The 66,096-nt window shown below is 38.0% G+C and overlaps 4 protein-coding genes, 1 long non-coding RNA gene and 1 pseudogene across 5 annotated transcripts; 2 read left to right on the top strand and 4 right to left on the bottom strand.

Annotated features, from left to right (window-relative positions):
* Positions 2,596 to 9,961, top strand: LOC109233490. The gene is made up of 2 exons (XR_002069081.1): positions 2,596 to 3,004; positions 9,678 to 9,961. It is a non-coding gene; the product is annotated as an uncharacterized LOC109233490 (long non-coding RNA).
* On the bottom strand, positions 11,180 to 11,804 carry LOC109233788 (transcription initiation factor TFIID subunit 8-like). The gene is made up of 2 exons (XM_019399651.1): positions 11,470 to 11,804; positions 11,180 to 11,381 (listed from the first exon to the last, which is right to left on the bottom strand). Exons 1-2 carry the CDS (start codon positions 11,802 to 11,804, stop codon positions 11,180 to 11,182), a joined length of 537 nt encoding a protein of 178 aa, XP_019255196.1.
* On the top strand, positions 13,383 to 19,965 carry LOC109233491. The gene is made up of 3 exons (XM_019399378.1): positions 13,383 to 13,602; positions 19,475 to 19,553; positions 19,711 to 19,965. The coding sequence occupies exons 1-3, from the start codon at positions 13,451 to 13,453 to the stop codon at positions 19,777 to 19,779; spliced, it is 300 nt and encodes a 99-aa protein (XP_019254923.1). The 5' UTR covers positions 13,383 to 13,450; the 3' UTR covers positions 19,780 to 19,965.
* Positions 33,470 to 33,847, bottom strand: LOC109233789 (auxin-responsive protein SAUR32-like). Its single transcript, XM_019399652.1, has one exon. The coding sequence runs from the start codon at positions 33,845 to 33,847 to the stop codon at positions 33,470 to 33,472; it is 378 nt and encodes a 125-aa protein (XP_019255197.1).
* Positions 41,422 to 43,368, bottom strand: LOC109233492 (annotated as a pseudogene).
* Positions 43,333 to 43,899, bottom strand: LOC109233790 (transcription initiation factor TFIID subunit 8-like). The gene has a single exon (XM_019399653.1). It carries the CDS (start codon positions 43,897 to 43,899, stop codon positions 43,333 to 43,335), a length of 567 nt encoding a protein of 188 aa, XP_019255198.1.

Raw genomic sequence — 66,096 nt, forward strand, 5'->3', positions numbered from 1 at the left:
CGATGGCCCTTCTTCCTCTCCGGTTGGTGGCGAGTCAGTTCGAGGGCGGGCGGCCCCAGACGGCCCCACGTCTTGAGGCACGGACCGTGTCGGAGAGGCAGCCACCGACGATTCAACCGACGCTTCCCTCGACACCGGACGAGGCGCAGGCGTCACAGTAAGTCGAGCAGACGCAGCCGGTCGACGGAAAGCTAACCGAGGAGCTCTGACGCGGCGAGTTTTCCCTAACCACAACAAACAAACGTTCGATGAGTAAGTCAAAATAAGGCAAAACAGAAACGAAGTAGGGCCGCTATTTCACCTGTCAAGGGCCTACGTCCGTGTCTATCCCAAAAAGTCGACCATGTGCGAATCCCCGCAGTATGAGGAAGCACGGCCTCGACCCATTACCGGATCCCCTCCAAAGGAGGCGGCGGCAACTTTTCAGCTGCAAAACATTAAAGTAAATCAATTACTACAAACACAAGGCGTAAAGAAGGTCGAGACAGGGCACTTTTCCAGTCGGGAACGAGGACTTACGTGCAAAGTTCCAAACTTCTGGGAACCCGCTCGGGTCCGCCACAAGGTGCTCAGTCCGAATACAGAAAAAAATTTCAAAGAAGCGACGGTTGGTCCTGTCGTCCATCCCAACCACCAAGCCCCTCGACCCTCGGGGGCGTGCATGGATCATGGTGTCGCGGATCTTTTGAGGAGCAAAGAGACTAAGCACATGTCTCAGAGTGACCTCCCTACCGGCTAGCTCCGCATACTTGATAAACATGAGAAACAGTTTATAGATGTAAGGAGAAAGTTGGGCCGGACATACCTCATAATAACGGCAGAAGTCGACCACCAGCATCGGGAGCGGGAGCGCGTACCCCACTATAAAGGGATAAGCATAGAACGAGCAATACCCTCGACGGTCGATCTGAACCCTATCCTCAGTCTTCGCAAGCGCGATCTCGACGTAGCGCGGAATGCCCCACTGCTCTCGCATCTGTGCTATCCCCACTTCCCCCATTAGAGAAGCAGTGTCCACCTGCTCCACGCCGCCCGGTGCGCCAAAATCCACCACCGAATTTCCCGGACGAGGCAGAACTTCATCGACTGAAGGAACTTCTTCACATTCCGTCAGCTCTAAGCCTTCAGTTGACTGAGCGGAATTTTCAACCACCGGAGAATAAGCCGGAAGATTACCGCGAGAAGAAGTTCCTGCCATAATTGACTCACGAGCGAGAGAAAGACTAGCTTTTTTGGGAGAAACGAGGAGATCAATGATGATAGCGATTAAAAGAGGAGAGAAAAATGCGATTTAGCAAAAGGAAAGTTTTCTCAGAATTTCTCTCGAAAGAACGATGAGCGCGCAAAAGGCAAATGGCAAATCCTCTATTTATAAGCAGCACACTCTGTCTTCACGAAACCCAATAGTCACCATTAATATGTGACCAGGCACTAAATGACTCGGTTTCACGGAAACGTGCGCCATTATGAACGACTGTTTGAAATAGCGCTTCACTTACCAACCGACGTTTCGGTTCCAAAACTGCCATGACGGTACGAAAACACCGAAAAGGCGAGCCCGGCTTCTCCTGATTACGCCACTCTGTCCGTCCGCCGAGGTCGTCACAGGCACGACCTCGACGAACGGAGGGACTAACTGTATTGGTAAAAATTTGACCATACGACAGCCACGGAGCCGGACCGTCCTAACCAACTTATAACGAATGGTCAATGCAACTGACTTAAAACTCATGACAGCTGTTCTTAAGGCGGACAAGGGGGTCACGGCCCTTTCGCGACAGGAGGACGTCTCCTCAACTAAACTACGACGGCTCGTGACCAGTTCACAGAGCTTGAAGTTATAAATACCAAGAAAGAGAACCTTCAAAGGGGGGCTTCTTTTTCGACTGGGTCGAAAACAGAAAATGGTAGTATATGCTCCATGAACGGGGCGATGAACAAGAAAAATGTAAGATCCTGAACCTCTCTAAGGAGAGGCAGGTCAAGCTACTATGATGAATAAAACCCCGTCTATACCATTCTCCAATGGATGATTCATACATCTCAAATTTGTCTTCTGATTCAGTGATTAATTATGATTGGCTATGATTTATCCGTTCATTTCTTTCGATTGATTTGCTTAAAAAGTATCTGATAACTTTTGAGTCAAACAGGGATATCATTTGAACCATATGCTTTTCTCACTCTCATACTTCATGGCATCCTTTACTTTAGGGGAACAATGCTTCAAGTGAGCTAACGTTTTTTTGTCATGGAAGACGTATAAATCTTTAAAGCTATACCTGTGATTTCTGTTGAACAAGTGATCACACTACTATCTCCATCTTTCTTTGATTTCACTACCTCCTATTGTAACTTGTTGAGAATCGTCTTTAATACAACTTTGTCCAAATATTTACCCCTCATCCCTCTCAATCGTGCCAGCTTATACATTTCTTTGTATCTATTTGATGAAGTAATGATTTTTATGGAAAAAGGCATCAAGAAGATGCAAGAAGTACAAGAGGGGGAAAGAGTCAGCTTTGATACAAAAAAGAAAAGAAATACTAGGCTAAAGCAAAAGAGCCGACAAAATTCAAAAAGTTAATATGGCAATCTACAGGGGCTAAATATTGCCAACTAAATAACCAATATACATTTCTTTGTATCTAGCTTTTAGTACAAGTCGTCTAAGGATTTATCATGGGCTTTGTAAGTCGCTTTCTTGTCTTCTCTCTTCACTCTTTTTTTTTTGAAATGGTAAGGTATTATAAATATAAAAAAATCAGCACCAAGAGAGTGTTGTGGTTACATCCCAGAAAACAAAAACAAAAAAAACCCCTCTATGTCTATACAAAAGAGACTATGAATTCTAGTAGGGTTTCACTATCATCTATCCAATCCTGTTTACACCAAAAAGATATCAACAAAATGCAGTCTGATTTGATCTTCAAGAATGAAGTCTCCTGTCCTTTAAAGCATCTCCTATTCCTTTCTTTCCATATGCACCACCAAATAGCTGCTGGTATTGTATTCCAATCCTTCTTCTTTTGCTTTGACATTCCTTTTCTATTCCAGCATGACAGTAACTCAGCAGTAGTACTTGGCATCACCCATTTAATTCCCACAATGTTCAAAAATAGTTGCCATAATTGTGTGGCAGCTCTGTGGTGTAAGAATAGATGGTTGATAGTTTTTGTCTATTCTTTACACATGTAGCACCTATTAACTAATTGGAATCCCCTTCTTTATAAGTTGTCCTGAGTTAAACATGCCTTCTTAGCCACCAACCATTCAAAACAACTAACTTTCATAGGAGCTTTCGACTTCTAGATTTGCTTCCAGGGACCAATAAAAATTGATTTACTTCTTTCATTAAAATGTTGTAACATGTCTTGACAGTATAAACCCCTTTGTCGTGTCCTCTCCGTATCAAACGGTCTTCATTACTGGTTAGGCTTACCGATGTAGGTAGTATACTGAAGAATTCAGCTACCTCATTTAGCTCCCAGTCATTAATGTCTCTTCTGAGTTTTATATTCCAGCTATTATCTTCCCAGCATTGTGCTATAGTGAGTTCTTTGTCGAGCACCAATCTGTATATTACAGGGAAAAGTTCTCTGAGAGGTAGATGACCCAACCATTTATCTTGCCAAAAGAAAATCTTCCTTCCATTACCTATCTTGAAATCAATATGTTGTGAGAAAACTGGCCACAAGGAGTCTATGTTCCTCCAGATACTAATTCCTTGTGAAGAGGGACCTCTGTTGGTGCACCATACATTCAAAAGACCAGATTTCTCTGCTATTACTCTCCTCCACAAAGTATTGGCTTCTGCACTAAATCTCCAAAGCCACTTCATTAAAAGGCTTCTGTTCTGTATCCTTAAGTTCTTAATGCCCAAACCTCCTTGTTCCTTAGTTGCAGTGATAGTGCTCCATTTGACAAGATTAATCCCTTTGTTTTCTTTATTGCCCTGCCATAAAAATTCCATTCTTAGCTTGTCTATTTTCTTCTCCACTTTGGATGGCATGAGAAATAAGGACATAGTATATGTGGGAATTGAATCCAAAACACTGTTAATTAACATTAATCTTCCCCCCAAAGAAAGGTATTGTTTCTTCCAGTTAGTCAATTTTTTTTCACATCTATCCACCACTCCTTGCCAGATAAATTCAGATTTTGCTTTTGCCCCCAGAGGCAATCCTAGGTAACTTGTAGGAAGAAACTCTATTTGGCACCCTAAAACTACAACAACACTATGCAAATCTTGAACTGTGTTCACTGGAATTATTCTGCTCTTGTTCCAATTGACATGAAGTCCTGAAACTCCTTCAAACACACATAGAATCAGTCTCAAATATCTCAATTGATTCACCTCTGGTTCACAAAAAATAAGGGACTCATCAGCATAGAGAAGATGCGAAATAGAGAGGCCCTGATCCTGTCTGCATTTCACTCTGAAACCACTGATCCAGCTTTCAGAAACTGCAAAATTGATCATATTACTAAGTCCTTCCATTACCAACAAGAATAAGAGAGGAGAAATGGTATCTCCTTGTCTAAGGTCTCGTTGGGAAGCGAAGAAACCCTGTGGTGAACCATTTATAAGTACAGAGAACCTTACTGTGCTGATACAATGACAAATCCTATTCAACCACTTCTGGTCAAAGCCTAAATCTTTGAGGACCTTCAGCAAGAAATTCCAGTTCACATGATCGTATGCCTTCTTAATATCAAGTTTGCACATTATACCTGGTATCTTCTCTCTTAGCCTAGTGTCGAGACATTCATTAGCGATTAAAGATGCATCCATGATTTGCTTCCCTTTCAAGAATGCCATTTGATTACTTGACACTAATTTAGGCATCACCTTTTTCAACCTCTCGGTAAGGACTTTAGCCACAATCATGTAGAAACTACCAATTAGACCAATAGGTCTGAAGTCTTTCAATTCTCTGGCCGCCTTCTTTTTAGGGATAAGAGCTATAAAGGTGGCATTAAAGCTCTTCTTAAACATCTCTTCCTGATGAAAATATATAAGGGCCTCCATAATATCGTCTTTCAAGCAATTCCAACATTTCTGAAAGAACCCCATAGTATACCCATCCGGCCCTGGAGCTTTTTCACTAGCGCATTGCTTTATTACTTCCAGAACCTCCTCCTCTTCAAATGATCTTTGTAGCCAAATATTCTCTTCATCTGTGATCCTAGGAGCTCCTCCTAAATTGGTAGGTCGCCAAGTTTCACTCTCTGTATAGAGCTTTTCATAAAAACCCAAAACTTTATTTTTAATTTCCACTGGATCCTCTAATCGCCAAGTTTCACTCTCTGTATAGAGCTTTTCATAAAAACCCAAACCTTCATTTTTAATTTCCACAGGATCCTCTAATGTTGTCCCATCCACTTCTATTGTATCAATATGATTATTCCTTTTACGGGAATGGGCCATTTTCTGAAAAAACTTAGTATTCCTATCACCCTGCTTTAGCCACAAACATCTTGACTTCTGCCTCCAAGATATCTCCTATGATTTTGCTATATCTTCCATCTCCATTTGGATATTGGCCTTCTCCAGTAATTCAGCTTCTGTCAGGTCTCTGTTTTCCATAAACCTGTCCAAATCCAAAACTCTCTGCAGCAGCTCTTTCTTCATCACTACGTAATTACCAGCAGTTTCTTTGCTCCATCCTTTCAATTTTTGTTTGAGCAAGGTCAGTTTTTTGGCAAGTCTGAAATCAGGTCTACCTATCACCACAAAAGAGGACCACCAGTTATGAATCATCTCCCTGAAACCTTCTTTTTCTAACCACCAATTTTCAAATTTGAAGTAGCTATTATTCCTCTCCCAATCTCCACATTGAAGTAGCAATGGTGCGTGGTCTGATATGAGGTTTGGTAGGATAGAGTGTTTTAACGATCTAAACTCCTCGTCCCATTCTAATGAGAACATAACGATCAATTCTTGAAGCTGCTGTATTGTTATCCCCTTGAGTCCAAGTATACTTCCCACCAAATATAGGGGGTTTATTAGCTCCAGTTGTTCAATGCACTCTGAAAATTTCAGCATCTGTCTGGTTCTTCTTCTATTTGATTTCCTCTCCCCCACAAATCTAGTTATGTTGAAGTCTCCACAAATAACCCAGGGTCCAGGAGATAATCCCCTACCCGCTGCAATTTCCATCCATAAATCTTCCCTATATCTGCCTTTATTTGGCCCGTAAATTCCAGTTAAAGACCAATTGAAATTTTCCAGCAGATTCTCACATTATACTGTAATACTGTAATTTCAAGCAGCTACAGAAGCCCCTTTCCATACTCTCTTATCCCATAATACCAAAATTCCTCCTTTGGTTCCATCAGCCTCCAAGAACACATAATCCACCCACCTACCTAGCCAAATGTCGCTAATAATAGACTGAGAGATGGTATTCAATTTGGTTTCCTGGAAATAATAAATATCAGCCCTCCACTCTAACAGCAACAATCTCAGCATTCTTCTTTTGTCCGACCTGTTGAGACCCCTAACATTCCAAGATATAATTTTCAACTTCATGAGTTACCATAAGTGAGCATTCTCCCCCTCAACCTGCCTGAACTCTCTCCAACATTGAGGTCGGATTTCAGATTTTCGAGTTCGTGCTTCCCCACCCTTCTCCCACTACCAGACGGTCTTGCACTATTTTTAGGTGTCGTCTGAAGTCTCTTGTTGTCAATTCTAGTAAAAAGCTGGAGTGCTTCTCCTTCAAAACCCACAAAATCTACCCCCATCAATTTACTCAACTTAAGAAGATTCTTTCGTACCCAAGGTGTAGATTCGACCTCTATTGGCTGAAGTTGAGATTGTGGGTCCCGGCCTTCATGACACCATTCAAGGAGATGAATTTGTTCAGCAGGACTGATAGGGGGAGTTCGCATTGTAGCTGAATTCAGTAGGTTGATTTTCAGCGGCTGCGTACTTTGTATGGTGTTATTTTCCCCTTTTCTATTTTGTAAGTAAGGTTCCAGAGCTAGAGGAGAAAAAGTCGCCTGAGAATGGGACCAGCCTCGAACATATTTACTAGCTTCATCGCGTCGAGATAAAGGCCCAATATCTATGGGCTGAGTCTCAGCAGCAAACTTTGGATTTTGTTTATTGGAAGAAGGCCCAGCTTTTGTGAGTTCAGCCTCATCAGTTCGCCTGGGCTGAACAGGACCTGACCCTTTTTTTTTTTTTTTTTTTATAAAAATTGCCACGCGTCCCTTCACATCTATCCCTATTAAAAGAAGGCTTTGAGTTGTCCACACACCATCCTTCAAAATGTGGAAACTGTGTCTGTAGGTTAGTCCCAATACAATCTGCTTCACTCTCTTATGTTCTTCAAAGGGTTTTCCATCTATACTGCTGTTGATAGCTTCCTATACCACTCCTCCTCAAAAAAACTTCCTATAACGCTCTTTTTTTCTTTTTCTTTATTAGCCTTGCATCTTATCATTCCAGTGTCACAATTACTGTGGTCGAGGTCTTATACTTTTAGATATAGCTATACACTTGCTACATTTAATGCAACTATTCATTTTCTTCCACTGGATAACTGTGTTAGCTTCTAACTCCGATGCTGCCTCCTTCAATAACTTGTCTTTAAATGCAATTTGGTGTGCACCATTTAGTATCCCCCATAGAATCCTTGGTGCTTGCAGCAGTCCTTCTGTTTTTCCCCACACTTTCGCTTCACATCTAGAGCCACCCGTCTATTTTGAGCGTTTAGAGTTACTCCTGGTCCGGACAACTTTTTTGGCAAGGATGAAGTCTAATTGACTGTGATACCTACTTTTAAATGTTATCAAGTGTGATTCCCTCTTTAAAGTAGGTTTTGGTCAATTTTGATACTTGGACACACCTATATTTTTCCGAAATGTAGTATTGGTTTCCTTATAATGCAGTTTGCGGAGTATAGAGTGTAGACAATTTGCTTTCAGTTTTCTCATTTTATCATACTTGATGAATACAGACACTAATGAGGTTGATTGTATTCTTTTGCCGCACTGGTTTTAATAAGACAATATCATTAATTCTCTCTATATCTGTAACTTTTTCTATAAGGTCATAATTTTGTGATGACTCTTTCCTACTTATATGTACCGCAGGATACCTCAAATTATGAGTTGTGTTGTCAATCCCTTGCCCTTTTTTCATATTCATTTAGTCTCTTGTGGATACAGTACAGACATACAATATTAACCTTCCCTCTCTTTAAAGGTATTCACTAGTTCTAGGTCTTTCCGGTGAACAAGTCTTAAGATGTCTCTCTCTTGGTCTAGCTTTTTTATCCTAATTTTCAAAAAATTCCCAGAATGCTACCATGTTGATGTGGTAGGACTAACTTCTTTATCCACACCCATGCATGGCATATAAACCCTTGCTTATACTCCCTAACACCCAAGTACAGATGAGCAGATTGTTGTCTTTGTCTTCTTCTTTTTTTCTTCTTTTTTTAATTATTTATAATTGAGAAATCCCGAGGGTGGCGCAAGATTGAAACCCGATGGGTCCCCTCTACCCTTCTTCACCTAAATAACCAGGCTGAAACCCATGACGTGCATACCTCTACCCTTCTTCACCTAAATAATCAGGCTGAAACCCATGACGTGCATATGATGCACTCTTACCGCTAGACCGAAGTCCTGGGTGGCAGATGGTTGTTTTTCTTAAAGTCAAATCCAATTTGCATAGGTTTATTTTCACTGATTTTGGGTAAGCAATGTAAAGAAAATATGTTGCAGAGAGAGATCATGGGAAGCATATATGATATTTAGAAAATATAGTTGGATATTTTTTTTTTGACAAGAAAATATAGTTGGATATTGACTTGTTAAAAAATTTGGGTACTGGAATTTGTGAGGGCTCTTTTAGACTTACACATACAGCACCCTATTATCTTTCTTCATAGACCCGTCTTCCTCTTTGCGATGCAAAGGCAATGTCAGGGAGGGCGAGAGAAAGGAGAGCACATATGGGTGGTATGGAAGCCATAAGCGGAGGCATGAGTCTTTCTCACGAAGGTCGAAGCTTAGAGATGAGTCTATTCCAAATTGACTGAAAAATCCGGGGTAGGAGGTTTGATGACAAGTGACAAGGTGAAGAAAAGCAAAGTCAAGGCTGATCTAACAAAAGACCGGTTCTCAACTCTCTAGGTGATAGTTACCATTTGTTCCATGCCATTGTGGTTGTAGGGCATCTATAAAATTAATTACTTAAGCGCTGAATAAGAAGTCAGTGAAAAATTTATTTTTCTTTTCCTGGTTTCTCCAGATTTGAATTACATGACCCTCCTTTAAATTCTAGGAAATAGTACGTTTTTGGGGTATCTTTTCATGACATTTAATGAAGTAGAAACGCTAAAGTTAGTTGGTAGGTCCCTGACTAACAAGAACTACTGCTATTTTTTTGGGGGGGTCAACAGTTCATTTATCCATCCACTGATGCTTGCATTAGGGTAGGCTGTCTGCATTACACCCATTGGGTTCGTCCTTCTCCGGACCTTGTGGGAACGCGGGATGCTTTGTGCACCAGCCCCTTTTAACAACATTTATCCTTCTGGTGTGTTAACTTCATGTATAACCAAGTGAGAATTGGTACCAGAAGTCAATTCATTTGCACTTACGGTGTTCGAGATATGTCTATATTATTTGATATCTCATATATCTCTATTTCGCAGGGTGGTCGCTTTGCCTGCCAATCTGGATTTCATGATCTTTAATCACCACGGAAAGATATTTCCTCTGGAAGCTGACTTGAAATTGAAGTGATGGGTTGGATTAATCCGGCAGTCAGGAAGTCAACAAATCATCACCCTCCAAACCAGCCCCATCTTTCGCTATTATTCTTAGAGAGGATTGTATTAGATAGTTTTGATATTGAACTGATTCGATTACTTGAGCAGCAGTAATTGATATTTGGAATGTACTTGTTAGAGAGCAGACAGGAAAAACGTTACACTCAGTTACATATTTCCATTTTTGTTTCCTTAGATTTTATTTGTATGTTACTCAGTTTTCAGAATAGTTCGGCACTGGAACTATATAATTACGCCGTTTTTCATAATTTCAGAGTTATGTTCTTTACTCTTTTAAGGACATTATTTTTGTTGAATGAAGAAAATGATCTATATCTCTATTTTCTGCTTCCTTAGATTTTATTTGTATGTTAGTTTTCAGAATAGTTCAGCACTGGAACTATATAATTACGCCGTTTTTCATAATTTAAGAGTTATGTTCTTTACTCTTTTAAGGACATTATTTTTGTTGAATGAAGAAAATGATCTATATCTCTATTTTCTGCTAGCTCTCATTTTCTAAAACGCCATAGGTCTCCAGATGTCTAGATTCTTGTCAAGCTAATATATGCAATCACGAAACTACGATCAGATGGTGCATATTTTTTTGCAAAATTTCTATGTGATTAAACAAAGATCAATCATACTATTTGCTGTATGAAGCTACCAAGGCTTCCTTGAAGCTAAAAAGAGTTAAGATTGTCGTTTTAATGTATAATATGTTTGAATAAATTGTATTGTTTGGCGTCGTTTTATGATGTCATGCATTAACAATATGAAGAATGGACTTGCAATATTATAAAGAAAAAGTAAAATACGAGGTAGAATTACTATATAAAAAGATAGGTTAAAGGATAAAATATAATTATTTAATAATAAAAAAGTGCAAGATTAAAGAAAAAAAAAAGATAACAACTAACATCGTGACCACACCAAATCAGTCGTTCCATAATGGCATTTTTCGTCGTTACGTAACAATAGACTAAACGAGATGATACAATAAAATTTAAGTAACAATCAAAACAAACATTTTTTTTGAGAAGACAACAATCAAAACAAACATTGTATTTAAAGTAATAATACGATACAATACAATAGGTATACGGAACTAAACTTGGCATCTGGCCACGTAAATGAACTTGACCCCTGTTGAAGACCATATAGCTTTTCAAAAAGACGTTATATTTTCTACTTCCGAACCTTGAAGAAGTGAAAGGGTCAAAGTGCAAAACTTAAAGAAAGGCACTTTTCTGTTTTCAGCACAAACTTTGAGCGAAAATGGGGAGCAAAGAAGGTCTTAGTGGCTTTGGATTATATTTCTTATTATCCGCCTTTCAGTATTGCATAATATGACTCTCTTGTAACGCGAAATAACTCAACTATGCCTATAAATCACAAGTTGCACCTTCCTCCCTCAACCATCCTCCTAGCTGTTGGAATGAAATATCACCCCTTATTTTAGTAACTTGCCAGGTAAAATCACAATAAATTCCAACAAGGGATAGAGGGGCCACCGTTAAAAGAAATCCATCCATTGGCTTTATACCAAATTTGATTTCATTGGTGATAACATTGACCCTTCTTGCTCTTATCATACATACAGCTTAGTTAGGCCAGTCCAACAAACTTGTGCATAAAATAAACGACACTAGTTGCCTTGGGTTTCATATATAACTGGGAACATCTGATGCGCGCAGAAAACCAGTGGAAGGCACACATATCCTCTAATCCTTGAATTACATCAAACACGTTGCATTGTGTTCTCCCAGCTAAATTAGCACCACTACTAGCAGTCTTGCCTAGGTCAATTATATACTTAATTGCAACGTCTGCAAGCGATTCGAGGGCAGATTCATTGAAGCTCTCAAACCCAATGCTTTCACATATTTGAGCCACAGCAATCCTCGATATTGCTCGCCCAAAATCGTCGAAACCAGCTCTTTCTTCCCCGGTATTATCCACATTACTCTCTTTCTCCCTTTTACCCTCCACATTACCTCCATCGGTCATATTCAAATTCTTGAATCATTTAGGGTTTCTTTTACTCTAAAACCTCACCACTCAGCTAAAACTCGTGTATTCAACAGAAAAGGTTCACAACTTGGTGATGTTATAAACAATCCGACAACTCAAAAGTGCACGCTGAACCAAAGAATCTGAATTCTCAAGAAACTCAATATGCAGTTCAAGATCTCTAAACCCTACGTTGCAACATAAAACCTAGGTATTAGGCTGCATAAGGAGTAAAAGAACAACCCCAATTGCCCAATGTACAAGTACACATGAATTATTAAACTACTGGCTTTTCCCAAAAAAATAAAATCACAAATTTGTGATGTTAATGAGAACTCCAGAACAAAGAATCAGTGAATTCTTCTAAAAAGAATATAGAGCTCAACGATTCATGTACCCCACTTGGTAATTAATAAAACCCTAGGTATTATGCAGCATTAAACGAGTAAAAGTACAAGCCCAAATGCCCAATGTACAAGTAGACATGTACAGGTAATGTATGAAAGTGAATACTTACAGCTGATTCAGAGAGTAATTGAACTTGAGAAGGGTTTAATGGAGAAATCTGATAAACCCCAACGGTACACAGAATGAAGTTTTGGATCGAGAAAGTGGAGGGTCGAGTAGAGGAGCGGGACCTTTTTTATAGAAAAAATTACATTTTAATAATAGCATATCAGTCCATGTAGTTTGGGGAAGTCACAATTGAGCCCTGTATGATTGTGAAAAGAAGTCCTCAAAAGTCAAAACCCACAACTAAGGGTTAAACTATAATTTCTTTTTTTAAATAGTTTTATTACACGGAGGGTGGGGAGGGAGAGGAAAAGAAAAAGGAGATGCTATGCTATTGATTGTATTAAATTATGATTAACCTATTAACGTAGTTATTTTTTTTAAAAAAATTGAGAGTTTACCAGAACGATCTTCCACTATTCTATAACTCCATAAGCCATTGAGGTTGTTAATCACACGCTCTGGTCCCATGACCATACCGCATCAGCCATACTTGATTTTATGTTTCCTTATAACTCAAGTATACAATGATACGGTCCTATAAAAATATATTCAAGTAAGATCTTTATTAATATAAGTTAAACTATAATGATTTTACAATTCACATAACTTATATTTTCTTAGAAATATTGTTGAAGGATTTACGTTATAGTCACTATCAATATAATTAAATATATAACAATAAATCAGTTATATTTTTTTAAAATGATTACAAATTAATATTATTATAAATATTTTACTTATGATTAAGGGAGCAAGCATTCCGCGTTTACCCATAGTGCAAGAAAAGGTCGTACCCTAAAAGGGTATGATGTAGGCAACCTATCCCTGATACAAGTATTAACAACTAATTCTATAGCTTAAACCCGTGACCCACATGTCATACGGAAACAAATATTTTACTTATGATTACTTTATGTAAATAATTTATTTGTGTAAATATTTTTTCCACTATGATGTTTTTGTAAAGTCTGAGAAGTTCAATGGGGGAAAGCGTAGAACTCCAAAAGTTATCAATACCACAATTGCAAAAAAACACATATATTTTTGTTCCGTTAGAACACGATAGATATCGAGATAAGCCAAAGAAAACTCTTAACGCTTCATCAGAAGAAGAAGAAGAAGAAGAAATGGAGAAGTACTTTGGGAACGCGTACCGGGGCGACCCTGGAGTGCCACACGCCGACCCGGAACGGTTCGTGAACATATGGATAGGGTCCGCTGCTTTCTCCGCCCTAACTTTTATCAATCCCTACATGTGGACTCTCTCCAATCAATACAAGTACTCACTTTGAATTGCCCCAAATGTCTCTTTTTTTTCATATTTGTTGTTAATTTGAGAACGTTAATGTTTATGCTTCTAATTTCTTGTTCTATATAGTCTGCTTACACGCCGAGGGCCTATCGAATACAGCCTCCCTGGCCTATGGGTAGGGTAAGGTCTGCGTACACACTACCTCCCAGACCCCACTTTGCCGTTGTTGTTGCTGTTGTTGTATATAGTCTGCTTACAATATATTAGGAGTAGCATCAACTTGTGGTTGTAAGAGTGATAAGTGGGAAGTTTAGGGGATTAGCAAAGTCCTATCTAAAAGCATTAGATGACTTGTAGTAAAAGTTAGAAAACAGGAAAGGGTGAAAAGTTAGGGAGACGTGTGAGTTAGCGGGACGGCGAAAAGAGGGTTAAGATTTGAACCAAGTTAAGCGTATTAGGAAATGATTCCCAACAAGTTTTGAGAAGAGATAATACAGTCTAATAGAGATGCAAATGGTATTTGGATCAATTGCTCGATGCAAATAATGAGACTAACGTCACAAAACCTTTGCTTCACTTGTAAAATTAGGTTTGCAGAGATGCAATGAAAAATATGAAGGCTAGACTTATTGTCCAGGACCCCAGGTGATTTTCTATATATATATATATATATATGTATATGTGTGTGTGTGTGTGTGTGTGTGAGAGAGAGAGAGAGAGAACAAAGGAGATACTCAAATTTGTGCTAACTATGATGGTATTAAATTTTATAGGTTATATGATGAGACTTTGGGAAATAGTGATGAAGCGTAGGCATAAGGACATTGTAAGGGTAATTGATAACGAATTTGAATTTATACGTTTAGATATGCAACAGTCACTATTTCGTTAGGAAAGTTGATGAAATTCATAGAAAAAGAAGTATTTGCATAGGCTATTCATTGGCTTATAGAAAACACATGATACAACGCCAATAAAAGTCAATTGATAAGTGGTTGGGAAGAAATATGTTATATAAAATATGTTGATATTATAGAAGTTATGTATGAGAGAGCAGTCACAAGTTTGAGATAGTAAAGGAGAGTAAGAGGAGTTTCCACAACCACGGGTTACCAGGGATTCACATTATCCCATATTCGTGACCTAGTTATTGATGAGCTAACCAATAGTATTCAAGATGAGGTCTCGAAGAGATAGTATTTGCAGATGATGTTGTGGTGATTGCTGAAATAAATAAGAAAATAAAAAAATAATTGAAAATATGGAGAAACTCTCTAGAGAGAAATGATTTAGGATAAGTAGAAGTATGTACCTATAAGAAGAAGGCAGGTTAAGTAAAATTAGATGGGTTATGCTGTCTAAATGCAAATTATTTTTCATGTAGGTAGTCTTTCAAGAGAATGTCTTGATAGATAAAAATATTACTTGCATAAATTAAATTGGGAGGAGTTCTATGTGAGCTTTATGTAACAAAGTGCAAGAAATGTTTCAGATAACGGTTGTAAGGAAAAAAATGTATATAGGAGTGCATGTCGTGCTTCTAAAGTCCAATATATTCAACAACAACTAACAACATATCCAGTGTGATCTCACAAGTAGGGTCTGGGGAAGGTGAGGTGTACCCAAATCTTACCGCTACCTTTATGTGGTAAAGAGGTTGTTTCCGATAGACCCTCGGCTCAAGAAAGGTGTTTCTCAAAACATGTTTGAAAAATGCAAAAGTAAAAAGGCTATGATGAAAATATTGTAAAATAGAAGAGTAATGAGAACAAAAATAGTAAAGCTAACCAAAGTAAAAGAAACATCAGTAGTCATAAAATTGAAGAGTAAGATAAAGATATATAGTAACAATAATATAGGCAAGGAGAAGAGGGAGCAGCTAAGGTGCTCTAAACTAGAACCATGCTACCTACTAACCTTCTACTCTAATTGCTCGACTACCTACTAACCTTCTCCTATAATCCTCAACCTCCATGCTCTCCTATCTAGGGTCATGTTTTTGGTGAGCTGAAGATGTGCTATGTTTTGTTTGATCACTTCTCGCCAATTCTTCCTGGTCTACCTCTACCTCTCTTTGGACCTATCACTGCCAACTTCTCGCACCTCCTCAGTGGGGCATATGTGCTCCTCCTCTTCACATGTCCGAATCATTTCACCGTTGCTTCCCGCATCTTGTCCACCATGGAGGCCATTCCCAAAAGTCCAGCATATCCATAAGCTGAAAATCATATAGATCAAATGGTATGATGGATGTACCTTACGTTATAAAAAAATTATTAAGATGGGTGTGCGGTCACTTAAGATTGGATAAACAAAGAAATGCTTATATCTACCAAAGGGTACAATACTACAAGTATATAGAGGATCTATGAGAGAGGTCGTGTAAGATGCTTCTGTAAGATCGTGCAAAAATCTGCAAATTCGCTGGTCTATAGATAAGCAGTGAAGGGATTAATTGAGACACATATGAAGGGAAGTTATCTGACAAGACTTCCAGTCACTCCAAATCAATGCACATGCAACTAAAAACAGAGTGCGGTAGAAGCAGATGATCTATACTACAATGGACCTAGGATTTTAAGGTTAGAGTGCTTCACTGCTAGATGTATTGGAGAAGATGGGTCGGGTGGGGAAAAAAGTAAAAGGGAAGAGAAAGTAAAACAAAAATGAAAAGAAACTAAAGAAAAAAGAAAGGGCAAAAGAATGTTGTGTTTTAGGGAAGGGGGTTGGGTAAGAAGAGTCTGATAAGAAGTGTCTGTCATCCCAAGTAAAAGGCAACGGGCGCTCGAGCACCCATCGAGCTTTATGTGAATCCACCCCTGAATCTATACAGGTGATGCCAACTAGTTGTGAATTAAGGTTTAGATGTTGTTACACTTACATACATTTCTCGGCCTTTTGAAGTGTTGTTAGACTTACATCGGGTTTGTTTTTGTCCCTAATCTTTATTATTTGGTTAGGAAATTATGTCTGTCTAAGGATAAGGAGTTTATCTAGAGGAGCTCTAGTCTTTAGACTTCTAATTTGCTTTCATATAGTGGAATGCAACTTATTTAGGATCAGGCATGGTTGATGGTTGAGTGATATATCAACTTATGATGTAACAATTGAAGTATAGTGGAGGTCCATTTGGTGTCGTAAAAACTACAAGCGAGGTCTTTTTTCACCTAGTAAGCTCATTATTTTTTTTGGATGGATAGGTTAACCTTCAAAGGTGTTACTGATATCATTATGATAAATAAAGGGGTTGACTTTACCCTACAGGTTTATCTTTGAAGGTTTCAGTAAAAGGTATTGAGTCAGTCTATATAGCAAAATAGATATGAGCAAATCTATTCTTGATCAAGGGGTTTATTAATGGTTGTTTTATATGCTCCATCTGACCCTCGTTCCGTCCATGTTGAGAAGTCCATAACATTGTCTGCGTTCCATCTGTTAATATAGGTTGTTTATTTAGGTTTCTACACCTTTTTAGTGAGTATACTAGGAATTAGTTTAACCTGAGGTAATTGTGGAAACAGTCAAAGGAAGGTGTAATGCACACAGTAATGCCTCCTCCGTCCATGTTGAGAAGTCCATAACATTGTCTGCGTTTCCATTTGAGATATTCCAAAATGGAAATATCTGTTAATATAGGTTGTTTATTTAGGTTTCTACACCTTTTTAGTGGGTATACTAAGAATTAGTTTAACCTGAGGTAATTGTGGAAACAGTCAAAGGAAGGTGTAATGCACACAGTAATGCCTCCTCAAAGAAGTGGAAGTTTGAACTTGGAGAATACTACACTAAAGGGATGGAGGAATAATTTTCCGTCTCTTTTTTCCCCCTTTTGGTTTCACCTTTCTGTTTGTTATCACATGGAGAATATTATCGTAAATCTACTTGGTTTTCCTGCTCTCAACGGATTACAAAAGGCAAAAGAAGCTTGGTAAAGAGGTGGGAGATCACTAATTTGTGAATGAATTGTGAGTTTTCCTGGATGGCATCGCAAATAGTGAAATATTTCTGTTTGTGCCTACAGGGCTTCTATCTTGCGGTAAGAGCGTAGTGTGATGTGTGGTTTCGGCGAACGTCACGGGTTTGAATCCAGCCGCAGACCAAAGCCTGATATTTAAGTGGAAAAGGGTATAGGAGCGGGCCCATTATCCACCGAGTTTCAGACCTTGCGCCACTGGTCCTCACGGGATTTCTCGGTTATAAGAAAAATAGTGAAATCGGCTTATAGAGAATAAGGTAGAGAGAGAAGTAGAAAGTTGAGAATAAACGTGATTGTGGGCCTTTTACTGTGGTTCCTAATTCCATCAATTATCAGACTGTTCCTAGTTCCAGAATTGTGGGATACAAATTCCTAATCCCTATAGCTAGGGGATAGAACCAACTAAGCAGACAACTAATCTACATTACAACAATCACATAATTACAATCAGCTCTATTGTTCCATTCTTCCTATCATATGTGCATGGACTACATCTTTTGTCTTTGCTATCATATGTTTTTGACAAGAAAAACTACAAAGTCATGGTCACATCCTATTAATCAAAATGTGGTATCTTTTGTCCATGGAGTGCGATGGTTAGTGTTTCCTTTGTTTCTTCCTGTAAATTAGTGCAAGATAGTGTTGCTTAACATGTTTTGCTAGTTTGTTGAGGGTTTAAAATTGTCAGTAGGATTATTGGGGGCAGAAGTTATAGGGAGAAGTGGGGCTTGGTTTATTCTAGCAGGTCGTCTTTCTAAATGCTTTCTTATCTTTTTTGTTATCAAATTATGTTAACACACCTCTTTCTTTTGGGTGCCGTCCTCCATAACTTTCCACCTCAGTGGCATTCCTTTGCATTTGAACGACAAGGAGCAGCGGATTAATGCTAAGTTGAAGTCCTAATCCTTCTCTGTGTTTTTTATTTTCTGTTTTTCATTAAGAACAAAGCATAACATTGCTGAGTACAAAAGAAGGATTAGAGCTTCACCTTAGATGAAGCAAAAACTACGAAGAATGCAGGAAATTTGGCAATCACGTCAAACATGGAAAGTGGTCATAGTGTTTTGCACCACTTCTATGATAGGAAAATCACTCTCGTGCAGACTTGGTCTAGTGAGAGGTGTAAGACCTGGAAAATTTCTTGTTAGAGCATATTAAACGGCCATATTAGAGCATGAAATGCATCTCTGTAGAACCCATTTCATATTCACTAGACCAAAACTATACATGAACAGTAGAGTGCTTTTGGTAATCAGCTTGTGGAAGATTAATTGTTTGATCTTTCATGTATTGCTTACTAGGGGGATAGGAGAAATGAAGATGGCAGAGGTCTATATTTTCCGCAAAAAGGCGGTGCAACTGAATGAACCGAAGGGGGTAGAGTAAGGGTAATATGAGGCTCCCTCCTCTTTCCCAAGTATCATTTTTCAAGAAAATTCTTGGGCCATCGTTCGCTTCTCCTTGGCTCATCTGTTATAACTTTATACTAAGGATTGTAAAGTCTTCAACTCTCGAGATCTAATACAAGGTAAGAGTGAATAATTGATTAAGCATAAAGGCTCAAGCATAATTTCTATGTTTTTAACTGCCGCTTGATCATTTCTCTTAAACAACATCGTTTGAAGCTTCCCGCATGGTGCTTGTATAACATTCATAATTTGTGATGGGGGCTCACTTATCCTTTTTGATCTCATTAGAACTATGCTTCTGAGTTGTGGATGCCAGTATAGTTTAGAAACTTTAGTTTGACCTGGGTGCACTCCACTTAAATCTGTGCCCCAGTAGGTCATGACATTTTGCCATGTCGGCCATCAATAGTGTCAAGTGGTGGCTCTACGACACCCATATTACTGCATGACTGAGATTTCTAAAAACTTCCTTTTTGCTGTGTGTCATAGCTGTTGAATATGTTGTTATGTGCAGCTGGCATGACAAAGCCATGCTCTTTGAGCAACATCACTGGAAGAAAGCTCTAAAGAAAAATAAGGATTACGAATTTAAGGTACTCGATGCTTCTTAAGTTTCTTATGTAATTATGTTCTCCCTTATACGCTATAGAATTGTATAAAAAAAAAAGATTTTTGTTTCAATGTTTTTAGTTTATAACTAGGATGGAATTACTCGCCTCTTTCTCTCATTTGAGTTTTCATTAATTGCAGTGGAACCAGTACATGGATAAAGATGCACGAGACTCGTACTACTTCAATTGGCCTGTTTACTTTCCATAGGTTTCTCCAATGTATCAGCATGCTGGTGCTTTTATTTCCGAAATCTCCAGAAAGGAAAACTATTGTAGCTTGAAATTTCTGTCACTTTTTTTTAAATCTGGAAACATTTGGTGATATTGCCATGTGCTGCATGGTTATTTCCCTTAGATTTCTCTAATTAAAGGAAGTGCTGGTCTTCTATTTGAACTTGAGATGACAAAAGCATCATTGATGCTACTATAGCATAGGTGGGATTAGTAACCTGGAAAATAAGTTACTTGCTAACACATGGAGTATTAAAATATCCAAACAGACCCTAAGAATAAAACATAACATTGTTGAGTACAAAAGTAGGATTAGTGCTTCCTGTATTCTTGGACGTAGATGTTCGTTTTTATTTGGAATGAAGATGGATAAACATGCACTTGAACCTGAAGCTGAAGAAATTCTGAAAAACATGGAGTGGCGTAAGTTGGAGATTGTTTTTTTTTTTTTTTTTTTTTTTTTGTAGAATTTCTGGAGTTGATTTATATATAACAGATGGTGAAGGACAAGTAATGGAGGTTAAGTGAAATTTCTAAGATGCTTAGGATTGGGTCCATTGCATGTGCCTCCTACTTTTGACTCATTTATTGCAACATACAGTCGGAGCAACGATAAAGTTGTCTCCGTATGATTTATAGGCTACAGGTACGAGTCGTGAAAGTAATATTAATATTAGTAGGGTTAGGTGACGCGGCCCTTCCTACATGAACGCGTGATATCCTATGCATCCGTCTGCCCTCTTTATATGATCGATCTTTTGTATATTCACTTTTAGCTGATTTTCCCTCTTTTTCATTATTTTATTAAAATTCTCCTTTAGTACGTTTGCATTTTTGTTTTCTAATGAAAATGTGGTATAAGTAGTATGATTGAGGTATCTATGAGTATTTAAGAAAAAAGGACATCGGTAATTGTACCTTATTCCGTAGAATACGGACTAGCGACACGACAAATTAGAGAATACAACAGGTTATAATTGAGAAATTTTATTTTGTGTGTCACATTCCACCTCATTCTTATGTGAGGTCCCATATTACTTGACAAGTGGATTTATGAATTTCATTTGTTTACTTTGAAGATAAAACTAAAAGACAATTTAAAAGTTATTTAATACGCCTAATTAAGGACAAAAATAAGTAATATACATAATAATCAGATTAGTAAGAAAATATATGCATTTAAAAAGTTAACAGTTCTTTTCCTTCCGATCGGCACATGTATTTGTGAAGCTAAAACATATATTAATATTTGAGTTGGAAAACCATGCTAACTTATAAATTCTTTTTTTTTTTTTTGTTAGGTATAAAAACAAAACTTTGTTTAACAATTTTTTTGCAACTTTTTTTAGACCATTTTTCGATTGATTTTTTTTTATACCATTCCTCGATTAGATCATCACCATCATTGCAACTTTTTTTTGGCTCCACAAATGGATTGAAATTATATTATTGGAGAGAGGCTTGAAGAATGCTAGCAAGTAACAATTTGATGAGTTAATAAACATTGAACGTTTTATATTATTCTGCAATTGTCCGTCTCTATTATATTAATGTGAATTACTTTTCTAAATAATCAATAATAATTTTTCCTACTTTTTGATATATTTAATTATTGTTAAGCATAACAAGATGATTATTTTTCAAGCTCTTGTCAACTGAAAAAAGTTAAAAGCGAGAAATGGTCTTAAAAAAGTTTCAATCGAGAAATGGTCTAAAAAAAGTTTCAAACAAAAATTGTTAAACAAAGTTCTTTTTTCATACCCGGAAAAAAAAAAAANTTATAAGTTAGCATATTTTTCCAACTCAAATAGGAGTATATGTTTTAGCTTCTGAAATTCATGTGCCGATCGGAAGGAAAAGAACGTTTAGCTTTTTAAATGCGTATATTTTCTTACCATTTTGATTATTATGTTATTACTTATTTTTGTCCTTAGTTAGACATATTAAATTGACTTTTAAATTGCCTTTTTTAGTTTTATCTTCAAAGTAAACAAATGGGACCCATGAATCTACTTGTCAAGTACTCAAGGGCCTCACATAAGTGTGATGTGGAATGTGAAACACAAAATAAAATTTCTCGGTTATAATTAACTTATAAAACATTATTTGAAGAAAACACAAAGCATGTTTATCCAAGTGCTTAGATAATTTAATGGTGATTTTCCTGCCTTTGTATAAGAAAAAAAAACATAAAATACACATGATATAATTAAGTACTGCGTAAATAAAAATGTACATTTTTTATCAATTTAGAAAAAATACGTAAACTTTTTGTCAGCTGCAAAAGATAACTCCAAAACCAAAACTATGTGATTAAAACCTTATACTAATAATAAAAATTTACATCCCTTCTTCGGGGCCTTTAAAGGGGGATTTAAGATATAAAGATTTTTACACAATTAAACAATTTTAACTCGTGATAATAGGTTAGTTATTTCTTTTATTCGATTGCTAATTACTTTCTCGATTTTAATTTATGCAATGGTTTTTTATTGGATGCAGATTTTAAGAAATAAAGAAAGACTTTAATTTTGAAACCTGAGGTTTAAAATAAGCTATAAATAATAGTGTGACTATAAATAATCTCATTAAGAGTAAAATGAGCATTTTAAAGTTCGTTACTAAATATAAAAATATGTCATCCTTTTTTAGACGGACTAAAATGAAAAAAGAGTTACATAAACTAGGACAACAAAATTAATATGTATTAAGAGATTTACTTGTAATTACTAAGTACGTAACCTAATTATCTTTTACACTCGCATAGAACTTAAACTCTTTAAACAGATAGAGTAATAGTTTTTCATACGTAAAGCTAGGGGTGGCGTACAAGTGGGTCGGGTCGGATATAGGTGAGCCAAAAAATGGATAATTAATGTAAAAACAGATAATTTATCTGGCCCGACCCATATTTAATATTAATAAAAAAAGGGTTAACCGACAGATAATTTGGATATCCATATTATCCATGACTTCTTGAATATGGTTATTTTTGGGAGAATTTTTAGTCTCCCAAACTTGAGGAACCCCCAAATTGAATCTTTGCAAATGTAAACCATTGGTTATTCATTTTTTTTAAGTGGATAATATGAATCTGATCCATATTTGATTTGACCTATTTTTAAAAAGTTCATTATTCAACCAATTTTTTAGTAGATAATATGGGTGAATAACTATTTTTTTAAATCCATTTTGCCACCACTACTTAAAGCAGATAAAACATATTGCAGATCTCATTCTTGCTAATTTGGAAGAACACAGCAATCCAAATTCAGGCCCTCCCACAGGCCACAAAACTGAATAAAAAAAGAAAAAAGAATTAGGACATAGATGAAGAAGACAAATATATCTCTTCTAGCTATTGATGTGCTGTGCTGATATTGATGCTACTTAATTGATGTTTCCCTTTCTTTCACGACCGTTCCTTTGATTGGTGTCCTTTTTGTCTTCCCACTATTTCTCGTATGCAACCAACAACTTGCTTCCATGTAAATATGACGGAATATTGAGAAATTGTTATAAATACAATTTTTATTTATGGTGAATGACTATATTTAGAGAGATTCTAGAGTTTATTATTTGGTGGCTAAGTCACCCTCTCCCTATAAATGGAGGGTTCTATTCCATTGTAAATCATCCCAAAATTCAATAAGAATTTCCCCTCTCTCTTTCTCTGCAATATTGCTCTTGTTCTTTTATTGTTTTATAACACGTTATCTCTACCGTCTCAAGAAGCTTTTGAGAAGATTAAGATCATGGGAAGCAAATATGGATATCTCACAAAGCAAACTTGGATCAAAGTCCAATTATAAAAATATTTGAATAAATGATTCATGTACGACACATACAATATTCAAAGAGAAGAAATATTTCTCTCATTTAAGTATGTGTAAGGCAGATGTTACTACAATTTCTGGTAGTAGTAATTTAATTGAAGGCTCTGGAAGAGCTACTATAACTCTGCCCAAGGGAACAATACTTATTATAGAGAATGCAATGTTCTCCTCCAAGTCCAAGAGGAACTTGTTGAGTTTTAAAGATATCCGTCGAAATGGATATCATATTGAGACAATAGATGAGAATAATCTTGAATATCTCATCATTACCAAGAATGTCTCTGGCCAAAAGAGGGTTATTGAGAAGTTCTCATCTTTATCTTGTGGCCTGTATTGGACAAGAATTAGTGCAATTGAGGCACATTCTACCGTAAACCAAAAGGTTACTGATTCCAATACTTTTGTAATTTAGCATGATCGATTGGGACATCCTGGATCAATTATGATGAGACGGATTATAGAAAACTCAAATGGGCATCCATTAAAGAATTTAAAGATTCTTTCAAATGATGAATTTTCTTGCACTTCTTGTTATCAAGGCAAGTTAATTATTAGACCATCACCAACAAAAATTGGAATTAAGTCCCCTGCGTTTTTGGAACGTATACAAGGGGGCATTTGTGGACCTATTCACCCACCTAGTGGGTCGTTTAGATACTTTATGGTCTTAATAGACGCATCTTCTAGATGGTCCCATGTGTGCCTATTGTCATCTCGCAACCTTGCGTTTGCAAAATTAATGGCACAAATAATCCGATTACGGGAACAATTTCCCGATAATCCAATTAAGTCTATTAGACTTGATAATACTGCTGAGTTTTCATCCCAAGCATTTAATGATTATTGCTTATCAATTGGGATAAAAGTGGAACATCCTGTAGCTCATGTTCACACTCAAAATGGTCTTGCAGAGTCTTTAATTAAACGTCTGCAATTGATAGCAAGACCGTTACTCATGAAAACGAGGCTGCCCACTTCTGTTTGGGGTCATGCCATTTTGCATGCATCAATGCTAGTTCGTCTCAGACCGACAAATTATCATAAATATTCTCCGTTGCAATTAGTTTTGGGTCATGAACCTAATATATCCCATTTAAGAATTTTTGGATGCGCATTATATGTGCCTGTAACACCGCCATATCGCACCAAAATGGGTCCGCAAAGAAGGTTAGGAATATATGTTGGGTTTGAATCGCCCTCCATTATTAGCTACCTCGGAACATTGACGGGGGATTTGTTTACTGCGCGATTTGCAGACTGTCGATTCGATGAGACACTTTTCCCAAAATTAGGGGGAGAAGTTGGTGAAACCAAACGGGAAATTTTGTGAAAAAATCCATCATTATCTCATCTTGATCCACGTACCTCTATTTGTGAAAAAGAGGTGCAAAAGATTATCCATTTGCAGAGAATAGCAAATCAAATGCCAGACGCATTTACGGATTTGAAAAGGATAACAAAATCACATATCCCTGCAGAGAATGTTCCAATCCGTATTGATGTCCCTATTGGACAATCTTCTGGTGTCATAGCTAATGAGTCGAAAGCACGCCTAAAACGTGGCAGACCATTGGGTTCCAAAGATCGAAATCCTAGAAAAAGGAAAACAAATTATCGAAATGACACTACGAAAGAATCTCGTGAAGAAATCCACGATTTAATAAATTCCGAGATTCATGAGGAACCCACTGAGCTCGAGACTCAAGAAAATAAGGAACTATCAATAAATCCAATCGATATTGTGACAGATTTGAATCGATTGGAATTAGTGGTGGATTATGTCTTTGCATATAATGTTGCATCTAGCATTATGCAAGATAATGAGGATCTTTCTGTTGGAGAATGTCGACAAAGACTTGATTGGACAAAATGGCAAGAAGCAATCCAATCAGAGTTGAATTCACTTGCAAAACGTGAAGTTTTTGTGCATGTATCCAAACACCTAATGGTGTTAAGCCTGTTGGCTATAAATGGGTCTTTGTATGCAAGAGAAATGAGAAAAACGAGGTACAAAGATATAAGGCACGCCTTGTTGCACAAGGATTTTCACAAAGGCTTGGTGTCGATTATGAAGAGACATATTCACCCGTTATGGATGCTACAACGTTTCGTTATCTCATTAGTTTTGCTGTCCATGAAAAGCTTGACATGCATTTAATGGATATGGTTACCGCCTACCTTTATGGCTCACTTGATAATGAGATATACATGAAAATTCCCGAGGGATTCAAAATGCCTTACGCAAATAATTCAAAGTCCCGGGAAGTGTTTTCAATCAAATTGCAAAGATCTTTGTACGATCTAAAGCAATCAGGACGAATGTGGTATAATCGTCTTAGTGAGTATTTATTAAAGGAAGGCTATATAAATGATGCCATTGCCCATGTGTTTTTATAAAGAAAACAACATCGAAATTTATTGTACTTGATAAACCTTATTGGAACTCCTATAAAATTCCAAAAGGCAATTAATTATTTAAAGAAGGAATTCGAGATGAAAGATCTCGGAAATACAAAATTATGTCTTGGTTTGCAAACTGAACATTTGGAAAACGGAATTTTTGTTCATCAATCTACCTACATAGAAAGGTACTGAAACGGTTTTACATGGATGGAGCACATCCATTAAGTACTGCGATGGTTGTTCGATCACTTGATGTGAATAAGGATCTATTCTGACCTCAAGAAAAGAATGAAGAGCTACTTGGTCCTGAAGTACCATGTCTTAGTGCAATTGGTGCACTAATGTATCTTGCTAATACAACAAGGCCCGACATAACTTTTTCAGTTAATGTCTTAGCAAGATATAGCTCTGCTCCTACAAGGAGACATTGGAATGGAATCAAACACATATTGCGGTATCTAAAAGGTACTACCGATATGGGCTTATTTTATGAAAATAATTGCAGTCCCGATCTTGTTGGTTATGCTGATGCTGGGTATTTATCTGACCCACACAAGGCTCGGTCTCAAACAGGTTATGTATTTACCTGTGGAGGCACTGCCATATCTTGGCGATCGACTAAGCAATCAATTGTGACTACTTCATCTAATCATGCTGAGATAATTGCTATTCATGAAGCAAGTCGAGAATGTATGTGGCTGAGGTCTATAATACATCTTATTCGAGACAAATGTGGTGTGAAATGTGATAAGTTACCCACAATTTTGTATGAAGATAATGCAGCATGCATAGCTCAATTGAAGGGAGGATTCATAAAAGGAGATAGAACAAAGCACATTTCACCAAAGTTATTTTTCACACATGATCTTCAAAAGAATGGTGATATTAATGTGCAAAAAATTCGTTCAAGTGATAATATGGCTGATTTGTTCACCAAGTCTCTACCGACGTCAACCTTCAAGAAGCTAGTGTACAAGATCGGGATGCGAAGGCTCAAGGATGTGAATTGATGCTCTCATCAGGGGGAGTTAATGCGCGTTGCACTCTTTTTCCCTTACAAGGTTTTGTCCCACTGGGTTTTCTTTGCAAGGTTTTTAACGAGGCAACCAAAAGGCGTATTGTTAGATATGTGTACTCTTTTTCCTTCTCTAGAATTTTTTCCCACTGGGTTTTATTTTAGTTAAGGTTTTAACGAGGCACATTATCTGTTGAATAGACATTCAATGGGGAGTGTTATAAATAGAATTTTATTTATGGTGAATGTCTATATTTAGAGAGATTCTAGGGTTTATTACTTGGTGGCTAAGTCACCCTCTCCCTTTAAATAGAGGGTTCTATTCCATTGTAAATCATCCTATATCAATAAGAATTCTCTTCTCTCTACTTTTCTCTGCAATACTATTCTTCTTCTTTTATTGTTTCATAACAGAAATGAACATCTCTTTGAATTAAGGGTGTCTAACGGGCCGGGTTTAACCGTAACCGGACCGGCCCAGAATGGTTAAAACCGAAACCGGCCCGGCCCGGTACAAGGGGGCCGGGTGGGGCTGGGTTAAAGGGTTAGGGGTTGGTCCGTTCACCTATTTTCAACCGGTTACCCGAACCGGTCAAACCGATCAACAGAAATACTGTAGAACCAGTTAAACCGGCCCGGACCGGTTAACGGCTAATTTCTTCTTCTTCTTTTTAATTGGCTTATTTGGCTACCGTTGGCAACGGTCACCTGCCAAGGAGTCGTTGCCTAACGGCTGATTTGCACAATTAGCCCTTTTTGGGCCTTTTTTTTTTAAATTAACACTTTTTGTGATTACAAATTTAACCCTTTGTAAAACTATAAATACACCTCCCCTCTTCTTCATTTCTTCACTAATCTCTCATTTCTCAATCTCAATTCTCAATTCAAGTTAAACCATTTTCCGTACTTCTAGAGTGCGCTCATATGTTTGGGAACACTTTGAGGTAGTAGAAGAAAATAAAGAAGTTCAGAAAATAAAGCGCAAGAACTGTGGTCGAGTCTTAAATCTTCGTCCAAAGTATGGCACAGGCAATTTAATGAGGCATATGAAGAGTTGTCTTGAGCGTCCTCCAGAAATTCGTATTTAAGTTGATTTGAGACAATTTGTATTATTTTAAAATTATTAGACGTATTTATGCTTAATGTTTTAGTTTGTTAGATTAATTTGAAGTACTATTATGCATGAAAATTTAATTTACTCTTTTTTTGTTAATTTACTTGTTAAATGCAAATTTGTAAGTTTAAATTTTGAAATAAATGTAGCACTTGCAATTTATAGGTGCAATTTTTTTCCATCTTCATTGTATTCTTTATATTTTTACTTTATATTAATATAACTTACAATAGTTATACAAAATACAAAAAAAAAAAAAGAATTACACTAACCCGGCCCGACCCCTTGTACCCGTAACCCGTACAGTTTATTTTTTACCCGGATGAACCCGAACCCGTTAAATCTGGTAAGCCCTAACCCGTAACCGGCCCGGTTCCCAACCCGTCCGGTTCCAAAATTTGCCTACCCAGCCCGACCCACCCGTTAGACACCCTTACTTTGAATTCAGCTTTAACTCTACAAAGTGACGGATTCAGGATTTTAAGATTGTGGATGCTCGATCACTTCTTTAACATAAAGTTGCTGCAAATCACATATATAATATACATATACAACTATTCCAACGCGATAGTATTGAAAAATTAATAAGAACTTCAACTAATATTAACATTACCAAATAAAACTAGTTACAAGTCACATTGAACTACTAATATTGTTATTATTATTCAAAAAATAAAAATAAAACTCCTAGTCACAAGTCACAACTCAGCTAGAAGACATTCGTATATAATAGAGCATCATTATTTATAGTTGTGAATATCTTACGCTCTACATAACAAACTAAACAACCATTTAAAAATTCATCATTGATGCTATCACAAAGTTCATTTTTAAGTAGTTCTTGAATCCTTGGTTGCTCGACAGATGAACGCCACTATTGAAAAACAACAAATGTAATAACTTTTAGTAATCGGTTAAAGTGCACAAACGATATCAGATACTTTTTAATTTGTGCTAGTTGTCGGTATGTATAAGTTAAATTCTATTACTAAAAGAGGGTTACCCCAACTAGAATGCATGCTCATGGCCCTCTTATGAATGACTTGGATTCTCGGAGTTGATTGAGGTGCCTGCTGAGGGCCAAGCTGGTGGAATGGTTGTTCTTTGGGATCATACCAAAGTGAACGTGCATAACTCTGTTCGTGGTAACCATGAAATCCATGCAACAATTGAGGTACAACCCACAAATTTTAGCTGGCTATTTTCATCTATCTACGCTAGTACAAATCCTGTTAATAGAGATAAAATATGGGAAAATATTAAAAATATTGCGATTAATCACAATGGTCCCTGGTTAGTGAGTGATGATTTTAATGATGTCTTTGGTACTAATGAAAAACTAGGGGGAAGATCTGTAAATCGTAGGCATGTCCTTAAGCTTTTACTTAAATTATTGTAATCTTTTAGACCTAGGGTTCAAGGGCAGCAAATATACATGGTCAAATCGTAGATTTAAAATAACAAGCTTATTATGGAACGATACATTCGGATCATAATCCAATACTTATCAACCTTACTCCAAAGCAGTAAGACCCCTATCCTAAGCCTTTTAGACTTGAGCCTTTTTGGTGTAAATATCCCCAATTTCATAGTGTGGTAGAAAATTCTCGGGAAAATAAATCCTTCATAGGGGCCACTGCTACTTTCAAAAATAATGTCACCACTTGAAAAAATAACACTTTTGGTGATATCTTTAAAAACAAAAGAAGAATCCTAGCTAGACTTAATGGTATCCAAAACTCGGTTAACTATTGTACAGTCCTTTCCTTCAAACTCTAGAAAATACTCTAAGATTTGATTATAATAACATCCTAAAATTAGAAGAAGACTACTGGAAGCTTCATTCTAGAATTCTTTGATTAAATGAGGGAGATGCAAATACTAAGTTTTACCATATTATGGCAACCAACAGAAAAAGAAAAAAGAAAATTGCATTCTTCAAAAATGACCAAGATAGGTGAATTAGTGATCCTGAAGAGATCATTGTCCATACTAGGGAATATATCGAAACAGTTTACACTACTTCTCATATTTCTAGTAATTGGGTTAGCATTAGAATGGACCCTCAATCTTTTTCTAGTATAGATTTAACCTCTCTAGACAACCCCATTACAGACTCTGAAATAATGAAAGCTTGCTTTTCTTTTAAACCCTTCAAAGCACCTGGAGAGATGGGCTTCACCCTTTCTTTTTCCAAAAATACTGAAAAATTATAGGCAACTCAGTTACCAGTCTTTGCAAGGAAGCTTTCAATAATGGAACTATTCCTGAAGGAATTAATGATACCTTCCTTTGTCTAATTCCTAAAATTCCTAATGCTAATAATTTAAAAAACTTTAGACCCATTTGCCTCTGTAATACCATATACAAAATTATCACTAAGGTCATTACCAACCGTCTAAAACCTTTCCTAGATAGACTTATTAATCCCTATCAAGCTAGTTTCCTTAAAAATAGGAAAGCTAGTGACAATGCGATTATTATTCAAGAAATGATCCTAAAAATGAACAGGTATTGTGGTAGACATCATAATATAATTTTAAAAATTAATTTAGAAAAAGCTTTTGACCGCCTGGGTGGTGGTAAAGTAACTGGCGCTGAAGCCGATGGCTGACTCCTCTGCTGAGACGAACCCCCAAGACGACGAGGACACTGCCTCCACATATGTCCCAACTCTCCACACTCATAACAGCTCCCTAGTGCTGGAGACGGGGACTGAAGGGAACCCCGAGCACCGGAATGACTAGCAGATGCACCTGGCATAGAAGAGCCCTGAACTGATGGGGCACGGGACGAACTCTGGGCTGGAAGGGCACTAAGTGATGAATGGCCCTGATGAGAACTGTGAGAACCATGACCCGATGACGCCCCACGATAACCTGGGCGAGCTGGCTGAGCATGCCTGAATGGACGGCCTCTGCCGTGCTGAAATGATCAAGCAGACTCCCCCACTTTGCCCAAATTTATAGATCAAAACACATGACAACTCATAATGCCTATACTCTATTACTGTCATAATGCCATCGTGAGATTAAACTCAATCCTTCATAAGCTCGTGCAACACAAACCATCCAATATTTCAATCTATCTGCAATTCTCGCATTCTCTCTTATAACAGTCAAACCCACTCTCATAAGCGATCCAAACTCAAGTTGTAGCACATATATTCCACATATAAAAGAGTACTCCGACTTGAATGTTAAGTAGGGTGCTTCGTCTGTTTTTAATATTCTTAACAAGACAAGTTAGGAGAGTTGCTTGAAAATGTCATCCAGCTAGGGGTGGAGGTCAGTCAGCTAGGGGTCGCCCTAGATAGGGAGGTCGACCAAGTGGTGGTGAGGCCCGTTTCTATGCACTTCCAGCTAGGCCCGATGCTATTGCTTCAGATGTTGTGATTACAGGTATTATTTCAGTCTGCCACAGAGATGCCTCTGTATTATTTGATCCCGGTTACACTTTTTCATATGTGTCATCATATTTTGCTCGTTATTTGGATACGCCCCGTGAGTCTCTTGTTTCATCTATTTGTGTATCTACGCTGGTGGGCGATACTATTATTATGGATCGTGTGTATCGGTCGTGTGTGGTGACTATTGGAGATCTGGAGACCCGTGTGGATCTTTTGTTACTATGTATGGTGGACTTTGATGTGATATTAGGCATGGATTGGCTATCTCCGTGTCGCGCTATTTTGGACTGTCATGCTAAGACAGTGACTTTGGCTATGCCGGGAGTGCCACGGATTGAGTGGCGAGGTTCGACCGATTATGTTCCCAGTAGGGTAATTTCATTCTTGAAGGCCCAGCGTATGGTTGGGAAGGGTTGTCTTTCATACTTAGCATTTGTGAGGGATGTCAGTGCAGAGACTCCCAGTACTGATTTTGTTCCCGTAGTGAGGGATTTTCCCAATGTGTTTCCTACAGACCTGCCGGGCATGCCCCCGGATAGGGATATTGAGTTTGGTATTGATCTGGTTCCGGACACTCAGCCCATTTCTATTCCATCGTATCATATAGAACCAGCGGAGTTGAAGGAGTTAAAGGGGCAGCTTCAGGAACTCCTTGATAAGGGGTTCATTCGGCCTAGTGTGTCGCCTTGGGGTGCGCCTGTTTTATTTGTGAGAAAGAAAAATGGCACGATGAGGATGTGCATTGATTACAGGCAGTTGATCAAAGTAACAATCAAGAACAAGTATCCTTTGCCTCGTATCGATGATTTATTTGACCAGCTTCAAAATAGCGAGACTGTTCTCCAAGATTGATCTCCGTTCAGGTTATCACCAGTTGAAGATCAAGGACCCGGATATTCTTAAGACATCTTTCAGGACCCGATATGGTCACTATGAGTTCTTTGTGATGTCTTTTGGGCTGACCAATGCCCCAGCAGCATTCATGCATTTGATGAACAGCGTGTGTAGTATGTATCTACCTATCATATTTTATATAAATAAAGTGGCATTTTAAAGCTTTTCTTTTTCCTTATCTTCAGAAGGAAAAAATGATAAAGTAAATGAAAAATAAACCGCCTTCCCTTATTATTTGAATAAACAATGAGTTATTTTTATTGTTTTTGGCTGATTGTGTATTACTAGGTTAGATCGGATGTCAATCATGAGGACTGGGGAGGCACCCTTTGTTGTTATTGGACAATTTTTTTTTCTTCCTTTTGGCCCATTCATATATTAACTAGAAACCAAGATCGCTTCATTCTATGCGGTTATTATGGAGAATATGTCGATATCTATAATCTCTACGGTGAAAATTTAGGCGTACTAGCTGCAATGCAAACAATTGAAGCATCTAAAGGAGAATTTGATGTCTTTCTGGTCACTAATGGAAGCAATCGTCCTTGACGAAAGCTCCGGACAGAATTATATGAGGCGGGAGTCTCATGTGCGATTCTTTGAGGGAATGGCTACCTTCACGAGTTCCGACTAAGCGAACCACATGTCCATTCAAAGCAGACAGTTTCATGATCAACATTATATATACTTTAGACGATGTAACATCATCCCTTAAAGTAAGTTTAAGTAAAAGGCATCCGGTGCACTAAGCTTTCGCAATACGCGGAATTCAAGGAAGGACCTGACCACAAGGGTCTATTGTACGCAGTCTTGCCCTGCATTTCTGCAAGAGGCTGTTTCCACGGCTCAAATCCGTGATCTCCTGGTCACATGACAACAACTTTACCAGTTACAAAAATAAATAAGTGGCTTCGCCGGGACTCGAACTAGCTCCTGTTATGCGTAGGGTTCAGGGAAAGGTCGAACAACAAGGGTTTATTGTATGTAGCCTTATAATTAAACTGCAAAATCAGTGGCACTTCTTTTTCCAGTATTGAACTGAAGAACTTTCTTTAATTCCTCAGCAAGACAAGGAACTTCAATAACACCCTTTTGTATAAATCCATATTCATCTTCAGCTTGTTTTAGTAATTTCAAGAATGATGGATTTGTAACCCAATGCAACTCTACTACAAACCTTTGTGGTTCCTCTTTATTATTTACTGAACAAACAACAAACTGTCCTTCTTTAACATCATTTGGCACCACTGCATTTGTAATAGCATTTGGTCTTTTAGAATTGGGAATGATCAGTTGAAGATATTGAGTCTTGAGCTTTTCAATGAAACGCTTGAGGATCACACTGCGCCGTTCGGTTCTTTCTTCTCCTGACATAGACTTTATCAGTGACGAAGTCAGGAATTTCATTAAATGACATATATCTCTAAAACCTATTATTTTACCTATATATGCAGTGTAATTTTTCGGAAAAGAGTGATCGATCAAGTGAACACCCTTACCGGAGTGTAGCTTCACCCTTGGATTTCACTATATTTTGAGCTTAATTGTTGAAGTAGGAAATGTTTTTGGCAATGGTAACACTTGTTGTATTGAGTCTATAGGATTTCGATTTGGTTTTGCTATAGAGTTTGAGAAGAGGATTTTATAGCATATGGTGAAGGAAAATGGAGGTTAGATACTTAGATGAAATTTCTAAGATGGTGAATATTGGGTCCATTTGCATGTGAATGCAACTTTTTGTTAATTAATTGCAACATACGATGTATCTTTTTCTGTCTTTTTTCAAAAAAAAAAAAAAAAAAAAAAAATCTTTTTCTTATTATTTTCTTAAAATTATTAGTGCACCTTATTCCGTACAATAACGGATGAATATCAAAGATTTCTCACTTTGGAATAGCAAAAGTATATACTCCTTCAGTTCGCTTTTAGTTATATTCTAAAAATAAATTTTTATTTTTACTTATTATTAGAAAAATAATTTATTTTTTCTGTTTTGTCCTTAGCATTAATTATTCATTCAAAATCATTTTCCAAATCCATTAAGACTATACATCAATTAATATGAGTATCATGGTAAATTATACACTTTATTTATTGTTTTTTAAAAGATGTGAAAAGTCCAAAGTGGACAACTAAAAATAAACAGACGAAATCGCCTAGTATTTTTCCTTCACTGAGATTTGAACCCGAGACCTCATGATTCTTAACCCGCTTCATTAACCACTAGGTCACACCCTATACCTTTATTGAAAGTCAGTTTCTTTTATGTTACTTCTAAGAATGGTGCATCTCTGTTGGATCAGAGGTAAACCCATGCTACACAAATAACTGAATGTCTTTTTAAGAATCATGGCCTTGAATTTAATTCCAAATTCTTGCGTGTTGTGCATTCTCCAATTTTGAACTCTAACAACTAGTGTCGTTTTGACGTAGCACTGCGCAGGAAACTAAGTAAAAGGACCAGGGTTTAACTGAATCCTTTTTGTTGAAAAATTATAATATGCAAAAAAGATTAGAAAAATTCTTTTAAAAAAAAAATACATGTGTTGAATTCCCTTGACATAAGATAGAATTATAATAAATTGCCTTAGGTCACATGTTCATATTCCTTATGTGACATTTTAATCTTTTTCAAACCTAGCTCCTTGTATAAATTTCTTGCTTTGCCACTAGTCATTACACAAATATAAACAGCGTATGTGTTAGCTTAAGCGTATTTACATTAAATAATGAATAATCCCCAAAATATTCTCTTAAGAAAAAATAAAAAATTTCTGGAAAGGGAGTCGGCAGATTCAAACAATACTCCTATCTCTTATCAAGCCCTCCACAAAGGAATAGAAAAAAACAAACACAACAAATTAAGACAACTAACACCAGGGGCGAATGTAGAATAACATGTTCATTTGATGCATAACTTTTGACGTAGAGCATAAATTTATATATAAAGTTCTATTAAAAATAACAAATAGTAGATATGAACACATAACTTTAAAAATATAATTAATGGGTTCAATATTATGAAATTTAAATGTTGAACCCGTAGAATTTAAATCTTTAATCTGCCTCTAACACACCCGTCAAAAAAGAAAAGAGAAAAAGGAACAACTGATGAACTAATCATCAATTAATTCTAGAAAGATCAATATTTGGTGGTTCACATGAGAGTGTTCATGGGAGGAGGGAACGAGTAGATGGAGAAGACAAAGATATATAAGTAAAGGGGCCTCCTATATATTGCAATTACTTTTTCCTTCTCTTGTGCTATTCTGATACTGATGCTACTTACTTGATGTTTCCCTTTCTTTACACGACCAATCCTGTGAATGATGTACCCTATCGCAAGTTGATGATAAGCTTGTCTCAACCCGAATATGACTGGACAAAAAAGCAGTTCGATGTACGAAGAATCCCGCATTTACGCAGGGTTCAGGGAAAGGCCATCGCTCAAGGGATGTAATGAAGATAGCTTACCCTAACACAAGCATTAGTGGTTGCTTCCACGTCTCGAACACGTAACTTATAGGTTACACGAAGACTATTTTACCGTTGCTCTAAGTCTCCCCTTAGACAAGAGAGGTTGCTCTGATGGTAAGCAACCTCCACGTCCAACCAAGAGGTTGTGAGTTCGAGTCTCCCCAAGAGCAAGGTGGAAAGTTCTTGGAGGGAAGGATGCCGAGGGTCTATTTGGAGACAGCCTCTCTTCCCCAGGGTAGGGGTAAGGTCTGCGTACACACTACCCTCCCCAGACCCCACTAAGTGGGATTATACTAGGTTGTTGTTGTTGTTATTGTTGTTGTTGCTCTAAGTCTCCCCTTCCTGAATATAACACGAACTGGGGGTCTGGGGNNNGGGGGCGCTTTTCCTATCATATTTTTAGTTTCTAGTCAATGCTTAAAGTTGACGTTTGAATTTCATGAGCTCTTCTTGGCTCAAGACTCGTATTGTAAACCCAAGTCAAGAATTCTCATCTCTTTATTTTCTTCCTTTTGCTTGTTGTTGTTAATATATTTTTCGGATACCTAATGCGATATGTTCTAAGAAGAAAGATTGGAATATCAATCTCATCAAAATCTAACTGGTATTTAACTCTTAAATATTTGGAGATACACATACAAGGTTTGCTTGTTACTAATATAGTAGTCTAGCATGTGAAAGATCCATCTACGGTAATAGACAGTAAAAACTCCATAATTTAATATTTTGAATCTCAGTTGGTAGAGTTTCGCTCTTGCAATTGAGAAGTTGTGATTATAGGTTAGATGTCTAATTGTCCATTTGGTTAGGTCTTGCAGTCAAGCTCTCTTCCGCCTTTAGACTCGAGGGTTAATCTCCATCCGGCCCGAGGAAACTTCTACACTTTTTGCTACATAAGTGAGATGTGAACATTGATATGTTGGCTCTGACACAACCATTAATCAACTCCATTAAGGACCAATGAATGTGTGTGTTAGCCGTGTTTACCGATAGCTATTGGTGGCAAACTTAAGGATCAGCCCAAACTACTAAACATTTGGTACAAATCCATATTCAAATCCCAGCATATCATACTTTGCAAGAACGTGCAAAATGTCAAGTCATTGTTTGCCTTTTTCTTTAACGTTTGGATTGTCCTATCATTAGACAATAATTTGTTCGATATCCCTTTTGGTATTGAATGAAAAAGTTCAAACAGTAGCGGATGCTAATTGCTATGTTGTCTGGTGCACTTACTGTTTTTAGATCAAATTATGTACAGTCGAATTTTTTCCCCTATATTTTTTACACATTAAAATTTCCACCTATTATCATAAATAGAGGAAAAGGAAGCCTTGACGTAACTGGTAAAATTGTTGTCATGTGACCAGGAGGTCACGGGTAAGGCTGTATACAATAGACCCTTGCGGTCTTGCTCTTCTCCGGACCTCGCACATAGCGGGAGCTTAGTGCACAAAAACGATGATTAGACTTTTAACGATGATTAGACTTTTAACGCTTTTGTCTGCGACCACGTTAAATTGTGTGAACAAACTACATGTTTGGGGGGAAGAAGACTTGTAGCTATTTATTTAACATTTAGCACGACTTGCACAAACTCTCACATACATAAGTTTCACGGATCAGCTAAAAGTTGTAGAATAACAAAAGAGATGACCATTCCTAATATTCCTTCCCGTTTTCAAGTATTTCTCTTAGGGCCTGTTTGGCAATAAAAAAATTCACTTTTTTCGAAGAATTTTTACTTTTTTTTCAAAATAAGTGTTTGGATATAAAATTTTCAATTTTCATTTGAAGATGAATTTCAGAATTTTTCGAAAATTTAAAAAATTCCAAAAAGTTGTTTTTCAAAATTCACTCCAGATCACTCACAAAAATTCAAAAACAACCCAAAATTGTTTTCATGTCCAAGAACAACTCTTATTTTCAAATACCATTTTCACTTGAAAAAAGATTAACTTTTTTCGAAATTTTACAATTCTTATGTCCAAACTCCCACTAATAGCCTGTTTGGCCGAACTGCAAAAATCAGCTTATTTTGAGAAGTGTTTTTTTTATCAAAAGTGTTTTTTTCAAAAGTACTTTTGGTGAGAAGCGGTTTGTGTTTGACTAATTTATTTGAAAAGCACTTCTGAGCAACAATTAGTATTTGGCCAAGCTTTTAAAAACTGCTTCTAAGTGTATTTTTCTCAAAAATATTTTTAAAAAAAGTGCTTTTGGAGAGAAGCTATTTCTCCAAAACTGCTTCCGCTCTACTCGCAAGTATTTTTTTTCCCTCTAAAAGCTTGGCCAAACACTTCAACTTTGAAAAAAAAGCACTTTTTTGGAAAAGAAAAAGCTTTGGCTTGGAAAAGTTTGACCAAACAGGCTATAAGTCACTGTGCCAGTATGGTACACAAAGAATTCCTTGTTTGGAAACCAAGTTCCCTATTGGTCACCAAGTTCTCATGATCATCACCATTATGCGGGTTCCAAGTTCTCATGATCATCACCATTATGCGGGTTCCTTTCACCTATTCCTCACGGTACTACGTCGCTATTGGTCACGCATGAGGATGTAGCGTTGCAAGGTGGTTTGTGCTAAGCCCGACCAGTAAGTCCGCTAACATAAAGCGAGGAGTTGAATCTAAAATGGCAAACCGAACGCAGACGGACAGAAATGCCTATAAACGAGGCTCCCATTTCCTCTTTCAAGTGGGTTGAACTAGACTAGATTTCGAGAATGAGTAATGGATAAAATGTCATCCCGAGGTATACTCGCAAACTCTTTCACAAGCTGGACTCAAACTAGCATCTCTAGGAGCAATAGATAGGCCCAGAGAACAACCTTTCATTTTGATAGTGACAAAAATCGTATCTTCATCATATGCTTTAGAGTCATTGAATCTCCTACCATCTAGTACCACTCTTCAAATTAACTCAGAAGAGCTAGTACCACTCTGCGGAGTAGATAGGAAATGTAGAAAGCACATTTATACAAAAGTTGAGTGAAGAACACTGGTTTTGGTGGTGAAACGCAATTAACAACAGCAAGCATGAACAAACTCGCATCTAAAAAGGTTACTGGTGTACTTTTAACACTCTTATATCAAGGATATTTTCCATCTTCAGCAGTCTGCATAAAATTTGTTAACAAATACACCCTCCGTCCCAATTTATGCGTCACTCTTTCTTTTTTAGTCCGTCCCAAAAAACAATGTCACATTTTCTTATTCAGAAATAATTTATCTTTAAAATTAAAGTTGGGACGGAGGGAGTACCTGATATGTTGGGATAATAAAAGTTGGGACGGAGGGAGTACCTGATATTTTGGGATAATAACCACTCTGACATCCAAAATTCAATCTGTCTGATCAGTGACTTCTTTTGAAACTCCAAAAACAGGAAATTTTACAAAGTTTTCAGCAAGTCCAGTTCTATTGAAAAGGTAAAGGCATGGATATATCTCATTCTGCCAACTACTGCAACAAAATGTCATGCTACAAAAGCAGTCAAAAATCAAATACTAGGTTACCTAAACAATTAATCATCAGTACTGCGACACCTTCGTACACAAGACATGTAGCAACAACAATCATGGATGTTAGCACCCATCTGAAGCATTTGCATTAGTCAATGCCTCCTCAGAAGTGGCAAAAATCCCTAACAACTTTCTTGATTTTTGCAGCATAGGTATTTTAACCGTGATGGAGTGAAGCAACCGGTCAACTGTCACCTTTGAGAGCACTAGATAAAGAACCTAAGTGATTCAATCAGATTGAGGCTATTTGACAGAAATCTGAAAGTTATAAGATATACATCCAACAACAATGACGACAACAGGAGGCAAGAGCGTTCTTTCCTACTCGATGGTATAATCTATGACACTTCCACATGCACATAGGAAGAACAAACTTCTCACATGTCTAACCATGTTGAACCTGGTAAGTGTTCAATTGATTTGCTCAAACATGCCACATATTAGTCCAACAGTTTCTAACAGACGACATAGTCATGAAGCTGAAAACTTTAATAAGCATTGACTAAAACATCTAGCTAGTTCTCTTCACTTGTTTCACAAAAGATATTTTACCTAAAATATAATTTGGCCAGAGATAATAAGAAACTTGTCTAGGATAGAAGCCTTTTACTCCTCATGCTACTATATAGGATAGAAATAATGTAATGTATTGAAAACCTAAGTAAGCAAATAACAATTTACCCATCAAAAAAAAAATAACTATTTCCTAAGAGTTTTTGGAGCCCTGCTGCTTAATCCAAAGGCGAAGCTTAGCACCGTGAAATGCAGATCCACCGCTAACTGGACTACGCATTTGAGGTTTTGAAAAGCGTGAAATTCCAAAACTACGTCCAGAATGGTCTCAGATTGATGTACTTCAGATCCCAGGCAGATCCTAATAAGAGCCCAATTATTTTTACAAACTTTGAAAAGAAAATCTTAACCAAAGCATCAATTGCTTTGGAGGTAACCAAACAAATTATAATAAGAAGAATGATTTTTTTCCCGAGTTACTTATGATAGCAGCATAGAACTTTATATATAGATAAAAAAGTACTAGTAGCAAAGAAATCATGTAGTCTATAACTTTCAAGCTCAATCTGCCAAGCTACAATAGAGATTAGGCTCTTTTGTCACAAGTTCTATAATTCGAGAGCCAATGTGCCAGAGCAAGGATATGTTTACCCCAAAAACATCAGAAGCAACAAATCCTTGAATTTGATTCTGATCAATTTGAGAAAAAATGTGACTCATATAAACATATAGCTGAAGAGATCCCAAAGAAAGTTAAATAGTGAGTGCATTTGGCTTTAACTCAGAAGGCAAAATCAGTTCCCAACTTACCATATTTGGAGCAAAGCAATAGGATGATCGGATCTCACCCTCTAGTTGTTGCAACTCTGGCTGCAATTAGTTTAAATATTTCATTTGGATGAAGATATTGGGATTTAATAGGTGATAGCAAAATATATGGATCCAAATTTTTAAGATTCTAAATGACATGTTTCAAGTGTCATTACAAGCAAATCCAAATAATCGCAGAAGGAACTGTAATTTGAGTTTATAGTTTAAATTATAATTTTCTTAGGTACGTGATTCATTAAGCTAAAGCTGTTACAACAAGAAAAGGTAGTCCGATGCACAAAGCATCCCGCGTTCATGCAGGTCCCGGGAAGGGCCACATTCCAAAGAGGTGTGATATAGACAACCTACCCTAATGCAAGAATTAATGGTTGATTCCACTGCTCGAACTCGAGACCTATGGGCTAAAGATGCTACAGAATAGTGGCTAGATCACTCTATCCAACTGATCGTGAAAAGATGTATAAACAGTCTTCGCCGCGTGAAATGGCCTTAAGTAAGAGGCTTGAGCACAAGCCAAAGCCACAAACCTCACTCCATCAGTAACTCTAGTTATTGGAGACAGTAAGATATTCTAATATTTAAAAGCAATTAGCATAAGCACAAGTACTGTAGGGAATGAATGCATGAAAGCATAACATCAATAAGAACATTTAACTATAAAATCTTATACATTTCCTGTATGTACAAAAATGGTATGCTTATTACCACTTATTTCAACATGTAGCAAGCAAGTTAGAAAAAGCAAGAATATTATTCAGTTTTGGCTTTACCAACAGGCTAGCCTAGACAATACGATCAACCAGTTTGTCTGCGTTCGAACCCTTTCCCAGGGTCATCATCACACGGGAAGACATCCAGTCCAGTGACAATAGCAGCTGGTGGACCTCTCCGGCACCTTTGCTCCATTTCCTGAACCTTTTCCGGGCTTCCAGAAAACAAAGCCTCCACAGATCCATCTCTCCGATTTCGAACCCAACCCTTCAATCCAACTCCTTAGCATTCTCCACAGTCCAGTCCCTGTAAAACACCCCTTGCACTCTCCCCTTAATCACAGCTCTAACCTGTAGCAACAAACACATAAATAACCAATGTACAGAAAATATCATACACCCATTACTGAAAAAAAGGCTTAAAATTACCATTTTTTTAAAGTACCATCTTTTTTAAATGAAAATAGCAGCTACCCTGCAGCCACAGCACACGAATACCCAAAACCAAATAACCAAACAGCCATAAACAAAAAATAACTAAAAGTTTCATCTTTTTTTCAGATTGTCAGTTGAAAATCCCTTGGTGTATACTATTTGCTAAGGATATTGTGCAAATTAACAAATACAGCGAGGGTATAAACCAAAATCTTGAACAAAGGAGACTCTAGAGAGTAAGGGCAGTAAATGTAAGACTGAATATATGCACTACAAATTTAGTCAACATAGAAGAGCGGAATTCGGGTGAAATCGCTATAATTCAAATGTTTAGGCTCGTTCCAGGAGAATGGAATGATACATGAAGATGTTACACATAGAATTAAAATCGGATGGTTAAAATGGAGTGCTATAGGAGTGTTATGCGATAGAAGGATGCCTACTAAAATAAAATGAAAGGTCGATAGAACAATTATAAGACCAACAATGTTATATAGGAGTGTGAATGTTGTGTTGGGCACATGCCCATGTTGTCTGCCAAAGGCCCAATGGCCTAATCCTATTCTCTTTTGGTTTTCATTCCTATTCGAAATTGGATTCGGTATTTATTCCTATTTTGAGTGGGTTTTGGCTTTAAGAAAAAGCATCACTCATGATCTATAAATAGGACAACCTTGGAGAATTGTTCTACGCTCATTGATAAATTTGTTGTTCCTTGTTATTAACATACAAGCGATTACATGGCCAGCCTTGACCATGGCATGTTGATATGTATCTTAGATTCTATTCAAAAGAAACAACAAAATGCCACCTACCTGTATTGACACAAGAACCAGATCACCAGGGTAACTGGAAACAATGGACCGGAATGTCGATGTGGCATTTGTTGCTATGAAGTATCTAAAAACAAAAGATGAAAGAAGAAAACAAAAAAATCAGAACACATAAAATAGAAGACTATCTGCTGCTAAAATACAAGTGCAATGGTTAGTGCACGTGCTTTTGAGGCAGATACTTTGACATTCTTCAACAGCAATTAGGATTTAAAAGAAATAAGGTATATTGGTTGCTAACTCCGATTTTAAACACAACACTTTATTCGTGTGCATTTCTTATAAAGCAATTACATAGGGAGGAAAATACATACCCATTAGTCATGCCAGATTGAGAAACATGATCAATACAATGGCTCACCAACTGGAAACAGGGCAAAGTCAAATTATTAAGCTTAGACAGAAAGCAGCAGAATATACTTTCTGCAAAAGACAACCTTTTCATTCATCTCCATGCCAAGAAAGTTCCAATCCTTCCTCATCTTTGCCATTCTGAACGGAAATAAGCCGTTGCCTGTAATTTGGTTTCAACTGTGAGAACTAAGAACTAATAACGTCATTTGGTGCTGCACAACATGGGTAATTTTGATATGCAGGCAACCACGGCGGTACGTGCTTAAATGCTGGTGTTTCACCAATTTGTGAAAAACTGGGTATCATCCTCTGATTCTTTACCACCGGAAAATGTGGAAGAGGTTGAGAAAAGGGAACCTCTTCGGCAGATTCCACATACTCAACCATCTCCCTAACAATACCAGAATTTAACCCACAATGGTTCACCTCTGATGCGCGCAGAAAACCAGTGGAGGCACACATATCCTCTAATCCTTGAATTACATCATAACACGTTGCATTGTGTTCTCCAGCTAAATTAGCACCACTACTAGCAGTCTTGCCTAGGTCAATTATATACTTAATTGCAACGTCTGCAAGCGATTCGAGGGCAGATTCATTGAAGCTCTCAAATCCAATGCTTTCACATATTTGAGCCACAGCAATCCTCGATATTGCTCGCCCAAAATCGTCGAAACCAGCTCTTTCTTCCCCGGTATTATCCACATTACTCTCTTTCTCCCTTTTACTCTCCACATTACCTCCATCGGTCATATTCAAATTCTTGAATCATTTAGGGTTTCTTTTACTCTAAAAACTCACCAATCAGCTAAAACTCGTGTATTCAACAGAAAAGGTTCACAACTTGGTGATGTTATAAACAATCCGACAACTCAAAAGTGCACGCTGAACCAAAGAATCTGAATTCTCAAGAAACTCAATATGCAGTTCAAGATCTCTAAACCCTACGTTGCAACATAAAACCTAGGTATTAGGCTGCATAAGGAGTAAAAAAACAACCCCAATTGCCCAAAGTACAAGTACACATGAATTATTAAACTACTGGCTTTTCCCAAAAAAATAAAATCACAAATTTGTGATGTTAATGAGAACTCCAGAACAAAGAATCAGTGAACTCTTCTAAAAGGAATATAGAGCTCAACGATTCATGTACCCCACTTGGTAATTAATAAAACCCTAGGTATTAGGCAGCATTAAACGAGTAAAAGTACAAGCCCAAATGCCCAATGTACAAGTAGACATGTACAGGTAATGTATGAAAGTGAATACTTACAGCTGATTCAGAGAGTAATTGAACTTGAGAAGGGTTTAATGGAGAAATCTGATAAACCCTAACGGTACACAGAATGAAGTTTTGGATCGAGAAAGTGGAGGGTCGAGTCGAGGAGCGGGACCTCTTTTATAGAAGAAATTACATTTTAATAATAGCGTATGAGTCCATCTAGTTTAGGAAAATCACAATTGAGCCCTATACGATTGTGACAAGAAGTCCTCAAAAAGTCAAAGCCCGCAACTAAGGCTTAAAATATGATTTTTTTTTTTACATGGGGGGAGGGGGGGAGGAAAATGGAAAAGAGATATTATGCTACTGATTAACCTATTAATATAAGTATTTTTTAAAAAAATTGAGCGTCTATCAGAATCAAGTACTAAGATCTTTATTACATAAGTTAAACTATAGTGATTTTACAATTCATATCTCTTATATTTTTTCTTAAAAATATTGTTGAAGGATTTACGTTGTAATCACTATCTATAAATTAAATATATAACAATAAATCATTTATATTTTTTTTAACTGATTATTAATTAATACTATTATAAATATTTTACTTATAATTAAAGGGACAGCTAGGTGCACAAAGTATTTCGTATTTACGCAGGGTTCGAGAAGGGTCGCATTCTAAGGGAGTATGATGTAGGCAATCTACCTTGATACAAATATCAGTGGCTGATTTTACGAGTCGAGCTCGTGATCTATAGGTCACACTGAGACAAATATTTTACTCGTGATTACCTTATGTAAATGATTTATTTTTGTAAATATTCCCCCCCCCCCCCCCATGATGTTTCAGAAAAGTCTGAGAAGTTGCTTAAAAAAAAGTATGAGAAGTTCAAGGGGGGAAAGTGTAGAACTCTAAAAGTTATGAATACCACAATTGCAAAAGAGCACATATATAATTTATTCCATTTAACTATTTTGAAAAGGCGAAAAGGGTTAGTTGGCTGGCCTTGTCTTCACGAGAGGCGCCATCACGACCGGATCGGAGTTTGGGTCGTGACAAGTTGGTATCAGAGCCTAGGTTACATAGGTCTCACGAGTCATGAACAGGTTTAGTAGAGTCTCGCGGATCGGTATAGAAACGTCTATATTTATCCTCGAGAGGCTGCAAAACCTTTAGGAAAACTTCACATTCTTGAATTCTTATCGTGCGTCCTTGATTCAGTTTGAAAAGTAACTCTTGAAATTCCTTCAACGCGTTCGCAAGCGTGCATGAGCGCTTAGTATCAGATATGCCTTGATGGCTTGTGATTCCTTGATCGAGGGGCGAGATGTGATCTCTGTGAGTTTGATGTTGGGCCAGTCTGGAGGACTTGAGGTCGGATCCTTGCCTATAGCTTGAGCACCGAGGTGTTGATTGTGTGAGCAAGTGTTTTTGAACTTATATGTTCGGTAGTGTCCCTATTAGTGGGAGTGACGGTTGGATAACTATGTGATGAGTGTGTTAGTACTGCGAGAGGTATCCATATGATTTGGAGGCGACGAGAAGGGGGCTGCTAGAGGATAGAAGAACTATTAGGTGTTTGAATTCCATCTTGATTCGAGGTATAGCCCCGAGTTGCAGGCGTGTGAAGAATCTTTTCATGTTTCCCAGTTGAGAGTGAAGTAAATTTCATGTTGCGGTATGAGTTCAAACTCAGGAAGACTAAGTGCCTGCGTACAGTTTATGACGGTGGAAGGTATACAGGAATGTTAGTTGGAGGCAAAGCAGGTGGGTTATCTCCTGCGGAGTGTTCTGAGGTTGTGTGATCCTTATGTTGTCTATTAGAAGATCTCATTGCAAATGAAGTATATGTGTTGGAATTTAAATTTGGGTTGCTTAAGAGAGTGGTCTTAACTGTTGCGAGAATGAGTGCGAGATTTGCCGAAGATTTAAAGTACTAGATGATCTGTGTTTTCACAAGCTTACAAAGGATTTGAGTTTAATCTCACTATGGTATTGTGGCATCAATAGAGTATAAGTGTTATGAGTTATTTAGTGTATTTTCATCCATGGCTTCGAGCCAAGTGGGGGAGTCTGTTGTGAGTAGTTGATTGCACGGTTAGGTGCTATGTTGGTTCCAGTTTGAGGTGTGCGGGTGAATCAGCTATAGCTTGCAAAAATTGAGACCGAGGATGGCTCGAGTAAGGGAAAAGTTTTGACAAAGGTTATATTATGCTTCATAGGGTAAGAGAATCACAGGATGTCTTAAGTTGTTGTTGGTAAAGAATGTTTGGTGCATGGAGCAGGAAGTTGCTTGGTTGTATTGGGATGAGGATCACATTATGCGGTGTCGGAGTGCCAATGAGGCACGGGTGGTTTTGTTCATTGGGTCAGGTAAATTGCAATTTGAATAAGAGTGAATGACTCTCAAGAATAGTTCTAATGTGTTCAAGAATCTACAGGGAACAATCGGGTATTTTAAAGTTGTATATGCGGTTAGAAACTAAGTTCTCATCGGAAGAGGTCAAGACTTGTGGTATTTCTATGTTAATTATGGGATTCTATGTATCAGTATCAGGAGAGTAAAGGTAACGGATTTAGATTCGCAGGAAGTTCTTCAGAGTAAAGTATTCTGGGATGTGGTGTTTCTGGGAATATTTGAGAGAGTATTCAACGGCTTATGGGTCTTAGACAGTGTGTTTTTATGCTTGGGTCTCGTGTGGTAAGCCGGGGTTGAGGAATTGTGGTGCTACAACGAGAGGGAATATCAAGTTGAAGATGAATCAGAAGGAAATTTAGATAGATGGAGTGGCTTGATAGTAGACCGGATCGGTATGGTAAGGATATGATTAATTCCTTGTGTCTGTTCGAGGTAATGAGTTCCTGCAGGTATTTTGCAGCGATGCTCTTAGGTTTTGATGGCTGCTTGGCTTGGTCGAGTTAGAAGGATTCAGTCCTGGCAGGTCTGATTTGCGCAAAGGGAACTCGGAGAGTTCTTGATGGTTTTACCGCGGTTTGGAGATATATATTTTTTATGGGCATGCGGAGCATGGGATGTATAGTGATTTTTTTTCCTTCTAGATGGGACCAATAGAAAGTTCTTGACTAGTTGAGTACGTAGATGTCTGTGGCTCGAAAAGGAGATGAAGTTCTCATGTTATCCTAAGATGGTATGGTATATGCGGTATGTTGTGGAGGATCGAGACTTGCGTGTGTAAGTTTATAGTTCAGTTCTGAAAGGAAGTTCATAAAAACTCTTAGCTAGGCAGCGGGTAGCCTCAGATAATTAAGGAAATGGTATTGCTAATTGGAAGTGATTTGACGGGAGTATATGTTTCAGAAAAAGGCCAATGTGATTAAGTTGATGGCACTTCGATAGTATTGCGGCACTTACTGGCTAGATCGACTGCTGATATTCGAGTTTGCTTGGTGGCACAGAAGAATTTTTTAGTATCTCTCGTGAAATGATTAGGTATTAGAGGTGTGACATGTATTCGGATGGCAACATTGGGATCGGATATGGTGATCCAGGTGCCGTGTGGATTTAGAGGCGGAAGTTCCTATATTCAGGCTATGTTGTGGTTGTAGATTGTGTGTATCGGCACTGTTTAGTGGCTATCGGGGTTTGGAGACCCGAGCGAATCTTCTGTTGCTTGGTATATTAGATCTTGGATGTGATATTGGGTTCAGACTGGTTGTCTCCGTGTTGTGTTGTTCTAGACTATTGCGCTAAGGCGGCGCTGTTGGCTATGCCGGAAAATGCCACGGGTTGAGTGGCGATGTTCGACGGATTATGTCCTATTGGAGAGATTTCACATTTCGAAGACCCAGCGGACGGCTGGGAAGGATTTGTCTTTCTTATTTAGGATCTTGTGATGAGTGTCAATGCTGAGGTTCCTCATATTGATTCAGTTCCGGTGGTGAGGGACTTTTCGGATGTGTTTCTCGTGGTCGGGCATGTCGCCGGGCAAGGTTGTTGATTTCGGTATTGATTTGGTGCCGAGCACCGTATCGTATGGCATCGGCAGAGTTAAGGAGTTGAGGGAACAACTTCAGGATTTCCATGATAAAGAGTTCGTTGGTAAGCCGATGTGGATGCGTGTTCTATCTTGAGTCGACTTGGTTGGCTCCGAATTGCATTGTTGAGGGATGTGATGATTTGTTAGTTTTGGGCACATATTGGTGCGGTTCTATTGGGGTTCATAGTGGAAGTCGAGCGGGAAGAGTAACTGGGTGTTGCTTGGTGAATGGCGTATCGGTTATGTCCTATCGGGTTTGCGTGGCATATGTTACTTGTTTCACCATAGGTGTAATGATTTGCTTTGGTTCTGGACATCAAATCGTGCGTGATTGTCGATTTCGAGCATAGTGGCTTGAGGTGTTTCATGTGGAGCGGTGTTTGGATAGAGTCGTGCATTGCAACGAAGATTATGTGGAGGTATGATCCTTCAGTTTAGATTCGTGTGTTCTATTTCTATGATGTGAGACGGGTTCTCAGCCTTGTGTTGTGATGGTACTGGTGAGCTTGAGGGACAGCTCTTTCATTTGGGTTATTTTCGTGAATTGAGTATGTCCGGACTGTTGCCTATTGGTGCGTGTATTGTACAAGTTATGGCTTAAGCCTGTATTGATGTGTCATGTCGCCAGAGTGGTGTGTTGGAGTAGAGGAGATCGTTTGGATCATTAATGAATACAAACAGATTTAATCTCAGTGTGTTGGACGGGTAAAATCAAGGTTCGGCTCGGGAAAAAAAATTGCTATGGAATTTGCCAAAGGAGAGGTAGCTTCATGAATGGTTGACCTGAGAAATGGTCGTGGTTATTGAGTATTTCATTTATCGTTGGCTGTATATGAAAGTGTTGGAATGAGACTTTAGTTGATAATAGGTTTTCTACAAGTATTCGGTTGTTGTGGGCAGCCGCTGTGGATAGAAGTAATCGCTTCGAGTGTTTGAGTTATGTGGTATATCATGGGATTGATCCCGAGGTTGCAGGTATGTGTTATTACAGCTGGTTCGGGTCTATTCAGAGTATAGGTGTGAGGCTTTGATCGTATTGATGGTTTTAGAAGTGAAAATGTGGTTCTATGGCTTATGGGCCAGATTGGATTGTCCAATTTCAGTTGCAATGTGTTATCGGACCTATATAAGATGGGGTAACGTGGGATCACCCCCGGGTATATGCATGATAAGGTTATTTAGCGATTGGTTGGCTTTTAGGACAACTCTGAGCACGTTCGAAGACGAACGTATGTTTAAGTGGGGGAGGATGTAACGACCCGACCGGTCGTTTTGAGCTTTTGCACTTTGATCGCGAGTTCTCGGGTATGACTTGCCTCGTGTGATGTATTGTGACTGATGTAAATCGTTGGTTTTGGTTTTCACGGAAATCGGAATGAATTTGAAAGAACAATTCTCAGTTGTAGCTTGAAATTTAAAAGGTTTGACCAAGATTTGACTTATATGTATATTTTTATGATTTGGTTAGCTCCGTTGGGTGATTTGGGACTTAGGAGCGTGATCGGAATGCATTTTGAAAGTCCGTGGAAGGTTTAGGCTTGAATTGGCGAGAGTGAGATTTCGGCGTTTTTCGGTGGATAGGTGAGATTTTGATATAGAGGTCGGAATGGAATTTTGAGAGTTGCGGTAGCTTTGTAATGTCATTTGGGATGTGTGTGCGAAATTTCAGGTCATTCGGATGTGGTTTGGTCGGGTTTTTGATCGAAAGCGTATTTTGGAAGTTTTTGGAAACTTAGGCTTGAATTCGATGAGTTTTGGGTAATTTGATGTTGTTTGAGGTGTTTTGATGATTGGAATAAGCTTGAATAACGTTTTAGGATGTGTTTGAGCCTTTGGTTGAGGTCCGGGGGCCTCGGGTGAGTTTCAGGAGGTTAAACGGATCAATTTCATGTTTTTGGAGTTGCAGAATTTGCAGTCTTCAGTTGCAGGTATGTTGTTCACTGCGATCGCAGAGGTGCTATTGCGATCGCATAGAAGCTTTGGAGGGAGCAGTTCAATTGTTCTTCGCATTCGCATAAGTAGAGATGCGATAGCATAGCTGGGTAAAATTGTTGATCGCGAACGCGTGGGGAAGGTCGCGTTCGCATAGAGTAAAGTGGACCTGAGGTCTTGGTTGGAATTTGTTCATCGCGAACGCGGAGGGTTGTCCGCGATTGCATAGAGTAATACGGTAGTGTATTGCGTTCGCATGGATTCTGTTGCGTTCGCATAGGGTTAAGAGGGCTGAGTTTTTGTGCTTCGCGATCGCGAAGGTTTTCCCCCGATCGCATAGAAGAAAATATGCCTGGGCAGAATGTTTTAAAGCTCGTCTTGTCCGCGATTTTGAGGCTTATTTCCTCCATAGTTGATCATTTTTGGAGCTTTTTGAAGGAGATTGAAGAGGGTTTCAAGGGGAAACGTTTGAAGGTAAGAATTCTGGACTAAAAACTCGATTATTATGTGAATTTCCACATAGAAAATCATGAAAACTAAGCCTAAAATTGGAGAGCTAGGGCTTGAGAAATTGGACTTTTGATTTGGGATTTGAAGGACCATTTGGTGTCGGATTTGAGAACTTTTGATATGTATGAACTCGTGGGGAGATAAGGAATCTAATAATGTAAAAATTTCTGAGTTTCGAGAAGTGGGCCCGGGGCTCAGGTTTTGGTAATTTCGGGATTTGTGCCCGATATTGATTGTTTTCGCTTGGGCTTTGTTCCCTTAGCATAGTGTGATGTATTCGTTCTGATTTTGGATAGATTCGACGCACGTGGAGGTCAATTTGAGGGGCAAAGGCGTTTCGAGCTAGAGATTTAGCCGGTTCGAGGTGAGTAATGATTGTAAATGATGTTCTTAGGGTTTGAAACCCCGGATTACACATCGTAGTGCTATATTGAGGTGAAACACGCGCTTGATGATGAGCGTGGAGTCGTTTACTATTGGGGATTGTGACTTGGTCCGACCCGATTGATGATTTTACCGCGTATTTGACTGAAACTTATTTGTTATCATCATGATTTGGGCTGATTGCCATATTTGGGCTTCGTGCCAACTATTTGAACCCTTCAGGGATTTTTATCACTGTTTCCTCACTGTTTTGACTTATTACTTGAACTCAGTCATGCTGTTTTTCACTGTTTTACAACTCAGCCACTTTTACTCAGTTTTGAGACTTAAAATGATATTTCTAAATGATGTTTCGGGCTGAGAACTACTGTTTTACTAATGCCCGAGGGGCTTGTGATGATTTCTGACTGAGTGCGGCCGAGGGCCAGATGTGAGGATACACTGAGTGATATGAGGCCGAGGGCCTGAGATACATTTATACGTCACGAGGTGGCTTGAGTGATGTGAGGCCGAGAGTTGATGCCACAAGATGGCTTGATATTGCGCTTGGGCCGTAAGGGGCCCCTCCGGAGTCTGCACACCCCCAGTCAGCGCGGGTACCAATTGTGATCTGAGAGTGAGCCCGAGGGCTGATATTGTTCTGAGAGTGAGCCCGAGGGGCTGATATTGTTCTGAGAGTGAGACCGAGGGGCTGGTACTGTTTTGAGATATTTCTCGAGGGGCGAACCTTTATGTGTTCATCTTTCATATTTACTTGTCATTTTACCTGTTATACTGTGGTATTAGTGCCCGAGCGGCGGATTTTTTGTGTTTATCGGCACTAACTGTTTTGCATTCATTTGCGTAACTGTTATAAAAGTCGTTTTCAAAAGAGGTTTAAACTGAGCTAAGATGTTTCTAAAGATTTCACATCTTCGTTGCTTTTTCTCAAAAGGTTTTACACTGCTTCTATACAGCATGTTGATTTGCTTTACGTAATTTCTTACTGCTCAGTTGTTATTTACCTTTATTACCCACTGAGTTGGAGTACTCACTTTATTCCCTGCACCTTGTGTGCAGATGCAGGTATTTATACACCCGGTAGTGGGTTTTGGCTGATCGGAGGCAGAGTTATTGGAGTTTAGCAAGGTGACTGCCAGCGTTCCCAGCACCGCTTTTCTCCCTTTTCGTTCATCAGTGCTGTTTTGTATGTTTCAGATCTTGTAGTTGTATTTATACTCTAATAGATGCTCGTGACTTGTGACACCCCGGTATCGGGCTGTGTTTGGGCTGTATTCCGCACTTTATAAAATATTTTGCTTAGTTTGTGGTTATCTGTTCATACTTAAGCTGTTTATTAATATTTAACTATTCTGAAAAGGCGAAAAGGGTTAGTTGGCTGGCCTTGTCTTCACGCGAGGCGCCATCACGATCGAATCGGGGTTTGGATCGTGACAATTAGGTGTAAACCCGGAAACAATACGGTAAAATAACAGAGACTATGATGGTTTATATATATATATATATATATATATATATATATATATATATATATATATATATATATATATACATATTTGATTTTGAAGTTTGTTTCATTTGCTGCTAGCTCCAAAGCTGAGTTGCCGAGGTCTTCCGTAAATTTTTTCGGTTAAGAGTTTATTCATCTCCAAGTTGGCTGTAGTTTAGCTCAAATTTATCAATAGACAGGTCCATTATTCTTCCTATCTACTGCTTCAAAATTTCTAGCTGGTTACAGTTTATGTCTTGTTTTGATTTCTGAATGCGCTGTGCTTTCAATGTTGTGGTTATATGTATTCGAGTGGTGCATGTTTCAAAGTTTGGTGTATGGTTATATCTTCTGCTCCAATCAAATGGCATGGAAGATATAATTATGCTTAATTACCTCAAAAGAACGTCCTCATGTGTAAAGTTGGCATATATATATCATATGCAATTTTGTCTTGTCCTTGTGGTTTTGAAGAGTATACCTCTAGAAACCTGGACAGAAACAGAGATAAATTATGACATATATCATGCTCAAACCTACAGCTCTAACATACTATAACATATATTTCTTTATCACTCGTTTATAACACAACTGAAAGAAAATAATTTATTCCTAAACGTAGAGAGAAACCATATTTCATCCAGTCAATTCAAATTCTACAAGAAATTAAGAAATGTTGGAGTTCTCGTTTATATAAATCTTAGATATGGAAGCAGAACAATACGTAGAGGAAAAAATTGGCATATTTTTTTATTTTTTCCTATTATAAAATCAAAAGAATTCACTCTGAGCTATGTAGATACATTAATTGGAGAAAAACTCACCCAATTTGTTCAGTTTCAAAATGGATATGAAGCTGCCAAACCAAGCCAAGACAGATAAAGTATTTCCATCTGACATCCATAAGTTTCACACTATGAAAAAACTATAAAAACGATGGAGAAATCATTTATAAAAGGAAGTACCAGTTTCACTACTAAATTCACAACAATATGTATATCAGTTGCTTACCTTGCGTGCGCGAGTTTATGTTGTTCTGCACTCTTCACTCCAATAAAAACCTAATTTTTAGCAAATGTAATATAGGATCAGCTAGCAAAAAAGTAGTACAGTTGTAAAATAAATACTTTTAGAAGCATGAAAATTACACTAAATAAATGAAGCATAACTCGAAAAGGAATAAAAAGAACTTACGACATCTCCCGAAGAAGGATAAATATTATTGTTTTGGTTCCCTTATCCTAAATTATAAGGCTAGCAAACAGAATCACGTGAGAAATTTAATGACAAGGAAATAAGAACTAAACAATATAACATATGGACAGACAAGATACCATATGTACATATAATTGAAACATTGAAAGATATTTTTCAATGGCCTACCAAAAGCAACATGATAAATTAATTGGGTCTTTCACATATTGCTATATAGGCAGCGATGTACCAATAGATTGATGCCTTAAAACAAGCATATTTCATAATACTTTGTAATGGAGTAGGAATCAATTTGTAAGAACATTATACCACAAGTCACAACCATTCTATTGGCTCTGGAGTGTGCAAATATATCTTCCAAGTAAGAAACAAGTACATAGAAAAACTAGAACTTAAAAAAGTTAGACAGAAAAAATACTACATCCCCTTCTTTCTCAAGCGGCCATGAATGCTATAATTGGGCTTATGGGTGAAGTTAGTCCGAAAATTAACTTACCTGATGATTACTATAAGGCTAAGAAGTTAGTTTTCAAGTTAGGACTTTCCTCAACAAAAAATGATTGTTGTGAAAAAGTTTGTATGTTATATTATAAAGATGATGCAGCTCTAGAAGCGTGCAAATTTTGTGGATTGTCTCGTTTTAAGGAAGTCACAAATGCCAAAGCAAAGAAAGTTCCAATTAGAGGATGCATTATTTACCTATTATACCTAGGTTAAAGAGATTGTATGCATCAATGAGTTCCGCTCCTCATATGAGATGGCACCACGAAAATAGATGGGTACCTAGTATTTTGTGTCATCCTTCAGATAGAGAAGTGTGGAAGCATTTTGATAGGATGTATCCTAACCTTGCTAATGAACCAAGAAATGTTAGGTTGAGTTTGTGTGCAGATGGATTCACTCCTTTTTCTGTCTATGCTGTACCATATTCTTGTTGGCCTATTTTTATTACACCGTATAATCTTCCGCCAAAGATGTGTATGACAAGTTCATATTTGTTCCTAACTAGTATTGTTCCGGGTCCAAGTAATCCAAAAAGTTTGATTGATGTATATTTGCAGCCTTTGATTGATGAGCTAAAGTTATTGTGGCAGGAAGGTGTTGAAACATACGACATATCAACTGAACAAAATTTTAAATTGCGTGCTGCTTTGATGTGGACTATTAATGACTTTCCTGCTTATGGAATGTTATCTGGATGGTCAACTGCCGGAAAGTTAGCTTGTCCTTGCTGTATGGAAGACACAAAAGCATTCACTTTGAAACATGGAGGTAAGACCACATAATTTGACTGTCACCGTCGATTTTTGCCAATGGATCATGAGTTCAGGAGAAATACTAGTGCATTTATGAAGAATCGAACTGATTATAATGAGCCACCAGCAACCTTGTCGGGGGAGGAAATTTTGGAGAGGGTTAAGAATTTTTCTAAGGTAACAGAGTCTCCATTGCTTAAATTACCTGGTTATGGTGTTGAGCATAATTGGACTAAACAGAGCATATTTTGGGAGTTACCTTATTGGAAGCATAATCTTCTTCGACATAACTTGGATGTCATGCATATTGAAAAGAACTTTTTTGATAACCTGTTTCATACTTTAATGGATGACAAGAACATGACAAAAGATAATTTGAAGGCCAGGATGGACTTACAGGTATACTGTAGGCGAAGAGAATTAGAACTACGATAAGAAAATAACAGGATGGTGAAGCCTAAGGCCAGTTATTCATTCAAAATGGATGACAAACGAAAGATTTGTGATTGGATTCGAAATTTGAGAATGCCCGGTGGGTATGCTTCAAACTTATCTAATTGTGTTGACATGAAAGAAGGAAAGTTGATGTATATGAAAAGCCATGATTGTCACATCCATTTAATCATAAACAAACTGGCAAAAAAATTTCCATATGGTTTTTTTAATGTAATGGAACATCTCCTAGTTCATCTTGTAAGAGAGGCACGACTTCGTGGGCCTGTTCAATGTAGATGGATGTATCCATTTGAGAGGTAATAATCATTAATTATTTTTTCTTTATGTATTTTGATTATACTTCTTCCCATCTAAAATTATGCTATGTAGGACTACTGGCAAATGTAAACGGATAGTGAAACAAAAATCCAAGATTGAGGGATAAATATGTGAAGCATATCTGGTGAAAGAAACTTCTCATTTCTGTTCATATTATTTTGAGCATCATGTGCCATGTTTGAGAAATAGGCCAAGTCGGCATGACAAAGGTGATAATGATCCTTTGGCACCGCCGATATCCATATTCAATCAACCCGTTAGAAGTTCTAAAAAGTATCAAAAAAGAAATTGGACTGGGATGGAGAAAAAGTCGGCTACAACAGATGTATTGCTCAATTGCCCCGAAGTTCAACAATTTTACAAGTAGGTCTGAAATTATATTATTGAACTACTTGGATGATCTATCCGTATTTTAACTAATATACTTTATAAATATGTCGGACAGTTATTTTGTGAGTGTGTTTGGCCAAGATGCTGCTGTCGACGCCCCCTTTTTCAAAACGGAGTTCGGAATCGGGTATACGACATTCGGGAGGACAACTCTATTCTCTTGCGAGAATTGGGTTTTTTTAGTTTGAAGAGTCGCCACCTAATGATTATAGTGCATTAGGACACTTTAAGGAAGAATTTGAGATGAAGAACCAGAGTTTGTGTAAGGGCTAGAAATTATCTCGAGGGGAAGGTGTTAGGCACCCCTCAAGATCCAATAGTGTGGTTCCCGGTCATGCTACAATTGTGACTTTGAATGCAAACAAACAAGTAAACAAGCAAGGATTGCAAATACGAGAAAACTATTACAAATAAGGAGCACAAAAGGTTAAAAAAAGTGCTGAATTTTAGGGAAGGAGCAGTTTAGTTAAAAGTGCAAGTAGGAAGAAGTCAAGTACTTAGTGCGAACAATCTGAAAATTATGTGAAAAACAGAAGTCGAAAGTGCAACAGCTTTTTAAGATTCAGAAAATTGTTAAACTAATAAAGAGGGAGGGGGGTCCTAGGTCTATATATTACATGGATCATTCGCACAACACTGGTACTCAATTGTACGCATAGTGTTATCGTGTAATCATCATCTCCATGTCTACCCTTTCCCACCCCGTTAAGGTATTGGAGCGCGGAATGGTATCGTTTGCCTATCGCATGCTATTACCCGTCCCAAGCTATCAGTCCCGGGGCATTAGGACTTCTAATCCTAAAAGGGGAAGAAAGGGATAGGGGCCTTTATGGAGTTTAAAGGACAAAAATTCTAATCGACATTCAAAAACAAGTAACAAGTAGGGGGAATGAACAGACAAACAGGTAAGGCTCACATAAACCCCGTAAATCAGATAACATATAGTTTAGCATGCCTTTACACATACTAGTTTAGTCTTTAAGAATTAAAAATTAAGCAGCGAGCGGACTAGTTCGATACATACGTTTAGACAGGTGTCACACCTCCTTTTTTCTTACTACACCCCCGAGAGAGGGTATAATAAAGGGAGTTATTTCCAACTTGAAGTGACAATCGAAACGGGATTCATTTATATTAATAGATTCAGAGTCGCCACTTGGGAGATTTATGGTGTCCCAAGTCACCGGTTCAAAAATCCCGAATCGAGGAAAAGAATGACTCTGTTTAACAGTCCGCGAACCAGAAATCTGAGTAAGGAATTCTGTTAACCCGGGAGAAGGTGTTAGGCATTCCCAGGTTCCGTGGTTCTAGCACGGTCGCTCAACTATTATATTTGGCTTAATTATCTGATTTTAAAACAATTATGAACCTATGTGCGAATTTTAACTTTTAACCGCTTTTATTATTATTTTTAAAGAGAATTACAACGTCGTTAAAATACGTCTCGAACCACGTCACATAAATGCACCCGTGATTTTTGACATGTTTCAACTTCGTTGGGATTTAGGAAGGTAAATTATTAACATAACGCGCCTAAAGCAACTACGCGTTTTTGACTTAATAACAAGGTTTGCGAGGGCCATGGAAAATTCAGCTAATGGCACACCTCGATTTATTCTAACTTCTAGACTTAATTGTGAGGGCCATAGCTATTTGATTCAATTGTGCTAATGGCGCGCCTCAATTTCCGTAAAACAGAGATTCGCATTCAACTATAACAATCAAACACAAACGAATTCCCCAAATATTAATGTGCTATCTCTTTAACAGTAAATCGAATCAAGGAAGTTGGTCAGATTTAATCATGTATCCATTATCAAAGATATATTCAGAAGACTTTCCATGAAGAAACGCTTCCGAACATGATGCTTAGGAAGAAACAACTAAACAACAGAACTAAGAATTTTTAAAGGAAACTACACCCATGCTTCAACTTGATGAATTTTAAAGCATTCTAACATATCAATATTCCAATTTTCATATGATCACCTAATCCATTAAACTTAATTGACAGTAAATGAGTAGATGCTCAACTTCAAGAAAACAAACCAGACTCTTGGAAATGCAAGCAAAGAATCAATCGCTTGAACTTAATTATCAAGCGTGAAATCAACCAAACTCTAATCATTTAACTTAAATCCAAACAGATCCTAGAAGCAATTGTTTATCAAAACATTAAAGACCCAGCAGATTAACCACGACCCTTATCATATTCAACTCAACAATAACATGAGGTAGTAAAAGAGGAAAGGGATGAACCTGAGATGATGCCTTTTTTGTAATGGATTCTGTTAAATGGTGCGGCTACAAGCGAATTCAAGAATGAAATTCGAATCAACAACTGAGCTTCGATTGCGCTTGAATGGTGGTGGCGTTGAACACAAATCTTAGCTAATTCAAAACTGGAACATGACTTTTTGAAATGTGAAAGAAGCAAAACAGAATTGAACTTTCATTAGATGAAATTCCCAGTATTACACGGATAGAAATCAAGCAAATGCTACAAACCCAAATTCGAAACAACTGAAGCTTGTACCAACAGATGCCGGACGGATCTCAAACCGGAAACAAAGAGCTACGATCTTAAATCGAACCTCGACGGAACCTCATCGAATCCCTCACAGGACTGCCTCACCTCTCGGACGACAACTTCTACGATCGAACACCCATTTCAACTCCACTCCGTTTCGAAAAACAAAACTAAAAGAACAGCCCAAATTTCATCATGTATTTTGCGTTTGAAAGCAAAAACGAAGCTAGACTCGATTAAAAATCAGAAAAATGAAAAGTCAGGATCCATTCTCGTGTCTGTCCGTTCCTTGCCTCTATTTTCCGTTGTTGTATATGTGTGTATGGTCGTTTAGAGGTGAGCAGAAGGGTGGTCGTCGATAGTCTAGGCTCCTTCAGCGTCTTTGTTTGCCATTGAAGATGAAGCCATGGCTGATGCTCTGTACCAGCGAAAGAACGATGGGAGGGGGGGGGGTCCTATTTTTGTGAAAAGCTGCGCTACAATATCTCTGTATTTCAGCCTCTTCCTTGTAGGTTTTTTAAGTATTATTTATAGGTAGAGTCTAGGTCTAGGTGTATTTTTGTGTATTTTACCCATTAGTCCCTAGATTTTTTGTGTTAAGTCCTTAGGGTCCTTTTTATTTATTTTTTATCCCAAAGAAGAGTCTAGAAGGGTCCCTAGACTACACAATGACTCTTTTTTTTTTGTATTTTTTAAAAATAAGATAGAAATACTACACAATGCCAAAGCTAGTCCTAATTAATTGAACTAGACATGAAACTATATATATATTTTTTTATTTTCGAAATTATATAAAAATAAGGTACTATTTTTGTGTTTTTTTTAATTTATGAAAAATGCATAAACTAAAATAATTTTTTATAATTTTCATTTTTCTTGTAATACAATAAAGTAAAAAGTCAAAATGAGTTGGAATAGCTATATTAGGCCTACATTGAATATTTACGTGCTAAAATATAAAAAATCTTGGGGAGGGTCAAAAATCATATGTCTACAGCTGCCCCTCTTTGACTGGAAACACGAAGAGTTTTCAGACAAAAAACGACTAGACAGGTTTTTTGACCCGACCCTTATTCGGAGAGACTAAAACTAAGAGAGAATGGGAATGTGACCGAGCCCTGGTATCTGAGCTGCCTACATATCCTTGGGTATAAAGGAATCAGGTCACGTGTAGTTCAGAGCTGAGTAAGATGATGGAGTATGCCGAGGTGAAGAGCCAGTCGAGGTGCCGTTCTGCCGAGGTTCCGGTCCGCGGTCCTGTTATTACCTCAAAAATCAAAACATGAAAAAGACTAGCTAAGCCTGTCAACTACGAGTTACAAGATTCCTATCTATAAGTCTTCTGAAGCTTGATCTTGAGTCTTGAATGGTTCTTCATGCAGACTTTGGATCTGAACCTTGACGCTAGCTAGTTGCAGGTGCTAATTCATTCTTCCTCAGCTTTTCGAACCAAACTCGGACACCACACCATGCTTGTGACTCCAATCACGTCTTAAGCAATTCACATCTTTCTCTACTTTTGCATTTGGATTCACTTTTGCCTTCTTTTTATTTCTCCTCTTCTTTTATTATTTTGGATTGTAACCAACTTTCGCTGGTCGTCTCAGACTGTTGACTCGCATTCTTTCCGCAAGCCTCCTTTGTTGCTGACTTGAATTGTGATCTGATGCCCTTTCTCCGAGTGATGCTTGACTGCTGAACTTGAATGTATTCCTCTGTTCTTCAGGCGGGCTCCTAACTGCTGAAACTTGAAATGTATGCCTCTGTTCTCCAGGCGGGCTCCTGACTTCGACAAAATGGACAAAACAAAGAAACTTTTCTGCCTCAGTTTGGTGGCTGGGCATCACATTACCGGATATTAATAAGGATTTGAAAACTAAAACTTGAATTGTAATACCTCTATTCTCCATGCGGGTTCCTGACTGCTGAAACTTGAAATGTTTGCCTCTGTTCTCCAGGCGGGCTCCTGACTGCTGAAGCTGAAAAGTATTCCCTTGTTCTCCAGGTGGGCTCCCGATTGCTGAACTTGAAAAGCATTCCCTTGTTCTCCAGGTGGGCTCCTGACTGCAACAAAATAGATAATGACAAAGAAAATCTTTTGCCCCAATTTGGTGACTGGGCATCATATTACCAGATATTAATAAGAATTTGAAAACTAAAACTTGAATTGTAATACCTCTGTTCTCCAGGCGGGCTCGACTGCTGAAACTTGAAATGTATGCCTCTGTTCTCCAGGCGAGCTCCTGATTGCTGAAGCTTGAAAAATATTCCCTTGTTCTCCAGGTGGGCTCCTGATTGCTGAACTTGAAATGCATTCCCTTGTTCTCCAGGTGGGCTCCTGACTGCAAAAAAATAAACAAAGAAAATTTTCTGCCCCAGTTTGGTGACTGGGTACAGCATGTTATCAAATATTAAAAGCTAAAATTGNACATTTTAGGCATATAGTTCATACGCCTTGGCTGCTGGAAGGCGATATGGTCATCCCAATCCCTGCGTAAGATCTCTTGTCGGTATCCCCCTTTCTGGAGGTGTTCCGTGAGCCATAGCTGAAGTAACAAGTTGCAACCCTCAAAGTGACTGCCTTGTTGTTGACAGTTGCTCAAGGTGCGGTATATCTCCGTAATGATCATGGTTACTATGCTGAAAGTCTGCCCACCAATCCCTTCCATCAGAGTTTTGGTTACCATGGCTAGTCTGGTGTGAATTCTAGCCTTCTTCACAGGGAACACGATCATCCCCAAAAAGCAGAACATGAAGACAAAGACCCTTCTATGGACATGCCCCAAAGAGGTGATAGCAAATTCATCTGAATGAATGCGATATGACTTGCTATGGCCGTACCTCTCGTATAGATAGTCAAATGGGATACAGGAGTCTTTCAAACATGTTAGGTCTAGATTCTTTTTCAAACCCATCATCTTAAGAAAACTCCTTCCTTTGCGATTCTCGGGCATGAGCAAACCTGGCGTCTCCCAAGGAATCCCGGCTAAACCCCCCCTATCTCTTCAAGTAAAGGAGTCATTTCGAGGTCACCGAAGCGGAACACAGACTTGTCACTATCCCAGAACAATGTTGCAGCTTCTATCATTCTGTTGTTGGGTTGAATTCCTAGGAGGGAAGGCAGATTCCCCAAGTATTTGCGGACAAGTGTTTGATCACTAGAATGGAGGTCATTCCACCAACTCAGCAGCCTCGGATGAATGTTGGTCACCATGCCAAATCTGGGGATCTCGTGCCTCATTTTCTGCAAAACAGAGTGTTAGGCCCTTACCCCCGCCAGACTCGACTATTTAAATCAATAATTGGCATAGCAAGCACTTAAGTTCTCCAAATAAATGCACAGAACGTGGAGGCGTCCGTTTGGGTTTCAGGGAAACCCGATGGACTTTGGACAAGGCTATCTTAATGAGTCATTATATGGACAACATAACTGACTCGGCTAGGTTTGACCATGATGCATGTACAGTTTAAACAGAGTAAGGTTTCTATTGGGGTATTAGACAAGGTACCCTTGAGCGGACAACTCAAGAGGGAAAGGCATGGAACCGTCGACTGCACCGCTGATCGACTGGTTTTATCGCAAATATGCCTTTGCCAAATTTAGGGGGTGATAGTATTGGAAGAGCGCAACAACTCATTATAAGCGTTGCTATAGTATTTGTTTGGCACGAGTGGAATATGATGTTGAAGATGCAATTTACAAGAATGAAACATATTGACATGTATTTTCACGTTCATACAATAAAGTTTACAATAATCGCTCAAAAATTACAACGGTATTGATGGAAAGCGGTAAATGAAAGTAATTAAAGAAAAAGAAACAAAAGAAACAAGTCAGTTTCAAATAAAGGCATTAAACAAAAGCAATAAAAGAAAGCAATAAAGTCACATATAGCATGCAATGGTAAAAGCCTAAAGAATCCCCAGCAGAGTCGCCATGCTATCGACGCTCCCTTTTTCCTCGCAGAATCGGGTTCACGACATTCGGGAGGACAACTCTATTCCCTTGCGAGAATTGGGTTCTTGGAGTTTGAACAGTCGCCACTAATGATTATAGTGCATTAGCACACTTTAAGGAAGAATTTGAGATGAAGAACCAGAGTTTGGGTAAGGGCTAGAAATTATCTCGAGGGGAAGGTGTTAGGCACCCCTCGAGATCCACTAGTGTGGTTCCCGGCCATGCTACAATTGTGACTTTGAATGCAAACAAAAAAGTAAGCAAGCCAGCTTTGCAAATACGAGAAAATTATTACATATAAGGAGCACAAAAGGTTAAAAAAAGTGCTGAATTTTAGGGAAGGAGCAGTTTAGTTAAAAGTGCAAGTAGGAAGAAGTCAAGTACTTAGTGCGAACAATCTGAAAATTATGTGAAAAATTAAAGTCGAAAGTGCAACATTTTTTTTGTTTTTAAGATTCAGAAAATTGTTAAACTAATAAAGAGGGAGGGGGGGTCCTAGGTTTATATATTACATGGATCATTCGCACAACACTGGTACTCAATTGTACGCATAGTGTTATCGTGTAATCATCATCTCCATGTCTACCCTTTCCCACCCCGTTAAGGTATTGGAGCGCGAAATGGTATCGTTTGCCTATTGCATGCTATTACCCGTCCCAAGCTATCAGTCCCAGGGCATTAGGACTTCTAATCCTAAAAGGGGAAGAAAGGGATGGGGGCCTTTATGGAGTTTAAAGGACAAAATTCTAATCGACATTCAAAAACAAGTAACAAGTAGAGGGAATGAACAGACAAACAGGTAAGGCTCACATAAACCCCGTAAATCAGATAACATATAGTTTAGCATGCCTTTACACATACTGGTTTGGTCTTTAAAATTAAAAATTAAGCAGCGAGCGGACTGGTTCGATACATACGTTTAGACAGGAAGCCCACATTAGGCAACTTGGATCCAATTGTCAGAACTTAAGATATTTTAAGCGAGTGATTTAGAAAGTACTGGTTCTAGAAAAGTAGTCTAATGCCGAAAAGTACAGACTGCAGTCAGTTTAGAAATAAGTTTTAAGAGAATCATAAGTATAAACCCTAAAAGGAGTTCCAGAGTCAGAAATACTTAAGGAAAGAGTAAACTGCAGAACTGTTTTAAAGACAATTTCAGGAAGACCAAAACTTAGTTGGAAAATGTTTAGGCAGAATTTTAGAAAGAAACCATTTCAGAAGAGGTGCTGATTTGAAGAACTCAAATGTATACTGATTCAAAAGAGTTTTTGTCAAAAGATTGAGGCTGAAAACATTAAGACATTAGAGACCAGTTAACAGATTGTTATTGCTTAAGAAGAATCGGACGAACTTGATGCGGAATCCTATGATATTTATATCTGATTAAAAAGGTCTGTTAAGAACTGGTAAGAAGAGGTAATTATTTAATTACCCTACAGTTTTCCTAATGCATATGCATTCCCTATAGGCATGATTTCTATATGCACTGATTACATGAACGTTAAGGTCCTATAGGCGGGATTTCTAGATGACTTATATCATAATTAAACGTTAAACCCTATAGACATGGTATCTAGGTGACTTGAATCAGAAACATCGAACCATCTTATGCACAGTATTTCTAGTGAAAAAAATTAAAGTCCTAAAGTCATGATATCTACCCTTTATTGATGAAAGAAAGTAAAATCCCTCCCATACCCTTTTACTAGATTCCCCGAGTTCTATACAAGTTATTACAACCCAATGAATCAACTGAAATACATCAAAAACTAACAGCTAGATCCAAGCAGCCCAATTCAATCTTAATGTCCAATAATATGTATTTAACCAACTCCGAGGTCCTGATCTCCAAAGCCTTCTCATTATCCAGGGTGTTTCAAAGTTTCAAGGAACCTCAGGGATTCCAGTCATTGCTTACACCCAGGATGCCATTATGAACAGAATGGTGCAGTGTGGAATAGCCAGCCCTCAGGCATCCAAGTTCAGAGGGAGCTCAGGGGTCCCAAAGCATGGCTTGCAAGAGAGGGGCAGAACTTATAGCTAGGAGTAAGTGCAAAGTGAAAGGGAATTAGGGGCCATGACAAGTGGTGGTCATACCTAGCCATAAGGTAGGCTGACATACCCCTGACCACTTGCAAGATGAACAAGTTAGGAGCAGACCTTTTGATGGTCAGACAAAGGTCTGGATAGTGATTAGGACACTATCAGACCTAAGTCAAGGCTCAAGCACATAATGGGGAGAACGGGAAGTGGGAATTGATTGAGTAAAGGAGTTCAATGAACCCAGTTCAGGATCATAGACAGCAATATTGGGGTGCTGCTATGCCCTGAACAATAAACTCACATACAAAGGGGTAAAAGGGTAAAGGGGATTCACAGAGTATTAAATTCATGAGAAACAATTGATTACACACATAACTTAAATACAGAAATATAAAGGAGAGGGAAACAAATATCAACTAAAGGAAATAGGCAGAATTAAACACATTGTTGTTGAGGCATGTAAACTAACTGAGACATACCAGTAGAGAAGCAAAAGAAGTGCAGAAGAAAGTAAAGTAAACACAGTCCACAGCAGCACAAGTATCAAAAGAGAGAGTTTTAAGTGAAATTGAATTGTGAACTCAAATGGTGTTCTGTGTTCGTGTGTTCAAAGAGAAGGGAGGAGAGTACTTATAGTGTGAGAAACATGCAAAAAATAAGGCAAGGATTGCAGTTCAGCAAAAATTTAGGGGAACAAGTGTCAATTAAAATCAACTCAGTATCAAAGACTTCCTTTAATTAAGGAATTAAAATCAAACGGTAACATGCAAGTGCTAAATAAGGAAAGAAATCACATAGGCTAAATATGACTAATATGGAAGTATTTCAAGCATAGTACAAGTACGTAGCAGGTAATAGAGGCTAGGTTCATCAGACTCTAATCAAGGGAAGGTCTATAAGAATCCAGTACCACTATAATCAAGGTAAGGGAATCAATCAACTTGAGTAGAAAAGGCAGGGTCGAAAGGAAAATATTTCAAACAAGTCCAAGAAACAAGGGAAATCAAGACAATAAAGGAAAGAATCAATTACACAGAGAGATTCGAAATCAGTCCACAATCAAAGGTTATTTCGAGGAGGAAATTTAACCTATAAGAGTGCATAGACATTAAGCATGTGAGGCTGAATTTAAAACAAAGAGGAGTGTCATGCATTCAAAATCAGTGAGTAGAGGAAACAACTTCAGGAATTCAAATAGATCCAAAGAGACTAGGGTTTCGAAATGAAATACGTTCAGAAACAAGC

The sequence above is a fragment of the Nicotiana attenuata genome, chromosome 10 (assembly GCF_001879085.1).
Source record: "Nicotiana attenuata strain UT chromosome 10, NIATTr2, whole genome shotgun sequence".
In the NCBI taxonomy this organism is placed as follows: domain Eukaryota; kingdom Viridiplantae; phylum Streptophyta; class Magnoliopsida; order Solanales; family Solanaceae; genus Nicotiana; species Nicotiana attenuata.

What these genes read in the sequence shown, in the direction of transcription:
- LOC109233788 (XM_019399651.1), bottom strand. Translation starts at nt 11,804, where the DNA reads ATGACCGATGGAGGTAATGTGGAGGGTAAAAGGGAGAAAGAGAGTAAT. An exon ending in GCGCGCATCAGATGTTCCCA is followed by an intron (nt 11,382 to 11,469) that starts GTTATATATGAA and finishes ATGTATGATAAG; the next exon opens with AGCAAGAAGGGTCAATGTTA.
- LOC109233491 (XM_019399378.1), top strand. Translation starts at nt 13,451, where the DNA reads ATGGAGAAGTACTTTGGGAACGCGTACCGGGGCGACCCTGGAGTGCCA. An exon ending in ACTCTCTCCAATCAATACAA is followed by an intron (nt 13,603 to 19,474) that starts GTACTCACTTTG and finishes TGTTATGTGCAG; the next exon opens with CTGGCATGACAAAGCCATGC. An exon ending in ATAAGGATTACGAATTTAAG is followed by an intron (nt 19,554 to 19,710) that starts GTACTCGATGCT and finishes CATTAATTGCAG; the next exon opens with TGGAACCAGTACATGGATAA.
- LOC109233789 (XM_019399652.1), bottom strand. Translation starts at nt 33,847, where the DNA reads ATGTCAGGAGAAGAAAGAACCGAACGGCGCAGTGTGATCCTCAAGCGT.
- LOC109233790 (XM_019399653.1), bottom strand. Translation starts at nt 43,899, where the DNA reads ATGACCGATGGAGGTAATGTGGAGAGTAAAAGGGAGAAAGAGAGTAAT.